Here is a 72089-nt window from a genome sequence, read left to right as displayed (position 1 = left end):
TTAAGGGGGAGTGTTGAGATGTCAAGCTCAACATGAGCCGACACTCACGACGCGCTTGTGTGACCGTTTGACATTTACATCACTGGCGGGTTTGGTAGCTGACACCGACATATCTTCGCCAGAGATTCTACAGCTGGACTACACCGACTAGTCCACATCTACCCACTCCACTTTAGCATGTTCACATTATCGATCGCTTATATATACTCTAGTATGTGTGTTAGTCACTTTATCTCTTTTGTAGACCTCTTTTGTTGAAGAAGAAGAACAGTTTTTCAACCTCTCACCGTGTGTTCTCTTCTAGGGTTTGTGTGTGTGTGTGTGCTTGCAAGAGCTCAAGCTCCCTTCTCCCCCTGCATTTTTTCACAAGGTGGATCCACTGTATGGGTTCGTAAAAAGAATTTGGTGATGTTGGCTGTGTGGCGAGGGAGGGGTTAGGGCTGAAGCTCTCTCAAGAAAGTATCCATGTGTATGTGGAGCTTAAGCAGGAAGAGCTAAGCAGCAATGCTAGTCCAGGAAGTCAATGATCCTAGAGAGTGGACCAAATCCCTCACAAAACAGACTGTGAATCCTCTCACGGATCTCATAGTATACTGGTTAGCAACATATGTAATGCTCCTGTATCTCAAACTCTGTGTAAGGTTCCCCCCTTCCAAAATAGGGGAAACACTTAAGATAGTCCACTAAGTCTTAACTTGGAGAAAATTTCCTACTCATCGACACCTTGACCATGCAGAGATTCAAGGATACGATTCATAGGTAAGACCTAGTCCTATCCCACAGGGGGAGCGGGTCTTCTAAAAATAGCGGTCTTGATTCCTAGAGATAACGCTTTTTTCCTAATCCATGCAAGGCACAGCCGCTTGCCTAGTCTTCTAGAATAGAATTTCCTGAGAACCTATTTATCTAGCATAGGGCTTTCACTTAATCTGTTGGAAATCTACCTGACTAATCGGGTCCACCCGTCCGTAGGATGGTGCCGTCGGAGCATTCCATCCTCCCACTTTCCATCCTACTCATGCGTCAATTTGTTTGCTAATTAATCCTACCACACTGTTTGACATAAATAAACATGTTCCTTAATTAAGGCCCTTTTCACAAGGTTCGTTAAAACAACCTTTTTCCACAGTACAATAATGTCAAAGACAGGATTTATAAAAAAAGTTTATACATGAATCCATTCCATACAAGCCAAACCGGCTCTCTTATTCTTTTCCTTTATACTGTCGAGATGATCTGAAATTCGGCCTTCTAGCCTCTACATGTTGGGCAAAACCCTACGGGACCATACACCTCATCGTCGGCTGTTGCCGAGGACTCAAGCTGGCCTGTCGCCCTCTCAGGCTCCGTTGCTTGATCCTTCCGCCCCTCAGAGGGATGTCTACACACTAGGGTGGGCTAATTCACCGCACTAGCCTGGGCTCTCAGAACTAGGCAGCATCACAATTACTCGCCTTAATCGACGAATCTCATTCTCCCAATGGTATGAGGGATAGACGGACTCCGGGCCTTACTAATGTCTCTTCCATTTGGCTACACAAGCACAAGAACAGGGCAGCGTCAAGGCAAGGAGAATTTGTACCTGTACCTAATCAAAAAACTAGTGTATTAGTGAAAATTAGTAAAAATTAAGAGTTTTATTTTGTTTTTTATTAAAAAATTATTGATTAAGCTGCTAGTACGAATGCTCACATGCTAATTTAATCAAATATAAAAAACTTAGAATCTTGTGCCAACAAATATTACAAGATCAATCTAGTGGAATATAATATTGGGACCAAATATTAAAAAACTAAAGAAATGTTAAATGTTCCTTGGGGTCCTCACAATAAAATATTTTATACTGTCGGAATAGTGAATGTCCCTTCTCAATCATGAATTTCTTTCCCTCTTTCACTTTTCATTCTTTGATTTTCCCCCATTTTCACTTTCCCTTCTTTTCTTCTCTACGGAATTCAATTTTATCATATTTCACGCTTCCTTGCTTTGTTTCTCATAAAATTTTATTGTAATCATCCTCTCTAATATGTATATCTTATGGTAAACTTTTATCTCATTTGGACATAATCTCTTTGAGATATTGTTGATTTCTCATTGCATTCTTGAAGGTAGTCTTTTTTCTCTATTCTTTTAGGAAAAAAAAAATAGATATAGGTTTCTCTTTAGTATGTTCATGTTCTAGTAAAATGTTTTCTCCTTTGAATAAAAGCTCAATGAGATAATGCTAATTTCTCATGGTATTCATAAAGTTAGTCCTTCTTCTCTTGTTTTTTGGCCAAAAATTTACAGGTTGCATCCTCTCTCGTATGTTGTTCTTGTGCTATGGAGACTAATTCAAAATCTTTAGTGTGTAGTTTTTGAAGCTTTGGTGTTGGTCTATAGTTTTTTAAGTTTGGGAAAGGAAAAGGTAATAAGAAATTTTATTTCTCTTTTTATTCAAAGTTTACTAATCTTTAAATAATAAGTTTTTAATTTTTTATTTTATTGGTAATCTTGACAATGTAATATATTGATAATATCTGAAATTTATCTCTTTGCTATTTGCAGGTTTTTAACCTTTGAGTTTGTTAGTGTGGAGATTTCTTGGGACTCTAGCAAAAAGGTAATAATCAAGTTCAGTTTAGTTTATGAGTGCAAAATTATTATTTTTGATATATTGGTTAATCCAATGGCTTACATTGAGGTATCATTTTATTAATATTTATTTATTTTATAAATTTATTTCTTTAATGTAGATGTTGTTCTTATGCTATGGAGACTAATTCAAAATTCTTAGTGTGAAGCTTTGGTGTTTGTCTACAGTTTTGTAAGTTTGGGAAAGGAAAAGGTAATAAGAAATTTTCTTTCTCTTTTTATTCAAAGCTTACTAATCTTTAAATGGTAAGTTTTTTATTTTTTGTTTTATTGGTAATCTTGATAATGTAATATATTGATAATATTTTAAATTTGTCTCTTTGCTATTTGCAGGTTTTGAGCCTCTAAGTTTTATTGGTTTAGAGATTGCTTCAGACTCTAGCAAAAAGGTAATAATCAAGTTCAATCTCTTACTAGTTTAGTTTATGTGAGTGTAAAATTATTAATTTCAACATGTTGGTTAATCCAATGGCTTACATTGAGGTATCATTTTATTAATATTTATCTATTTTATAAATATTTTTATTTATTGTAGATGTCTCAAAGAAGGAAGAGTATAAGTAATATACACACTATGGAGGTTTTTAATCACATATATCAGGAGGAAAATGGATTCCTGAACAATACAGTAAATTCACTTGGATCGTATCAAGGCTCTTTCAAAGTAAAGCTAAGAGACACAAGTGATTCATCAAAACATTGGAAAGGTAGAATATTAGAGTTTAGAAGATGAATGGATGGTGCAACTATGAGAACAAAAGTTCTTATTCAGCACGTATATTTACACTATCAAATCCGCTTGCATCCAGATAACCACATTCCAAGGCACAAGCCAAATAGTGAGTATAAGGTATTTTTTTAATCAATATAGTTGTTTTATTTTCTAATTCTGAAGCACATGATGTTTTCCAGCTTTGTATCCTTCCACTTTGGAAGAGTGGCAGTTTGTGGAGTGTCTAAGTGGAAAAATCATTGTTCTCCATGCTAAGATTGGTACATTGATGTACGAAAACAAGAAAGCAAGTTGTTTACCTACCAAACAAATCTATTTTTATATGTACGTTCTACCTACGAGATAGGAGATCATTTTGGCTCTTTGCAAAATATACCACTTCCTTTCTTGTCTAATCTTGAATGGACACATCCTAGCTCAGACCATTTTCAAACCTGCAAGCTAAAGCTCTCAAATGATTTGCATGCTACAAATGAAACCATCCACATGCTCAAAGCATGTCCACTTGAGTTGGTTTTTTCCTTTTGATTGCTTTTTTGCCTTATTTTTTGCATCTTGTGAAGAACTAAAGAAAATTAAAATCACCTATGCTTTCAAAAGTCCAACTGATGGTTGGATGACACATTTCTTGGGTGATCAATGGAATACGAAGAGAACTTGTGGGTGATGGTACAATTGAGTGAAAATTCACAAAGGCATATATCAACTTTAGGTGAGTTGCAATGAATATAACTAGAATGAACCTGACTGCTAAAAATATAGTTTTACTAATGTTATTTGTTTTTATGAATAAGTACTTCATTGCTCGACAAACATTATGTATGTGTTTCAAGTATAGAAGATGGAGACTCTTAAGAGGTGATTAGCTAAGCTTAGATCAAGATTTACAGGATCCCACACACTCTATTGCAATGGATGTGGTTGTTCTTTGGGAGGGCCACGATACAATTTCATCCAACATGGAGAGTAATTGGCCTCTAGCCTTTCTTAGACAAGAGATATCGTTGATGTTAAATGATCCTCCTACAAACTTCTATTTCAATCTAGATCAGTGGTATAAAGGTTAGGAGTAGACATGAAAAGTCTATTACATGCAAGCAATGTATTGCCTCTCATATCCTTGAGATTGTGGAGTAGTTGTAGCATTCCCCATCTCAAATTAATGACATAATTTTTGGCTTTTTCAAATTTTTCGTTCATTGGAGAAATTTTTAAGTTCTTGAAAAATAATTAGAAGTGTAAATTAAATCTGCGCTTGACGTAAAAAGCAAATCTAAAATTGATGTAAAGCACTTTGTACATAGGTATTGGTATAAATATAATTTTAATTATAAATCTAAATACTGATGTAATTTTTAAATGTGCATATAAGTGAGTATAAGTATAAGTAACTTCATTTATTTCATTATGCCATTACTTTCTTTCACTCTCTAGCCTTCCTCACGTGAGATTTCTCACTTTTTCTCGCATATTTTGAGATCATCATGGTTGTTCCTCAAGTACCCTTTGATGAGTGGATGTCACACTCGCTACACTCACCTTGCAGACTCAATTTACGCTAGATTTTGAGATAGATTTTGTAAGAACATAGAGCTTGAGAGCTTGCTGTCTAGCCTAGAACCTAACAACTCTATCTTGGCAGAGTTTTTCTTGGGATGTGATGAAATTACCTTCTCGATTCCTAAGTCTGTTTCTAGGTGGATCCCTATGGAATTCCTCTTCTCCATGAAGAGCGTAGATAGCCACAAGAAATTAATGAAGAGAGCCTTTAAAGCACATGTATCCTCGAACCTCCATTCCTACCTCCTTCGAAGAGCATATTCCAATCAATCTGATTGAATGGGACATTACTCTTACAATTTACATTCTATCAATAGATATTTAGGCAGAGCCTAAAGATGTTTACCCTACCATTAAACTCCCATTCTTGACATTCCTTGATCAAGAACCAATAGAGATGGCCCTTGATCCTCAAGTAGAGTGTGGGAGTCTAGAAATATCCCTCATATGCATACAAGAGCATGAACATACAGAATTTAAAGGCCCACCCCTTGAATCCCTAACACCCATCATCATAGAGGGTGAGGAGTACCTGCTAATGCAAAATGTCTTGGAGCTCCTAAACATGAAAGAAGATGAGTTGTATTGTACACTTTTTCAAGATGTTGGAGATGACTTCATTGACTTCAGCATATAGGATGCTCCACCTATTGTCAATGAAGTTGATCGCTATGATGATAGCAACTTGGATGATGTATCGGCCATCATCTAAGTCTAAGAATCAATTGAAGTAACTGCTCCTGAATATGATATTTTGGATGTAGATTTTGAAAGGCTACAAGAGGAGATGTTCGGGCCTCGACAACAACACGAGATACTAGTGGCGGTGAGAAGTGAATAAGGGAGGCCTATTCCAGGCAGCACAGCGACCTCGAGGCACAATTGGAGAAGGAGCAAGATGACTCTAAGCAGGTAAATTCTAGAAAAAATCTAAGAATTATTTTTCCTTTTTTCACTCCAAACTTAACCTGCATGATCCTTGGCCCCATAGAGGTGCCAATGAAATCCTCGGCATATCAAAGCCATGTAAGTGCCCTAGCCAAAGGCTGGCGTCTAGCGCCCTAAATTTACCTAGGATTTCATCTAGGGCCTCTACGGGCCCTAGGGAGCATGCAAGTGAAGTTTGGAGTGAAACAGGAAAAACAAAATTGGACTTGGTTGCCAATGCGAACTTTATTCCTTGTACTAATATAATTTTTCACTTTTGGCTTACAGTTTGTCTTGTACATTGATGATTTCTCTTTGAAGTAGGCCAGCAGATCTGAAAGGCAAGGAAGAGTCCAAGACTTGGCCTTGAAAGAATATATTCGTCGAATGGTAAGACGACATCATCAACTTACAAGACATGGTCCTTGGCAGGCTCAAACAATTTTTTAAAGTTGAAAGCATTAACTAAAGTTGTTGCTTTCAACACCATCCCTACAATGTCTAGCTTGGAGAAAGTCGTGCTCTTGTGATGCTCCAAGTTGATTTTTTAGTACTCAGAATAGCGGGGGGGGTGCACTACAAGCCCTTGTGGCAGTTGGCCACATTGCAAGGATACATGATCCCTTAGCAATCCAAAGGGAGCTTGGAGGTAGTTTTGCTCCTAGCTATCAAAGTCCCTCCTTCATCTTCTAGTGAGCCAAGTAGCAAAAGAGCCAGAGAACATAGCCTCTATTTTTTGATACAATCATGGATTTCTTGTACTCTTTACAATAACACAAATCGAGTTTATTTTTTATCTTTGCATCGTTAACAACTATCATCTCTAGGAGTATCCTCCATCTTCCAGCCACAAACTAGTCATATGTCCTTTTTGGTGATGGTGACCCTCTTTCCATGTATACCTGCTATCACGGTATCACTGAACAAATCAACTAGGTAAGCCTCCGCAGCCACCTACAAAGCATCCATTGCTTGTGCTGTCCATCTATATGGTAAATGGCAATCTGCTTGTCGGGCCCAAAATCTGTGGTTTCCCCTCAGCGCCTTAAGTCATCATGAATTTCTCCTACAACTCTCGCAAAGGCTACCTTAGTAATTAAGTTGTGTACTGTCTTTTGATAGTGCCTGATTTCCTGCAAGGCCATAGTACCTTGCCTCCATCTCCATTTGTGGTGTCTTGGCTACAATCGCGGTTGGGACTTAGGTTGAGGTTGAGGTTGAGCTAGGGTCATGGGTGGGGCTGATGTGAGATCCCTCTGCCCCCTCCGCGCACCGGCGGACTCCCGGTAGCTGACAGCAGCGAAAGCAGCCCCCTCATGCGTGGGGCAGGGTTTCTCACTTGGGGCCTCGCCCACGAATGTCTGGGCACGAGACTAGGCTGGTGGTCACTCCAAAAACCGAAACCAGGAAAATTTTCCATGCCCGGAAAGCGAGGACGATTCCACCTTTTTGAATTTTCTTAATGAATTTTTCTAACGAGATCAATTCTAAACTATCCTTCACCTGAATAAACCAGATAGAAGGAAACTATCACTGATATAATTTGATCATCTGAGTAATTTCAACGCTTTTTTCCTAATCAAGATCAGGCGCAACCGTTGATCCACTCAATTGAGAAATTTATCAGGGAATTAATTAGCTACTCGAATCCTAGCGTAAACCTAAGATTTTTTAGTTCGATTATTAAAACTCCACTGATTCCAGCCTAACCCCATCGGCCCATGGGTTAGCCACCACCCTACCACTGGAATCGGTAGAACCAAACAAGTACTCACCCACCCATAATTGAAATGCCTTTCTTAACTTTAGCTTTAGAAAACAGATAGGCACACACTCCTCTTTAAAACTTTAATATAAAAAATAATCCATTGATAAAACAGATATAATCACAGATTTCATAACTCAAAATTTCCATTCAATCCCTTGTTTCACAAAAACAGTACCACTCTGGACTCTCCGTTGGGACCAGCTGGTCAGCAACAACGAGATCCAGTAACAGATTACAATAATCATTTCATCAACATACATATATATATCTTCCTCGACATACATATGGGTGTCCTAAGCACCGTGAGCCCGTGCATCGCCTAGTCAGAACCCTCCAGGATCCTCCTTAGGTGTCACTCAGGGACCGCTTCGTCGGCCCTCGCCCATCGTACCGAAAGCACACCATTTTTCACCATACCCAAGCTGGTCAAGACCTGGGCAGGTTTTTGCCGCGTGAGCAGTCCCTCAAACACTCCCAGCCAGCTGTTGTAACCAAACTTCCCTTAGATTTAAAAAAAAAGCCAAATGCTCCCTCCAGCATTCTGGCGTAAGACAGTCCTTTAAGAAAACAGGGTTTCTATGCAAGTTTTGAGTTTTGATTTTGTTTGAAAACCATGAATAATCTTAAATCCGTATCCCAATACTTCTAGATCCAAGTCTGAATTCCAAACAGAATCCCTCGAATTCTGTTAACTTGATCCTCAGATCAAAATCAAAAGTCTTAACTTAGTTTCAGATTCGGTTGGGGATTTGAGTATATTTTTCCTGAACCGGGCACATCGTCATTGATTGAAATTGACGAAGGAATTAGGTCTTGGTCAATAGTCTGAATCAGAGTTTGGGTCTGGAAAGGTTCTTCCTAAACTATCTTTCTCGAAAGGTACTATTTCAATTTCTCTTTTTCTAAATTTTGTTCGACGAATATTTGCTTACAGATTTCTAAAACATGAATTTCTTATGAGGAATAAAATAATCATTTATCTCAATCTCCGACTTCGATAGTTTAATTGAATTTTCTCATTACCATCTTAGTGAATATGAAATGGTAGCATTTCTTCTCACACATTATCTACTTATTCATTTTTTCAATTTTTGTGAAAATTAAACAGAGGATTAAGAGAACCCTTATTTATTCTATATGCATCTATTTATGCATAAAATCTAATTCTGATGAAAGTCACACTTTTATCATTATAAAAATCATTTATGATGAAAATCACTCTTTTAATATGAAAGAATTTTTTAATGCATAAAAATTATTTATGATGAAAATCATACTTTTAATATATAAAAAAATATCTTTTATGCATATGTTTATGCATACAAATCATTTATGATAAAAATCACTCTTTTAATATAAAAGAATTTCTTTTATGCATCCATTTATGCATAAAAAATATTTATGATGAAAATCACACTTTTAATATAAAAAATATCTTTTATGCATATGTTTATGCATACAAATCATTTATGATAAAAATCACTCTTTTAATATAAAAGAATTTCTTTTATGCATCCATTTATGCATAAAAATTATTTATGATGAAAATCACCTTTTTAATATTAAAAATATCTTTTATGCATATGTTTATGCATAAAAATCATTTATGATAAAAATCACTCTTTTAATATAAAAGAATTTCTTTTATGCATCCATTTATGCATAAAAATCATTTATGATGAAAATCACACTTTTAATATTAAAAAATATCTTTTATGCATACAAATCATTTATGATAAAAATCACTCTTTTGATATAAAAGAATTTCTTTTATGCATCCATTTATGCATAAAAATCATTTATGATAAAAATCATACTTTTAATATAAAAAAATATCTTTTATGCATATGTTTATGCATACAAATCATTTATGATAAAAATCACTCTTTTAATATAAAAGAATTTCTTTTATGCGTAAAAATCATTTATGATGAAAATCACACTTTTAATATAAAAAATATCTTTTATGCATATGTTTATGCATACAAATCATTTATGATAAAAATCAATCTTTTAATTTAAAAGAATTTCTTTTATGCATAAAAATTATTTATGATGAAAATCACACTTTTAATATAAAAAAATATCTTTTATGCATATGTTTATGCATACAAATTATTTATGATAAAAATCACTCTTTTATAATCAAAATAAAAATTTCAATATGCTTCCTTCTATACAGAGAATTTAATTCTAAAGAGAGTAACATTTTTTTAATGAAATATTTTTAGTATGCATTTTTCTATACCTAGGATGAAAAATAACACTTTATGAATACATATACGATGGGAATTACTCTTTTTGAAAAAAAAAAGTAAAACTTATTTTTCACAATTTTAGAAAAATTTTGCCATAACCTCCTTTGTATGGCTGACCATTTTTTAATTTTTAACTCTCTAAAATTAATTAGAAGTTCACCCCAAGAGTATTTAAATCATTCTAATGTAAACATTTTTTACTTTATCAAAGAGAAACATTATGAAAAGCTTGATTTCATTCATCTAGGATAAGAATGGTTGGATTTACTAAAGAAGAGAGGGGAATGCCTTTTTTCAATGAGGCATAACATCATATTCAATTTAGAGAAGATAAAAATCATTAAAAAAATCATAAAATGAATAAAGAGAAGAATCTCCAACTTACGAAGGAATTTGAGAGCTTTCCTTTGGCTTGATGGTTTGAGGGTTCTACTCTTGTTTGAAACAAGAGTGGCCACCAATCTTTAGAAGAGGGAAGGTCAAAAAACTAATGAATTATGAGTAAATTCACAGTTTTCTGGCTCTTGGGAGAAGTAGGGTAACAGTGCAAAAACACTATTAAGCTTCAACAAAGGGGAAGGCTTCTATTTATAGGAAAAATTGAGCTTCTAACCAAGCCAACTGGTTCTAGAATTTTCCAGATCAGTTTGGTCAATTTTTGACCATTTTTGGGTCAGTTTAGTCCACTTTTTAGATCTAGTTGAAAACAAGAGAGAGGAGAGATAAAAATATCTCATTATTTGGGAGTTTAAAACTCTCCCACACATGTGAAATAGGCGCCTTCTTCATGAGGGAAATTCCCCCATACTGAGGTGTCAAAAATGTATCATTTCATCTAAATATCTCTCTTTTTTAACTATTAACCTTGTCCTTAGTCAACTCTTCATCTTATGTGAGTATTTACTTATTTTTGGGGGATTTTCCTTTTATTCTTCTATTTATCTCCTCCCTACATTTGGATGAATCTTATTGGTCCATAGGAACCTTAATTTAAAATTTCGAAAAAATCTTGACTCCCAGGATAATGCCTCTTGAACAGATTATACTTAATTTTTAATACACCTTCTGAAAAAAAATTTAAACTTCTATTTTAGGGGAACTTATTTTAATAAGATGAGGTATTTTTCTATCCAAAAATATTTAAAGATTTTCTCTCTCTAGGCCAAAACTGGTAGAAACAAGATCTTTTATATTTCTAAAGAGGGATTTGATTACAGGGGAAGATGCTGGACATCTTGAGAGGCTGGGGAGGAATCTTACAGCTGAGGTTGAGGCTGGGACGCTGGGGCTGCACCTCATCCTTCAGATGGTGTGGGGCTTGGTTGAGGTATAAAGGATGAGTCTGGGCCTCGTGAGAGGAGGTTCCAGCTTCTATGTCGGAGTCTTGTGGTGACGGCATAGGCCTTCCCTCTTTTGCGGGCCACACCCTGCATAGGGTTTGCTTTATGCAAGCCATGAATGAAAAAGAAGATAAACAATAAATTAACAAAATGAGGGAAACTTTTGTTAGTATAGTCATTTTTGGAAAATCAAAAGTGATTTTATCAAATTTTTAAATTTACTAAAAATTTTAAAGTTTTCTGAGTTGAATGAAACTGTTGTATACAAGCATAGATATGGGCCTGAGGGACACCCCAAAAATATTTGGGGCTGATCTGAGGCCTTTGGCTGGGGGCCTGTTAGGCCCCCAGCCAAAGGCTGGCGTGTGGAGGTTGGCGTGTCGAGACCTCCACACGCCCGCCTTCTGTTGGGGGCCTAACATGCCTCAGATCAGCCCCAAATGTTTTTGGGGTGTCCCTCAGGCCCATATCTATACACACATCAAATTTTGCGGCATTTTGACAAAGTTGGTCTCTGTCGGCATATTTTATGCCGATTCCCAAGGCTAGACAAAATTTTGGCTGTGGGAGTGTGAGTTTTGCATAAATATATTATATTAGTCATGTGTGTCATGTTTTGATAATATCCAAAAATTCTTGTGTTAAATTTTTGGAAAACAACCAATATCATGATGAAGTGTGACAATAATATCGATATTTGCATTGAAATGTTATCTGTACTATACACAGCTTAATTGCACTTAAGTGTTATCCAAATTGCTTCATAGGCTCAATACAAAAAATAATAATTACTATCACACAAAAATCATGTCCATGAGACAATTTAAAATTACCATAATTAAAGTACAAGGTACAAATGTCATAGAACAAAGTACTTAGTTGAACTTTGAGTACAAGTCATGAGGGACAAACTAAATACCAGAAAATGCGGAAAAAAAAAGTAAGGAGTCCAACTTGATTTATTGTGCATAATGTTCCTCACACTAAAATATATCCTAGCACCTACAAGTCCTCACAACATGTCAAGGTTGAGATTGAAGGCATCACTATCATTGCAGATCCTATGAACCAACTATAAATCCTTATCTTTGACAGTGATACGCTTGGCATGGATAGCTACCAATTGTCCATCATGCAATAAATCAACCAGATAATGTTCAGCTCTACTGTTTGAATTGCCATCAATGCTTGGGTTGACCAGCAACAATCAATGGAGTTACTGTAATATTGTGCATAGTACCTCCTTGCATATGTCTTTTGAAGATCTTGCATCACTTCCTTGACTAGCCTTGCAAAAGGGGCCTTTGGTATAAGCAAGTCCATTGCCTTTTGATACTTTCTTATCTCTCGGAGGGCAACAATGTCGTGTCTCCATCTTTGCTTTCTGTGAGGTGGCTGTGGAGGACCCATTGGAGCTAGAGCTGGACGAGCTCTTGCATTTATAGAAACTGATGGTGGTGGAGCAACACCACCAGTTTTGGATAGTTTGCGTTCACTACTATTAGTTTCATTGTTGTTAGGATTAGGAGGCGGTTGTGGTCATACTTTAACTGGGGTTTTATGATAAGTATACTTCTTCATGCGTGCCATACTACTTCTTGAGAGTGAAGTGAAGTGAAGTGAGATGACTTTATCTTTTACACTTTATATTCACAATTTTGATATGAGATACTACATACAATATACATATGTATCCGTGTGTGTGTGTGTGTGTGTGTATACACACACACACACATATGTATGTATGTATGTATATATGTATGTATATATATATATGTATGTGTGTATATATATGTATGTGTATACACATACACACACACAAATATATCAAATATAAAGTATCATTCTCACAATTTAATAGGGCTACTAACATTAGCATTATTATTTTTTATTTAATCATCGTTGCACCAACAAAGTTCTGCATTTACTAAAGACTACCATCATTAGATTGTTCTCTACATTTCCTACCAATCCTTTCCTGAGACCTCAACCAGTTTGCATGGTGTTCTCTTGCTGTTGAGTTCTCATATCATGCTTTTTTTATTAGATGTCTAGATCTATAGACCGCCTATGAATCATTAGGTATGGACTTTAGCATCTTCTCCTCATGCCTTATCTCTATCCTCCTATACCACCATTCGAGCAACTATCTCATGGGATTAGCATCATGTATTCCACCTCCATGAGCCGTTGCCTTTTGAAATCTCCATTGGGCTTGCCAATGTGATTTCTCCATGCCTTGTGTAGACCATATTGCCAAACTTCCCTCGTTAGCAAAGTATGGAACATGAGCCTTCAAGATATGTTGCATTCCCAATCAACATATGCATACTTAAAACATTGAAAAACAAAATGTATACATTTAAAATACTAGATTTAGAATGACTCTTACCATGTAATGTGTGATGCTACTTGAATTCCAAGCTTCTACCACTGAGTCATAAAATGTAGGAACAACTGATGTACATTCTTCTGCATCATCCGATATGAATGTCATCTTTTGCATCAAAGATGCCAATTTGTCGAGTCCACACATTAGCCTTTTCTCACCACGTCATTCCTCCATTACTCTGATCAGGAACATCCATATGCAACTTCTTCGATCCATCATACTTCTCTAGTTTTCTCACTAACACTTCGCCACTTTCATTATTTTGTGTAGAAAGAAATTTTCTTACCCTTTTGCTCCACCAAAACATGGTTTACATGGTAAATTCCCATTTGTGTCAGACTTTTTCTCATCCTTCTTGATTTTTACTTGGCCTCAATGTAATCTAATCTCTGATAAAGCTTCTTTGACTTTACTAGATGTGGCTTGAGCAGCAGAAGCAGGTTGCATCTTGTAAGCAAAACACACATAGTGAAATACCAATTTCTAAATAATTCTCACCATGGCATGCAAAGTGCAAAAATTTACTTTGGTCAAGGGAATGTTAAGAATAGGATCCCACTTTGGATCTACTAGTATCATTATTCCATCCACAACAAACAAGCTAGTCACGGTTTGGGACACCATCTATACTTGTCTCTTCACTCCAATGTTTATTTCCATTATTGTCTTTTTTTCTTGATTGCATACAATAAAAACAAGGGAACTTTTCATTGGAACCATTTAACACACCAAACATGCACTTCAAAGTTTTTAGATCTCCTGCAAGATGCCATTCTACTAATTACTCACGAAAATCATCAACCTTTGAAAGTTCCCCGCCACTTTGACGTCTCACAACTTCTGGTATCTCTATTAAATTGAAGAAAAACTTCAATATCTCATGATTTTCTTTTGGTACCTCAAATGCAGCAAGTGAGGAGGAAGGCAGCTCTTCAATAGTGGGGGGATCTTCTACATTGCGGGGAGGGGGATCTTTTTTGAGGGAGCGCTCTTGAAACGGGTAGTGCATAGGCTAAATAATAATTACTTCTTAAAAAAAAGGTATCCGAGGCATTGTCCAAAGGTCCGCAGAGCAAATTCCTTATCCAAAAGAAAAGCTTTGTTTGCGTTCCACCTCATTGGATATCCCTCTAGATACCTTGAAAGAACCTTCAATACATTAAGCACAAAAGTAACGTTCTCCTTTGAGAACCTTGAATGGTAGACCAACACCCACAGGGATATCTGAGGGACTTCAGGTAATTTCCCATCGAGGAGTCATTTCCCAGTCCTGCCGCATGATGAGCTCCAGAGGCACGAAGGATAAATGGAAGACAAAATTTTAGAAATGAGTAGAACTTTTCCATCCCCCAAAACTGCCACCACAATGCGATGCTAGGTCATCCTACTGGCAAGTATACCCCATATTGCGTTGTTGTGGTTGTTTTGGGTGTGAAGTTATGTTTCATTTGAATGAAGATGTTTGAATGCAAAATCTTATGTTTGAATGCAAAATCTTATGTTTCGATAAATGACCACAACAATGTGATACAGACCAATCTTGGTAAGATGATGACCATAATCGCGTTGTTGTGGTTGTGTCTTGTTTTCATGTTTCTCTGAGATACGACCTTAGCATAGGTGCTCATCTAATGTAGGTAGCTCAGAAAACATTGTATCCACAAAAACAACCACAACAACGTGTTGGGAGGTCATCCCACCGGCAATTATACTCTGTATTGCACTATTGTGGTTACTTTGGTGATAGAAAGTTTTAGAGGTGAGGCCTCTTCTATCTACAAAAACTACCACAATAACGTGAGGGGAGGGTACTCTACCGGCAAGTATGTGTTGTATCGTGTTGTTGTGGTCGTTTTAGTAGCAAAGAGAAATGCAAGACGGAAAGTCCTTTCCATCCCCCATAGAACTACCACCACAACGCAATGCTAGGTCATCCTACCAGCAACAAGTATACCCCATATCACATAAGTTGTGGTCATTTTGGGTGTGAAGGCATGTTTTTTTTTAATAAAGATGTTCGAATGCAAAATCTTATGTTTTGCTAAATGACCACAACAATGCAATACAGATCAATCCCATCACATTGTTGTGGTCGTGTCTTGTTTTCGTGTATTCGGTTCTTCTATGTCATTTTCTCAACTTTCTCGTCATCATATTGTTATTTTTTCCATGGCTAGGATGAAGTCCATAGCCCGTCGTACCTCACCAAGTGATCTTGGCATAGCGAGACGAATAGGAAAGGGCAAGAACATAGATATTATGAATCAAGCTGGGAGGAGCCAAAAGAGGAATTGTGCCAGCATGCTGAGAGAGATTCGCAAGGTGTAGAAGCACATGTCTGTTGCCATACCAAGACTTCCCTTCTTCCAGAGGTTGGTCAAGGGTATCTGTGTGGATTATGGCGTGGATATGCCTTGGCAAGTTTTTGCCCTGGGATGCCTCCAAGAGTCCACGGCGAAAGACTTCCTTGTGGAGTTCTTTCAGGATAGCTATGTCCTTGCGGCACATGCTCATCATGTTACCATCATGCCTAGGGACATGGCTTCTCTTCGATGTCTCCATTTCAGTACGACAAGACTCTTGAGCATGTCGTTATTCCTGATCAGAGAATGAGGGAGACCTTGGTGGTCCCTCCCATTCTAAGGCAAAGAGTCAGATTGAGGAGGTGCCAATCACCCATAATCGAGATACTCACTCGAAGAGGAGGGCTAAAAACCTGGGACGACTACACATCAAGAATGCACATGGAGGAGATGAAGAGAATGTAGCTGAGCGGGCGCAGGAGCAGGTACAAAAAGACCCTACGACAGCTGGAGGAGGAGAGGAGGGATGAAGCTGAAAGAAGAAGAGTGCAAGAAATAAGAGATCGAGAACAAAGGGAGAAACAGGAATTGTGTATGGCACTGTACATTGATGCCTTATGGCTTTTCTAGCCATATATGCATGAAATTCCTTGGATATATACTCCCCCTTTGATCTGAACGAAGGGTGTCAACTTTACATTCACATGCATTTTTAGCGATGGATACAAAGTGCCTAAAGCACATAAAAACCTAACTTCTACTTTAATGGATACACCCAGCTATATCTGGAGTAATCATCAATAAAAGTGACGAAGTAGAGATATCCCCCAATAGATGGTGTCCTCAAAGGACCATGTACATCACTATGTATAAGCTATAATTTCTTAACAGCTCTCACAGATCCATCCTTTGGAAATGATACCTGATGCATTTTACCAAGACTACACCCCTCACATACATGTCTAGTAGGGGTCTCAAAAGTTGGCAACTCACACACCATATCATGCCTTTGAAGGCAACAAACCGCCATAATTTAGATGGCCAAATCGTGCATGCCATAATTCTGCATCACTCATAGCACGAGTTGTAAAGACTGAGCAAGCATCATGCTGCTGCAACTTCTCAAATACATCCATCTTGTATAGGCCATGAAACAAGGTACCCGAGGCAATGATAGAATAACCATCATTTGCTTATGTGACTCATTGGTTGTCGGTGTTTTTATAGTACTCGATGATGCCCACTTTAACAAAGTGATGGTGCACTTTTTCCTTCTTCCTTCCACATGCCCTCGATGGGCCCGACATCCTCTTACCCATACTCTATGCTAGCCACACCATGCATAGCCCCACCCACCAGCGTATATATCCAAGGAATTACATGTGTTAGTGCTTTTTGTGTTGGACATGCCTTTTTACATGTGTTTGTGTCTATAGTCAATCCTATCCAGAAGTGACTCCCTTCTAGAGACAGGAGTAGGAGCCATGCTAAGAATCTCTCTAGATGTAGGAACTAACTGCGGCCCTATTGTAACTAACTCCCTTAGCCTAGGCAAATCGGTGGCGCAATGCACTAGCTTTGGCTTATCTTGTTGGGCGCACAATAGTATCAATCGTGTCTCCTCTAGAGCTGACTAGGTGGTCCGGAACCACGCAAGTGCCAGGTCATCGACAACCTCAATGCTTGAAGAGTTAGCGTAACTGCTTGTTTGAGTTACTCATGTAGAGAAAATGCCATCTTGAACTGCAGCCCCTTTGAATGGAAGATGCCTATGTGTGCTTATTTGTTGTTTCTTGAATCTTTCGGGTACTCTGTAGGTCACAAGGGGTGCTCAATGTCAAAGCTTGGAGCCGTGAAGAGTGTTGTGCTGGTCTATTGATGATGAGCTGACTATTGCTGCAGAAAAGCAAGAGATAAACTCTAGTCCTAAAACACCCTTAATCTCACACTAATGCTTGAGAATGGACCAAGACAATTACTAAACACTTACTACGAGCCTTGCCATAGGAGGCATTAGGAAAAATATGGACTTAAAAAGGGGCCGTGTAAGGGCTCTCTCTCTTTTCCATGAATCAAGGAAAAGTGCAAAAAGAACTATAAATATTAGCTCTCTCTCTCTTCTTTTAAGATCTAAAAGATCATGTTTTGGCTATATTATAATAGATTCACCTATTTTGTTATTCTAACAATATCTTTGTCTAAGATTGGGACTAGATTTTGAAGATAACAAAAGGTGTTTTTTAATTTGAACTTAAAACATGCAACTTGTTGATGTGACTCTCTTGATTAACCTCCTAGCTTTTTTTGTTCAAATTCTATCAAATTTGACGGATTTAAGCTCTTTTTACATTTCAAGTAAGAAAGTTCATATATCTACATGTAGACTTCAGATTTTTTAATTATTTTTTATCCACGCCTACATTAGGGCCTAAAGAGCGTGTGTGTACATTTTTCCCAATTTTTATTCAGTTTACAAGTCCTTTTTTTACTTTGAGACTTAGTATGTATGTTTTTAGTTAACCAGTATGTTTTTAAGGTTCTTTTTTGTAGGGCCATGAGGGATTAGAGTATTGTTCGAGTTTCCCTCCTTTGTAGAGGATAAATTTGAATCTCTGTGTAAGGTCTTTAAATTGTGTAGTTTGCCTCTATTTTTTTGAACATCTCTTCCTGTCTCTCCATATTTTCCACCTTTATTGCACTGATCTTCTCAATCATGAGACCAGTTAGAAAACATGATGTAGAGATCAAGATTGATGATGAAGGGTGTGTTGATTTTTTGGTGCCATTTGTATAGAACAAAAATCTCAGCTTTCCCTTTATTAATCTTTCTATTTAGAGATATCCATTGTGCTATAACTTCAAAGGAGAAGAAAGCTATGGAGGTTTGGTCTTTTTTATGTTTTGATATCTTCTTATGGTTTTCTAATATAGTTTTCTTTTCAATTAATGTTTAATGTAATGGTACAATATTTAAGTTTAATATTATACTCTACTTTACTGACATGATTCAATGTTATGTAAATTGTTATATTAAATTTCTTAAAATGTATTATAGCTAAGGTTAATGTTATGCTTTAATTGGTGTGCTTAAAATTATGATTTAATATGTTGTTATTATTACTATGATGGTTTACTATGTTAACTTGTATATATTATATTTATGTAGTTTGCTATTTAAGAATTAATGTTACGTTTTTTGATTAAGATACAATGGTTAAATTTTTATATTATAAGTTTTTTAGTTAATTTTCTATATATTTTCAATATAAGATGTAGGAAGCAAAATGAAAAGAGATATACACTTTCAATTAAATGTTGAGTATGCACCTATACATAAGAGGATAGAAGCAAATATAGTGCAACAAACAATGATACAACAACAAAGAGATGCAGGTAAAAAACATGATCTTTGGGTAGAGAGATCAATATATCCACTTGATCCTCTTACCCAACAGCCTTCTCAATTTTCAGGATTAAGATCTTTCATTAAGTACGTATGTGAGGGTCATGCTAATTTGCTAGGATACACAAAAAGACTTGTCAACCAAGTATATAGTGTTTATACCTCTACTCAACACCTACTAAAGAACAAGGAAGAAAAGATTATGCAGCTCTCATATGCATTGATTGAAAAGGAAGCTATATGTGATAAATTGTAGGATGTAGTGCATGTTGTTGAAATAGAAAATATTCATTTGTCTATCAATGCGTAAATTTTAGAACAAGGAAATAGGAAGATACAAACTATGCTAGAGAAGTTGACTCCATTAGGACGTGAGTATATGAAACAACTAAAATTAATGGATAAATTGGTCATTGGAGGTAGTCAATGGAAGCATCAAATTCATGCAAGAACATTGGACAAATGTTTACCAATACAGATGATGAAGTTGATATGGTAATTTCAAAAGTACTCACAATTAGTATGGTAAAGTTTTCACTTTAATCTCCCAAATTTAAAGTAGTCTCCAAGGACATAGCCATACATTGTTTGCAAGAGGTGAGCAAGTCTTTTATACCCAATGATGCTTAAGGGTAAAGTGGGGATTAACTCACACTCGCATGCTATGATTTACAAGAAATTGGATTACAAGGTTTAAGATTGTGTTAAAGAGAAAAAGAGTTTTACCTCTTCCAAAGCCCTATCATGTACTATAGGCATGCAATTTGTTGAATGATAAAATCTTGGAGCTCATTGGTGAGCCTGTACATCTCTATCACATACACACTTGTAAATTAAGCTTAAAGGTACTCTCATAGACAAGTGTAGGGAAAAGCTCAAAGGCACCCTCAAAGGAAAGCTTAAAGGAGATCGACTCAATGGAGGCAGTCTCAAAGGAGGTAATATTCAACCTACATGAAAAGAATAACCTTGTGTTGGATGTATACAAAGCATAATCTGCAATGGTTAGATTCTATAATATGATGGTTGAAGAATGTAGTGATGTGCTAAAATTTCTTATTAAGCTTGATGAAAGTGAAATTGTAAAGGGTTAAAAGCTAGAACGAGTAAGCTTGACTATAAGGACACAAAACAGCCAACGCAATGTGGGTCACAATTCCATGTAGAATGTCCCATATCGCGTTGTTGTGGTTGTTTACCGAAACATAAGATTTTGCATTCAAACGTAAGACAGGGCAAACATAGTTTTAATGGTGTGATGAGGCGCTATAAAGTTCATTTTCCTTGACCTCCAAAACAACCACAACAATGCGACACGGGGTATACTTGCCGATAGAATGACCTAGTATCGCGTTGTTGTGGTCGTTTAGCTCTTGAAGTGTATGTTCCAATTTGTTTGAACGTCATTCAACAACTACCGCAACAACGCGATATGACATAGAACCCAACTCCTAATGACCAATATCGCGTTATTGTTGTCTTCTTTGTTTAAAGTGTGTCTTGCAATTTTGCCTCATTGCCCTCCTCAGCATACACATCTATCTGATGTTTAAAGTGTGTCTTGCAATTTTGCCTCATTGCCCTTCTAGTAATTGCTTTGAAATGCACTCAAAGTCAAAAACACCAAAATAATAATAATCAATCACTTACATGTTAGTGTCACATGTTTGTCCTGTAGGTCTTTACAATATATGCGTTGCGCACGTCTCAATGACACCTATATAGTAAAGAAAATTATTTTAGGAATCATCACATTATGCATTTTGAGAGTATTGGATTGTTTACGTGCTTGTTGCCTACTCTGAAAAACGAAAGTTAGAATGCAGTTCTGTTTGGCTCTCGTCCATGATATCTTGTCATAAAAACTATTGTAGACTGTAGTTTTCACCAATAGTTACCATTGAAATCACTCTATCATTAAGTTTAATTGCAATTTCAATAAGAGCATTCCCATCCAACTCATCCATGTCTTGATTCATTGGCACTAATTTGTTATGTACTCTATGTATACATCTGTAGTAGAAAGACATGATGAAGTTCTAACTACAAAAAATATACCTACAACACATTGTCTTCATTACCACAGAGCAAATTACATTTCTCTCTTCCTTTGTATCCCATCCTCTGTCAAGCATTTCAAGCATATCCATGTTTTGCATGTTTTCCATAGACAAGCATTGTTTTTGTAACCCGTATTCACAATGTTTTGCATTATATGGTAGTGATGTGTGTCAACACACTTAGGACCGTCGGGGCACTTTTTCCCTCACTAGGAGGTTTTTTCCCCCGTGTGTATGTACACCCTCTTATCTAGTCATTTTGGGATGTGTACTTATCTTTTGTATCCAGCACACATTTGTTTATTCTAATCTAGTGAGTTTGTGTGCTCTCAAGCTTCTCTATCTTGTGTGTGTGCATTGTTGCAACCCTAACCCTGATTCCAACAATAAGGACCAAATTGAACTTCCATACACCATTTTCGATCCAATCTATGAACCAAGCCCTGAAAAAGAAGAAGCTTTGTATCAACGCACGACCTTGGAGGCGTATCAGCCTTTCTTTCCTCCCAAATCCAAATGCCAATTAGAACCTTGTTACAAGGTAATCCGAATTTATGGAATGACCTTAGGGATTGGATGGAAAAACTACAGGATCTCCTAGAGGATATGGACAACTCAGATTCCTCAGATGAATCTGAGCCAAATCATCCTAAATTACTTCATGAGAAACACCCACAACCCAAAGGCGCACCGACAATTCGAGTAAATGTGCGCTGGGTCACTACATTAAAAGTGATGACACTACATTTGAGTAAATGGGTTGGATCACTGCATTGAAAGTGATGACACAAACACAATCCTGCCCATTTCCTATGAAGGAAATGAAGTCATGGCCATCCTCAATGGGGGTGCTAGTGTAAGTATCATCACAAGGACGTGCTAGGGAAAATGGGGAGAACCACCCCTAGATGACACCAAATTCATGATAAGGCTTGCGGACGCAACAACCCCAAAACCCTTAAAACTATTGAAAGACCTCAAGATTAAAGCCCTGGACTTTACTCAAGGTGGCTATGACAACATCATCTTGGGAAGGCCCTTCATGAGACTAAAACAAATGGTCTATGATTGGGACACAGATCATGTCTATCTCTGCAAATAGGATCGAGCGCTCAAAGTGAACTTATGTACATGGAAGACACATCCCATGATGAGAGGTCCCTTCGTAGACTGTGTGACCACACCCAAGACTGGTAGTCTCCCCTGTTGCCATACCCCGTACCTCACCAAAGTTGGTCGAACAACCATTATCGACACCATCCAACACAGACAATCAAGCCTCGACAATCACCCTTAACTCTACATTCTCAACCATCCACACTCCAATCACCCCGAATCTCTTACCACTATCGTGACAATCAATGGGGGGTGACCAAGAATCTTCTTGCAGCTCAAGGATTCTATGATGGCTACATAAAACTTGTGAGATCCCTGTTCTCACCGCGCAACGGATTCGGGGTACTAGCAGCGGAAGTAGCACTTCTTGCGCGAGGCAGGGTCCCACACTCGGGGCCTCGTCCACGGATATCCGGACAAAAGACTAATCCGTCGGTTTTTCCAAAACCAGACCCGGAAAAACTTCCCTTATCCGGAAAGCACGGGCGATTCCACCAGGATAATTTTTACTCTAACGTAGTCAAAACTCTTACTGATCAAACAGATCCGACTGCATCTATAAAGATACTTGGTCAGATCAAGGAAGAAACTTGCACTTGGATCATTGGGATCAACGCTTTTTTCCCCACCAAGGAGGCACAGCCGTTGATTCCTATCCATAGAACAATTACTATCCGGGATTTACTTTATCTATCGTAATAACAGAAATTGAGTCTCGATTTACGGATCCATCAGTCCAGCCTAACCCCATCCGATCCCATGGGTTAGCCAACCGCCCAACCACTGTAGTGATGGGATCCAATTTGGAATTTGGTTAGGTTTTGTCCCGGGTACCAAGGAAAAGAGTTCCAAGGCCCCCTAGCCGGAATTTCATGCAAACATAAAACTAGCCACACCACTTACACACCCAATATGAAAATTGCCTTTTTCTTAGCATCAGCTAACTTTAAAACAATCCTTTAATGAAACCATAGTACCACTGATCACAATCTCCCAAATTATCCAGTTGATTCATAATTTCCCATCATTCCTTCATCAGAGTATCTATGGCATCATTGGCAACTAGAACGCTCACCACCTGTCCACACAGGGGCCGTTTCAATAGTTCCTAGCCCATAATACTCAACAATATAATCACTTATCAAGATGGACTCTCGTTGAAGATCAGCAAGATCAACCAACAGATCCATATAAAAGAGCCATGGACTCATCCGTTGAGGACCAGCAAGGTCAGTCAACCAGATCCATGCCCGGTTCCAGAAAACAACTCTTACTCCTTGTTCCAATATCTTCCTCGACGCACGCGTGGGTATCCTGGGCGACCCAGAGCCCGAGCACCGTATGGTCAGGACCCTCTAGGATCCTTCGCAGGTGACCTAGCGCTTCACTCATAGGCCGCTTCCTTGGTCCATCATCCACCGTACCGGAAGCTCACCATTTTAATCGAACCGAGGCTGGTCAAGACCTCGGCCGACCTTGCTACGCGAGACGTCCTCCATTGACTCTCCGTCAGCAGTTGCAACTTTATCAGTTAGGTCTCCACGACCTTAATCACAAGACGGTCAAAATGCTTTCCCAGCATTCTTGACATAAAACAGCCATTTACAAACAGCATTTACAAACAGTTTACAAATACAATTTCTATATTAACCCTCATTTTTCCACATTATCCCTCATACAATCCACATTACTTATTCCACATTTCATTTATATGTGTACTCATCCAATCATATCATTTTCCATCTCTTCACTTCAGATTCCTTCACATCACATATCATATATTCACATCCATATCCACATCCATACATCCACATCCACATCCACATTCACATCCATACATCCACATCCCATATCCACATTCATACATACACATCCATATCCACATCCATATCCGCATTCATACATACACATCCATATCCACATCCACATGCATACATTCATTATCACGTCCTCATTCATACATCCACATACACATACATATATACATACATCCACATCCACATCCACATTCCTATTCACATCTATACATCCATATCTACATGCACATTCACATCCATACATCCACATCTATATCCTCATTCACATCCATACATCCACATTCATGCATCCACATCTACATGCCTACATCCATACATACACATCCACATTTACATCCATGCATCCACATCCACATCCTCATTCACATCCATACATCCACATTCATACATCCACATCCACATCCACATTCACATCCATACATCCACATCTACATGCTTATCTCCATTTTCACATCCTCATTTATACATCCACATCCCATATCCACATTCATACATACACATCCATATCCACATCCACATGCATACATACATCCACATCCACATTTCCATTCACATATATACATCCATATCTACATGCACATTCACATCCATACATCCACATCTATATCCTCATTCACATCCATACATCCACATTCATGCATCCACATCTACATCCTTATCTCCATTTTCACATCCTCATTTATACATCCACATCCCATATCCACATTCATACATACACATCCATATCCACATCCACATGCATACATACATCCACATCCACATTACCATTCACATATATACATCTTTATCTACATGTACATTCACATCCATACATCCACATCTATATCCTCATTCACATCCATACATCCACATTCATGCATCCACATCTACATGCATACATCCATACATCCACATCCACATTTACATCCATGCATCCACATCTACATCCTCATTCACATCCATACATCCACATTCATACATCCATACATCCACATTCATACATCCACATCCACATTCACATCCATACATCCACATTCATACATCCACATCCACATCCACATGCATCTTATCATATCTTATCACTTCCCATATCTTTTATGCATACCTCTATGTATGAAATTCAATTATGCTAAAAGTAACACTTTTATAATAAAATATTCAACTTTTATGCATACCTCTATGCATGAAATCCAATATGATAAAAGTAACACTTTTGATATAAAAAAATTATCCTTTATGCATACTTCTATGCATGAAAAATTAAAAATGATAAAAGTAACACTTTTGATATAAAAAATTTTCCTTTATGCATCCTTCTATGCATGAAAATTAAAAATGATAAAAGTAACACTTTTGATATAAAAAAATTATCCTTTATGCATGATATTAAAATTCAATTTCTCCATGATTATAATGAAATTCTTTCAATTAATCTAGGATGATAATTCCTAGAATATGGTAGGAAGTCCTCTTTTTATGCTTTGAATGAAATTATTTTATGCATAATTTTTATAAAAATTTTGCCATAGCTCCGCTGCTATGACTAATAAATCTCAATTTTTTCTAAGGGATAAAGCTTATCATCAGGAAAATAATTAAAATGATCTCTAATTGGATCATTAATCTATAGTGGATTGAATCATCAATATGCATAAACTAAAAGCATAGAAAAAAGCCATTAAATTGGCCTCAAGCATAGCTTAATCTTGGATTAAGGAAAAGCTTTATGAAAAGCTTGATTTGGATTGAGAACGGGTCATGAGTATGACCATTTCTTGAGTGAGAGAGAGAATTTACATAAAAATCATTAGAATTTAAACATAAATGAAAATTAACTTCAATAGCATTTATTAACTTATGTAACTCTTCACTACTATTCAAACTTTAATAGTATTTAAAAAAAAACCATACCAATTAAACTTCTCAAGCTTGAGAGGGGTTGAGAAGAGAGAAACATTGAGAAATTATAGAAAGATCAATATTCACTAATTACCTTACAACTTGCTTGATTCTTTGTTCACGGTAGAGGCCCCCAACCAATCAATTGGTTAAGTATGTTGATGGAGCCACTAATGGGGATTGAAGAAAGAGGGAAGCTCCAAAAACTAGTAAATTATTAAATGAATTCACAGTTTCTGGCTTAGGTGGAGTAGAGTAACGATGCATAAACACTATATATTTTTCAACAAGGGGGAGGCTTCTATTTATAGGAAAAATTGAGCTCCTAACCAAACAAACTGATTCTAGAATTTTCTAAATCAGTTTGGTCAATATTTGACCATTTTTAGGTCAGTTAAGCTAACTTTTTGGAACTAGACTTGAATGAGGAGAGAGGAGAGATGAAATATCTCAATTTTTATGAGTTTAAAACTCATTCAAGCATGTGAAATATGCACCTCCTTTAAAGAACTCCCCTTCCTTACATATGTGTCATAATGGAATCATTTTAATATTGCTCATAGTTTTTTTTTACTAATAAACCTTGTACATTTTCAACTCTTCATCTTATGTGAAATATGCACCTCCTTTAAAGAATTCCCCTTCCTTACATATGTGTCATAATGGAATCATTTTAAAATTGCTCATAGTTTTTTACTAATAAACCTTGTACATTTTCAACTCTTCATCTTATGTGAAATATGCACCTCCTTTAAAGAATTCCCCTTCCTTACATATGTGTCATAATGGCATCATTTTAATATTGCTCATAGTTTTTTACTAATAAATCTTGTACATTTTCAACTCTTCACCTTATGTGAGCATTTACTCATTTTTGGGTATCTTCTTTTTTACAAATTTGGATTTATCTCTTCCCTACACATGGATTGATGCTATTGGCCCATAGGAACCTTAATTGGACCATAGTCTAAAGATTTCTGAAAATCTAGACCCTTAGACTAAGGTTCTTTATACCTATTTCCAATTAATTCCAATTGCACATTGGAAAATTCTTTTTGAATTTCTATTTCAGGGGAACTCATCTGAATTATAAGAGATATTTTTCTATCCAAAAATATTCAAAATCTGAATATTCTCTCTCTAGAATATTTTTCTCTCTCTAGGCTAAAACAGATAGAAACAAGGTCTTTATATTTCTGAAGAGGGTTGATTACAGGGGAAGATACTAGACATCAAAAAAGGGGTTGGGGGATGAATCTTACATTCTACCCCACTTAAAAAACGCGAGATGTCCTCATCTCGCAACTTGTGATAATTTCGCAAGATTCACGAATATGAGACTTAGAGAAAAATTTTAATCAAGATTAACCACCAAGAAACGTCTTAAAGAGAGCAAGATTCAAAATAAGAACAAGATTTAAACTTTATTCATTCTCGGAACTTATACAGTAAAGATAGAAGAACTCTTTACACTTCCATAAGCCCGTCCATCATATGATCACAAAAGCAGTCCTCACAAGCTGCACAAGTATAAGGTAACTCATCTATGGGAATGATTCTGTGGGTTATTGCTGCGCCTATCTCAGTGGTATGAGGTGTTCTAACAAAAGGACCTCTGAGAGGCAAGCCAAAAACGGGGTAAAGGCATATCTTCTCATGAGGAAGAAAACACGCCAGTAAGAAGACCCGCTCAGAAAACCCAGGATGCCTTGATCTCATGACGCAGTAGTATCGGGGACCCAAACCCAAAGCTTCAATAACCATGGCCAAGCGAACATTGTTACGAAAGTGCTGCTGACCCCAGGGTGTTACCCCAGTTATGTCTTGATAGGTCCGCCATTTGGTCTGCGCTACAGAAGTTCCTAGGTGAGGAAAAAGTGAGCGCTCATACTGTTCTATAAAATCCTTCTTCACAGACTCACTTGCGTCTTGAAGGTGAGGAATCATTATGGATAAAACTAATTCCTGTTGCCAAGCCATGAAGGAAATTAAGAAAGAAGGAAGATCGATGGAAGTAAGATTACTGTGAGCGACAAGTAAAAGTTATGACTTATATAAAGGAAGGAGCTAGCGTAACTTAGAAGCCAACGGTAACTTGCCACTGAAGTTTTATCGTCTTTCCATGATTTGGGTTTGACACATTTTTCTATAGAAGGCATTAAGAATTTTGAGATGAAGAGATAAAAGAAGCTTGTAGGCTAAGTCACCTACTTTCATTGAATTCAGATATAAGGCTCACAATATCTGGGGGATAACTTCATATACTCCCCAAGAGATAAAGAACTTCTTTTGGGCCGTACTCGAATGAAGACCAAAACCTTGATATCCAAAACATTGATTCTCACTTCTGAACTCATTGTTCTGAATCCTTAAAACAGGTGGGACTCTTGAGAAGTATTCTAGGAAAAGGGTCTTCCTTTGTTAAACAGAACTTTCTTTTATTTTAGAGAGGGAATAATTATAAGATCAGAAAGGGAGATTCTTACTCCTGTATACCTCGAAGGCTGGGGAGGAATCTTACATTCTACCCCACTTAAAAAGTGCGAGATGTCCTCATCTCGCAAGGTAGAGGACAACTCTTTTTCTTAACATCCAATTTTATTTTGGGGTTCCTTATATTCTGGTCAACCCAACGGAACACTGGGATAAATATCCCTTATATAGAACTCATCATTAATATTCAGATCATATCATTCATATCTTTAACATGATAATGGTCCATTAGACCGAAAAATTTCCTTCTGAACATTCCTCCACGGGAATTTCAGTCAAGCAAGTTCTCAATTTGTCATCCCTTAACTTGATCTACTGATCAAGTGTTAACAGTAACAATTTGACAGCACAACCCACTAATCTCATAGTGATTTGCTGAATTCATTATCATCATTCCAGTTATGAATATCATCACTGGGACTCGTCCCATTCATCCTCATTGTGGTTTTGTTCAGATTTTTATATTTCAACTAATTTCAGAAATCATCATTTTTCAATCAGAATTTTCAATCAAAATCCAATTCAATTCATCAATTCTCAAACAGAATTAAAAATCATATCAACCACATTCGAATTCATCATCTGGATAGCATTAACGCTTATAATTTCAAGTCTTAGATTTACTCGTATATACTGTCAGTAAAGAGCTGCAGTATACTCTCGGTATATACGGGTAGTCGTGGCTCTTGGAATTATAAGGTAAATACCATCATGTCTAGGCCTCAAGCAAGTCAGGGATTCTATATAATTGCGGTACTTCCATCTGAAGACCCAATTACCAAATTACGAATTTCAGTTTGAATATCAAATTGTATGAATTATATCACACAATTACAACCTTTTTGTGCTTCTTGATAAATTTTAGACATATTTGTCTTCTCAGTTGATCTTTATTAACCAAATGCTCTGATACCAACTGTGAGATCCCTGTTCTCACCGGCGCAACGGATTCGGGGTACTAGCAGCGGAAGTAGCACTTCTTGCGCGAGGCAGGGTCCCACACTCGGGGCCTCGTCCACGGATATCCGGACAAAAGACTAATCCGTCGGTTTTTCCAAAACCAGACCCGAAAAAACTTCCCTTATCCGGAAAGCACGGGCGATTCCACCAGGATAATTTTTACTCTAACGTAGTCAAAACTCTTACTGATCAAACAGATCCGACTGCATCTATAAAGATACTTGGTCAGATCAAGGAAGAAACTTGCACTTGGATCATTGGGATCAACGCTTTTTTCCCCACCAAGGAGGCACAGCCGTTGATTCCTATCCATAGAACAATTACTATCCGGGATTTACTTTATCTATCGTAATAACAGAAATTGAGTCTCGATTTACGGATCCATCAGTCCAGCCTAACCCCATCCGATCCCATGGGTTAGCCAACCGCCCAACCACTGTAGTGATGGGATCCAATTTGGAATTTGGTTAGGTTTTGTCCCGGGTACCAAGGAAAAGAGTTCCAAGGCCCCCTAGCCGGAATTTCATGCAAACATAAAACTAGCCACACCACTTACACACCCAATATGAAAATTGCCTTTTTCTTAGCATCAGCTAACTTTAAAACAATCCTTTAATGAAACCATAGTACCACTGATCACAATCTCCCAAATTATCCAGTTGATTCATAATTTCCCATCATTCCTTCATTAGAGTATCTATGGCATCATTGGCAACTAGAACGCTCACCACCTGTCCACACAGGGGCCGTTTCAATAGTTCCTAGCCCATAATACTCAACAATATAATCACTTATCAAGATGGACTCTCGTTGAAGATCAGCAAGATCAACCAACAGATCCATATAAAAGAGCCATGGACTCATCCGTTGAGGACCAGCAAGGTCAGTCAACCAGATCCATGCCCGGTTCCAGAAAACAACTCTTACTCCTTGTTCCAATATCTTCCTCGACGCACGCGTGGGTATCCTGGGCGACCCAGAGCCCGAGCACCGTATGGTCAGCACCCTCTAGGATCCTTCGCAGGTGACCTAGCGCTTCACTCATAGGCCGCTTCCTTGGTCCCTCATCCACCGTACCGGAAGCTCACCATTTTAATCGAACCGAGGCTGGTCAAGACCTCGGCCGACCTTGCTACGCGAGACGTCCTCCATTGACTCTCCGTCAGCAGTTGCAACTTTATCAGTTAGGTCTCCACGACCTTAATCACAAGACAGTCAAAATGCTTTCCCAGCATTCTTGACATAAAACAGCCATTTACAAACAGCATTTACAAACAGTTTACAAATACAATTTCTATATTAACCCTCATTTTTCCACATTATCCCTCATACAATCCACATTACTTATTCCACATTTCATTTATATGTGTACTCATCCAATCATATCATTTTCCATCTCTTCACTTCAGATTCCTTCACATCACATATCATATATTCACATCCATATCCACATCCATACATCCACATCCACATCCACATTCACATCCATACATCCACATCCCATATCCACATTCATACATACACATCCATATCCACATCCATATCCGCATTCATACATACACATCCATATCCACATCCACATGCATACATTCATTATCACGTCCTCATTCATACATCCACATACACATACATACATACATACATCCACATCCACATCCACATTCCTATTCACATCTATACATCCATATCTACATGCACATTCACATCCATACATCCACATCTATATCCTCATTCACATCCATACATCCACATTCATGCATCCACATCTACATGCCTACATCCATACATACACATCCACATTTACATCCATGCATCCACATCCACATCCTCATTCACATCCATACATCCACATTCATACATCCACATCCACATCCTCATTCACATCCATACATCCACATCTACATGCTTATCTCCATTTTCACATCCTCATTTATACATCCACATCCCATATCCACATTCATACATACACATCCATATCCACATCCACATGCATACATACATCCACATCCACATTCCCATTCACATATATACATCCATATCTACATGCACATTCACATCCATACATCCACATCTATATCCTCATTCACATCCATACATCCACATTCATGCATCCACATCTACATCCTTTTCTCCATTTTCACATCCTCATTTATACATCCACATCCCATATCCACATTCATACATACACATCCATATCCACATCCACATGCATACATACATCCACATCCACATTACCATTCACATATATACATCTTTATCTACATGTACATTCACATCCATACATCCACATCTATATCCTCATTCACATCCATACATCCACATTCATGCATCCACATCTACATGCATACATCCATACATCCACATCCACATTTACATCCATGCATCCACATCTACATCCTCATTCACATCCATACATCCACATTCATACATCCATACATCCACATTCATACATCCACATCCACATCCACATTCACATCCATACATCCACATTCATACATCCACATCCACATCCACATGCATCTTATCATATCTTATCACTTCCCATATCTTTTATGCATACCTCTATGCATGAAATTCAATTATGCTAAAAGTAACACTTTTATAATAAAATATTCAACTTTTATGCATACCTCTATGCATGAAATCCAATATGATAAAAGTAACACTTTTGATATAAAAAAATTATCCTTTATGCATACTTCTATGCATGAAAAATTAAAAATGATAAAAGTAACACTTTTGATATAAAAAATTTTCCTTTATGCATCCTTCTATGCATGAAAATTAAAAATGATAAAAGTAACACTTTTGATATAAAAAAATTATCCTTTATGCATGATATTAAAATTCAATTTCTCCATGATTATAATGAAATTCTTTCAATTAATCTAGGATGATAATTCCTAGAATATGGTAGGAAGTCCTCTTTTTATGCTTTGAATGAAATTATTTTATGCATAATTTTTATAAAAATTTTGCCATAGCTCCGCTGCTATGACTAATAAATCTCAATTTTTTCTAAGGGATAAAGCTTATCATTAGGAAAATAATTAAAATGATCTCTAATTGGATCATTAATCTATAGTGGATTGAATCATCAATATGCATAAACTAAAAGCATAGAAAAAAGCCATTAAATTGGCCTCAAGCATAGCTTAATCTTGGATTAAGGAAAAGCTTTATGAAAAGCTTGATTTGGATTGAGAACGGGTCATGAGTATGACCATTTCTTGAGTGAGAGAGAGAATTTACATAAAAATCATTAGAATTTAAACATAAATGAAAATTAACTTCAATAGCATTTATTAACTTATGTAACTCTTCACTACTATTCAAACTTTAATAGTATTTAAAAAAAAACCATACCAATTAAACTTCTCAAGCTTGAGAGGGGTTGAGAAGAGAGAAACATTGAGAAATTATAGAAAGATCAATATTCACTAATTACCTTACAACTTGCTTGATTCTTTGTTCACGGTAGAGGCCCCCAACCAATCAATTGGTTAAGTATGTTGATGGAGCCACTAATGGGGATTGAAGAAAGAGGGAAGCTCCAAAAACTAGTGAATTATTAAATGAATTCACAGTTTCTGGCTTAGGTGGAGTAGAGTAACGATGCATAAACACTATATATTTTTCAACAAGGGGGAGGCTTCTATTTATAGGAAAAATTGAGCTCCTAACCAAACAAACTGATTCTAGAATTTTCTAAATCAGTTTGGTCAATATTTGACCATTTTTAGGTCAGTTAAGCTAACTTTTTGGAACTAGACTTGAATGAGGAGAGAGGAGAGATAAAATATCTCAATTTTTATGAGTTTAAAACTCATTCAAGCATGTGAAATATGCACCTCCTTTAAAGAACTCCCCTTCCTTACATATGTGTCATAATGGAATCATTTTAATATTGCTCATAGTTTTTTTTTACTAATAAACCTTGTACATTTTCAACTCTTCATCTTATGTGAAATATGCACCTCCTTTAAAGAATTCCCCTTCCTTACATATGTGTCATAATGGAATCATTTTAAAATTGCTCATAGTTTTTTACTAATAAACCTTGTACATTTTCAACTCTTCATCTTATGTGAAATATGCACCTCCTTTAAAGAATTCCCCTTCCTTACATATGTGTCATAATGGCATCATTTTAATATTGCTCATAGTTTTTTACTAATAAATCTTGTACATTTTCAACTCTTCACCTTATGTGAGCATTTACTCATTTTTGGGTATCTTCTTTTTTACAAATTTGGATTTATCTCTTCCCTACACATGGATTGATGCTATTGGCCCATAGGAACCTTAATTGGACCATAGTCTAAAGATTTCTGAAAATCTAGACCCTTAGACTAAGGTTCTTTATACCTATTTCCAATTAATTCCAATTGCACATTGGAAAATTCTTTTTGAATTTCTATTTCAGGGGAACTCATCTGAATTATAAGAGATATTTTTCTATCCAAAAATATTCAAAATCTGAATATTCTCTCTCTAGAATATTTTTCTCTCTCTAGGCTAAAACAGATAGAAACAAGGTCTTTATATTTCTGAAGAGGGTTGATTACAGGGGAAGATACTAGACATCAAAAAAGGGGTTGGGAGAGGAATCTTACATTCTACCCCACTTAAAAAACGCGAGATGTCCTCATCTCGCAACTTGTGATAATTTCGCAAGATTCACGAATATGAGACTTAGAGAAAAATTTTAATCAAGATTAACCACCAAGAAACGTCTTAAAGAGAGCAAGATTCAAAATAAGAACAAGATTTAAACTTTATTCATTCTCGGAACTTATACAGTAAAGATAGAAGAACTCTTTACACTTCCATAAGCCCGTCCATCATATGATCACAAAAGCAGTCCTCACAAGCTGCACAAGTATAAGGTAACTCATCTATGGGAATGATTCTGTGGGTTATTGCTGCGCCTATCTCAGTGGTATGAGGTGTTCTAACAAAAGGACCTCTGAGAGGCAAGCCAAAAACGGGGTAAAGGCATATCTTCTCATGAGGAAGAAAACACGCCAGTAAAAAGACCCGCTCAGAAAACCCAGGATGCCTTGATCTCATGACGCAGTAGTATCGGGGACCCAAACCCAAAGCTTCAATAACCATGGCCAAGCGGACATTGTTACGAAAGTGCTGCTGACCCCAGGGTGTTACCCTAGTTATGTCTTGATAGGTCCGCCATTTGGTCTGCGCTACAAAAGTTCCTAGGTGAGGAAAAAGTGAGCGCTCATACTGTTCTATAAAATCCTTCTTCACAGACTCACTTGCGTCTTGAAGGTGAGGAATCATTATGGATAAAACTAATTCCTGTTGCCAAGCCATGAAGGAAATTAAGAAAGAAGGAAGATCGATGGAAGTAAGATTACTGTGAGCGACAAGTAAAAGTTACGACTTATATAAAGGAAGGAGCTAGCGTAACTTAGAAGCCAATGGTAACTTGCCACTGAAGTTTTACCGTCTTTCCATGATTTGGGTTTGACACATTTTTCTATAGAAGGCATTAAGAATTTTGAGATGAAGAGATAAAAGAAGCTTGTAGGCTAAGTCACCTACTTTCATTGAATTCAGATATAAGGCTCACAATATCTGGGGGATAACTTCATATACTCCCCAAGAGATAAAGAACTTCTTTTGGGCCGTACTCGAATGAAGACCAAAACCTTGATATCCAAAACATCGATTCTCACTTCTGAACTCATTGTTCTGAATCCTTAAAACAGGTGGGACTCTTGAGAAGTATTCTAGGAAAAGGGTCTTCCTTTGTTAAACAGAACTTTCTTTTATTTTAGAGAGGGAATAATTATAAGATCAGAAAGGGAGATTCTTACTCCTGTATACCTCGAAGGCTGGGGAGGAATCTTACAAAACTTTGGATCCCAAAACGGTCATCTCAAAAAACTAAGAGCAAAAAGCAAACTAAGCCGACAAAAACCAACCCTAAGCTAAACCTTCAACGTTAGCTAGTCCCCGACCGCCTGTTAAGAGCACAAGGCAACGGCAACACTCACCTTTGGCTACCCAAGAATGCAGCCTATGCTCATCCACCACAACTCCTCCCAAGGAACTGCGAGACACAAGGCCCCTCTTAGTATACACTCAATGTCCGCCTCTCAGCATATGTATCTCACTTTGATGTATAATGCACATTTGTTAAGCCCCCATTATGAGGAGTAGCTATGGTGCATATGTCTTTAGTGGAAACCCCGACTTAGACACCAATGGGATCATTATTGTGACCATTGATGATGGTTAAGATATGGTCAGGGGTACAAGCGTTAGCTGGGGTCTGAGGCATCGTCCCACGGCTGGGGGGGTCCGAGGGGGGCTAGCAGCCCCCCTGGTGGGGGTTCAGAGACAGGAGCCCCCAAGGGGACGTGAAGAATATTCCCTAGAATATTTCCTCGGATACTAGGGCCATCATTAGTGGGTGGTGGTCGGTGGGCCGCGTTCTTGATACACGGGAGATGACCGTGTCTATGCAGTATAACCACCCTCGTTGTATACGCGTCTACCACACCGCCTACAGTACTATATATGGACATGGTTGCCATGAGCTAAGGCATCCCAATGCTTGTGAGTATCCACCTCCTTCTACACCTCATACATACTCCATCCAGAGTCTGTCTAGATTGCCATCTAAGCTCTACTTGAGAGCGCACGGGTGGATAGCACCATCACTTGTACCTCTTTGGTATAATCAAAATTTTAAATTCTCTCCATTGTGTATCTATTGCATTCTCTATTGTGCTTTGTCTGGCTATCTCTTTCCGCTATGCCATATTCTTATATGGTATCAGAGCTTAGGTGCTCTTAGCAGGAATATTTCATAGAGTTTAGTCTTTCTTTACATAGAACCCTAGGAGTGATGGCTTCTACCTCTGTTGTTGTTGTTGATGCTGCACACCAGTCTTGGCATTTGTCCACCTGCCTTCACAGAAGGCAAGCTTGATGGGACGAACTATACTCTTTGAAAATTCATAATTAATGCCATTCTAGACTCTTATGAGTTCCTAGAGCTGTTCTCGAAATGGATGCAGAACCAGTGGGAAGTCCCGACCCCAACAACCCTACAAACATGCTTCTGCCAGCCAGATGCTACACTTCTTCGAGCATGGAGAAGGCACAATGCTGACGCACTTTGTGCCATCATTACCAGCGTAAGTGATTCTGTTCTCACTCTGATTCAACATACTACCAAGGCTACAGAGGCTTGGATCATACTGAGAAATCAGTATGAGACTCGCAATCAGACTAGGATTTTGAACATGGAGAATCAGCTTGCTGCTGAAAAGTTTGCTGAAGGAGAAGCTGCTGAAGCATTTATCTCGCAGATCAAAAAACTACGAGATCAAATGGCTGCTGTAGGGATTACACACACTAGTGAGGAGTTGGCCCGGAGGTGCATCCTAATTCTTCCACAGAAGTATAACGACTTGGCTAAATCACTAAACACTCAGGTTAGAGTACCATCTTTATCATTTGAAGAATTTAGTGCTATACTACTTGAGGAGGAGATGCACCTAAACACCTGCGATGGTAATGATGCTGCATTTTCGACCAATGCTAAAGGCAAAGGCATGACATCTTCTGATGAGAAGAAGAAGAAGCCAAAGAAAAAGAAGTTTCAAGGGAGCTGTTATTATTGTGGGAAAGGAGTCAATCAACAATGTCGAGACGACCAAGCTTGAACTTTGGGTCGACATTGAAGAGGTATGTTCATCTACTCAGGCTACTCAGGCTCCAATTGATTATTCATGGATTATGGATATTGGAGCATCTCGACACATGACCAGTAAGAAGGGCTGGTATAGTTTCTTGGAAGCCTCGATAGGAACCCATCAGTGTTGTTGTTGGGAATAATGCTAAATGTCCAGCCGAAATGTCTAGAACCATATCTTTTGTGGCAGCTACATGTGAAGAGAAGAAGCTGTCAAATGTGCTCTATCAGTTGCCTACGATAACGGATCGTGGGCTTGAAGTACGCTTCAAGAAAACTGAAGCAGAAATTCTAGATGCTGGGCAAGGTAGTCGACAAAGAAGTAAGGCGCAACAATCTCTACGAGCTGAGTGTCCTTACAGTGTCTGCCCGATAAGAGCACAAGCAAGCTTTCGCACGAGCGATTTGGTCATATTGGATTTGCCATACTAAAGGAGATGCAGAAAAAGGGTATGATGGCTAATTTGCCTGCATTCTCAGAATTGCAGGAACCATGTGAAGCTTGTATTATGGGCAAGCAACAACGCAAGACATTTTCACATGAAAGCAACAATCAAGCAAAGACTCCTCTAGAGCTAGTACATGCTGCATTAGGAGGATCTTCTTACCTTATGATGTTAGTCTCGACGATTACAGTAGGAAGATGTGGGTTTATTTCCTTTGGGATAAGGCTGAAGCTTTTGGCAAGTTTAAACAGTGGCATAAGCTTGTGGAAAATGAGATAGGAAAGAAGGTGAAGAAGTTTCATACAGATCGAGGAGGAGAATTCCTTTCAACAGAATTTGACAGTTACTGCAAGGAGAATGGCATCAAGCGCCAACTCACCATTGCTCACACACCTCAGTAAAATGGTGTTGTAGAACGCTGCAATCAAACTATCATGGAGATGGCTCGATGCATGTTGAAGGCAAACGGTTTGCCCAATACATTTTGGGCTCAAGCAATCAACACAGCAATTTATGTCCTCAATCGGAGCTACACAAAGGCACTCAAGGATGTTACACCTCAAGAAGCCTACTCTGATAAGAAAGCTTCAGTTTCTCATTTTAGAACATTTGGCTATGAATGTTATGTGCATATTCCAAATGCATCTAGGACCAAGCTAGATGCCAAAAGCAAAAAGTGTATCTTTCTTGGATATAGTCAAGAGTCGAAGGCATATCGGCTCTATGATACACAGGCAAAGAAGATTATGGCCAACCGAGATGTGGTATTTGCAGAACAGCCACACTCAGTGGAGAAAGGAGGTCCGTCCACTCTATCATCAGAGCCGGAGAAATAGTCCACCATGAGCCTGCTGCACCACAAGGAAAGCCACTTCCAAAGTGGGCACAATAGCTCTTTGATGGGCGTAATCCAATACTTGAGAAGCCAGAATCTTCAGTAGATGGACCATGCAGATCAAGGAGAATAGAGGAGCAGAGAAGAGTATCTGATCTCATTTGTCAATATGGCCTTGATGGTGGCTGAGATAATGGGAACAGTAAAGGATCGAGCCACCTCGGATGAAGCCTTAGCAAATCCAAAGTGGAAAGGCATAATGCAGTCTAAGTATGATAGCATTATAAAGAACAACACCTGGGAGCTAGTTGACCGACCACCAAACAGAAAGGTAATTGGTACCAAATGGGTTTGGAAAGCTAAGTATAAGGATGATGGCTCACTTGAAAAATACAAAACAGCAAAAGTATGCTTGGAAGATTCTCAAAGCTTTTGGGATGACAAACTGCATGCCTGTATCTATGCCAATGGAAATGAACACGAAGCTTTCTGTAAAGGATTCTTCATCACTTGTTGACATCAGGAAGTACAGGAAGTTGGTGGGGAGTTTGATGTTAAAGGATTCTTTATCACTTGTTGACATCAGGAAGTACAGGAAGTTGGTGGGGAGTTTGATTTTTCTCACTAACACTAGACCTGATATCAGCTTCACAGTTAGTGTGTTGAGAAGGTTTTCCAACAAGCCATGAGAGTCATTGGAAGAAAGGGATGAGGGTACTTAGGTACATCAGAGGTACTCTTGAGTATGGCATCACTTACAGCATGGGTGACACTCTGACAGGTTATTGTGACTCAGATTGGGCAGGAGATTGTGATTCTAGGAAATCAATTTCTGGATACTGTTTTTCGCTTGGTTCCGGTGCTTTCTCTTGGACTAGCAAAAAGCAACCTATAGTGGCACTTTCTTCCACAGAGGCTCAGTATAAGGCTGAGTATAAGGTAGCTTGCTTTGCCGCATGTGAGGTAGCATGGCTGAGGAGAATCTTGGTTCACATGGGAGGATTTCAGATCAGGGAGTCTACAGTCTTGAGGTGCGATAATCAGAGTTGCATGGCTATCTCCAAGAACCTTGTGTTTCATGCTCGCACGAAGCACATTGAGATTCAGTATCATTATGTGCGGGAGCCGATAGAGAGGATGAGATAGTGGAGCTAGAGTATTGCTCTACATAGCAAAACTTGCACCGACATCTTCACCAAGGCTCTTGGGAAGGACGAGCTCACTCGGCATCTTCATCAACTTGGCATTGGGCCAAAAACCTAGTTCATCTTTGGGTGGACATTGAGGGGGGGTGTTAGTGTGTACACTCAATGCCCGCCTCTCAGCATGTATCTCTCTTTGATGTATAATGCACATTTGTTAGGCCCCCATTATGAGGAGTAGCCATGGTGCACATGTCTTTAGTGGGAACCCCAGCTTAGATGCCGATGGAGTCATTATTGTGACCATTGATGATGGTTAGGATATGGTCAGGGGTATGAGCGTTAGCTGGGGTCTAGGGCATCCCCCCGGCTGGGGTCCCAGGGGGCCTGTAGGCGCCCTAGCGGGGATTCGAGGAATATGAGAAGACGTATGAGGAATATTCCCTCGGATACTAGGTCCATCATTAGTGGGGGAAGTAGTCGGTGGGCCACGTTCTTGATATGCGAGCAGTGACCGTGTCTAGGCAGTGTAACAGTCCTTGTTGTATACGTCTACCACACCGCCTACAGTACTATGTATGGACATGGTTGCCATGAGCTAAGGCATCCCAATGCTTGTGAGTATCCACCCTCTTCTACACCTCGTACATAATCCATCTAGAGTCTGTCTAGATCGCCATCTAAGCTCTACTTGAGAGCGCACGGGTGGACAGCACCATCACTTGTACCTCTTTGGTATAATCAAAATTTTAAATTCTCTCCATTGTGTATCTATTGCATTGTCTATTGTGTTTTGTCTTGCTATCTCTTTCGGTTGTGCCAAATTCTTATAGGCCCAACGGCCAAAAGTTAGGCAACCCCACAAGCATAGTGAAGCAACAACAATGGGTGCCTACCCCGTGCTCAAAGCTCAAGGCTTCCATGAAGGAAACACATAACTGCGTCTCCCAAAGACACAATCATAAGCTTGTTCTCAACGTTGACTACCTATTCATAGCTTAAATCCTCGTTGACAAAAAACCAAGAAGCCTTGTCAACCATAGGCCCTCATCACTCAGCAAACGATGGGTTTCAAAACATCTCTTTGAAGCCCACCGCTTCAATCATGGCATCTCCATCATTTGGGTCTTGCAAAATAACCCTCAAAGGTTGGCCCAATCCACACAAACCAAGCTAGTACCTCTCCAATCCACACAGCTGGTTTGGCAACCAATGAAGGACCAAGTTCCCTCTTCATCAACAACCACATCCCATGAACTTGCCCCTATGCATGGGCACTCACAAGCTCAATTTTCAACAAAAAGAGCCTCTTCCATGAAGCGTCAACCCAGCCCTCCACTTCATCACCAAACCCAGGGATAGTGCTACAAATTTCAGAGCTTATACAGCCACTCAAAGACAACCTCAAGGATAAGCTCACAAATCTCACTAAATGGGCTAATCAGTACAAAACCGTCTTTTGGGGTGCTGACCAATAAACAAGCTTCAAGTCCCCACCCCAAGAGGACACAAAAAAAAAAAAGAAAAGAAAAGAAAAGAAAAAAACAGATGTTAAAGCCACAAAGACGTAAAAAAGAAAACACCAAAAACAAAATAATAAGTACTACTGGACACATACAAGCAAGAAAATTTTATAAGAGCCCATGCGACTAGCTGGATATTTAATCACCAGTACTCCAATAACCCCCCCACCCCCTCTCATTTCCGGAGACACAAGAGGACCAACCAAGTGCGACACTTCTAAGCATGCCTCGATAACTTCTTCATCAATCACATGAGGATGCGATCGAGCTTAGGAAGGGGAGTATGTTCAACACGTGTGGTTAACACATTTCTATGACAACTATGTCCGCACACTTATTATGTAATGGACACTCGTACTATATTGTAAATCCCATCATTTGATGAGGAAAACGCCCTAAAGATTCTCCCAAGTCTTGAGCTTCAAAGGACAAACAAGAGGATCTCAGGTAATTGGCCAAACCATAAAGAAAATCCTTATAACTACATTTTGGGTGCCTTGGGTGGCTTAGTGGGAAAAGGCTTGAAACTCTAAAAGCTCTTCTCTTGTTTGTAACACATATTCTCCCATTTATGCAATAAAAGTGGAGTGTTATCTCTCCCTCTCTCTTGTAACTCTAATCTAGCATGTATGATATGCTTAGGATTTGGGTTTGGGTGTGATTAGTGTTAATTGCTCGTTCTCTCTTACTTCTTCTCTCCCTCTTGCTTGAGTGATTAGGCTATCATCGTGACGATCACCTTCCATCGTGGGGAGATCCCATGTGATCTTCGTGAGAGCAATTGCACCACCCATAGGATTAAGAACCGCCTCGGTGTGACGACGAGTGCGAGAGGATCACGATAATGAGCGGCTATCCACACGTGACGGTGGAGCTCTTGAGCATAGCTCAAGCTCGACGAATCGGCAACTTTCCACGACATGTAGGGTGAGCTTAACACTCAATCAGATTGTTAGCAGTGAGAAGCTGGACAAGAACAACTTCCATGCTTGGAAGTTCAAAATGACCAATTTCTTAATGAGTAAATGATTTTGGGACTATGTTGAAGGAGACAATAAGGAGCCTCCAGAGTTACCTGAAAAGAATGCGACTCCGGCAGATGTAAAGGCATTTAAGGACTGGAACCATGATGCAAACAAATTCATGTATTGGCTTTTAATCAGTGTCATAGACACAATCCAACACTCCAACAGTTGCATGGTAGAACCTAGTGCAGATATTCCAGACCAACACAAAGACAAGAAAATTGCAGGTTTTCGGATCCACTCTTCATCACAATTGTTGAGCTATCCACTGGCCCAAACTAACGGAATCTAAGCCGCTTGGACTCAAATTTTATCCTTCCAATAGATAAAACTAGAATATCCTAATGCAAATAAACTTCAAAGCACAACCAAATTCAACAGCTTTCAATGACTCCAAAACTATATGCTTTTTGGAGTATGACCTCCTAATCAACACTCGACAATATTGGGTAATCCCAATAACTTTAAATGGATAGATGGATAAAGGTAAGCCCTAGGCTAGTCCCTAACAATGGCACCAAATATGGTCAAGTCAAGAGCTTACCTTAGCCTTGCCGAACCATTTGTTGTTAGATCTTTGCCTTAGAGCCACAAACACTACAACTTCACTATCTGGATACATGAGATCGTACATTATATCCTCACTCCGTTGCCATGCCGGAATGCTCCTTTGCCTAAGGGGTGAAGGGAGAGCTCTCTATGCCTCAATGGAGACAAAAAGAGATGGTCCTTCACAATAGTTTTCTCACAAAAGCCGAGGAATGAAGGAAAAGCTAATGCAAGAAAACCTACAAACAAAGCTATTCAAATGAGCATCCATTTAGCATACATGAATCCAATAGCATAAAAGCAAACAAGAAGAGAGAAGAGGAGAGCTCACAAGTAAACTATCGGCAAAGGAACGATTGTGTATTGTTTACTATCAAAAATGACTTATATATACAAGTGACTAGTTTTTACACTAACACGGCCAAACTTAAAAATGATCCAACCTCTATTACTAGTCTTAAGCAAGTATGTACACGAAATCCTTAGACTTTCCCTAGTTGACATTAGGCACAAGGTAAGACCGCTATATATGTTCTAGAGCCATCTTACAAAAAATAAGTGCCCATTCAAGCAAGAAAGATGACAAAACGCTTTATAGAAGGTCAAGCGGATGAAATCATGTTAACCTGCAAGGCGGTTAACACCTCTATTAAAATGTACAGAATCATTTGACATAGATGCTCTTCACTATCCACTACCTGTTTTCTTTTAGTAGTAGGTGTTTAGGACAACATAAGAGTGGCTCAACCCATTATTGAGAAGCACGTAAGGAAGAAGAGGACAATGAGGAAGACCATAAGGTACCATGCAAATGGAGTGCAGCTATGGACCTAGATCTCAAGCCATGGCAGGTTCTCTTCCTCCTAATCCTCTGAAGCCTGCCATAAGAGATACAGAAGGGCAAGCCGGAAAGGATGAGGGGCAAGAGAACCTAGCATGGCTCAGGTCCATGTCCATTGCCTCTCCAGACACCCAATAACTCGATCTGCTTGTGGTCTTCCTTATTATCCTCCTTAAAAGGCTTTCCTCTTTCCACTTTGAATTAACCCATCCTACCTGCACATGGTTAAATGTATAGAGCTTTAGTTAACTTTTCTGTAAGAGAACGCCTTTGTCTCTTCTATTATTACCAGTTTCTAAACTTAGCCTTTGAAAGTAAACTCTGAACCTACATGGCTAAATGTATAGAGCTTTAGTCGGTCTTTTTTTCAACTTTTCTGTAAGAGAACGCCTTTGTCTCTTCTTGTATTACCAGTTTCTAAACTTAGCCTTTGAAAGTAAACTCTGAACCTGACAAAGCAATAGGAGCTTTATAGCTAAGCTCAATAAGCCAGTGACCACTACTTAGTGTATTAAAATAGATGGGAAAACATAAAACCATGTTTGTGGCAGTCGAATTTAAAATATATTTAATGGTATAGATAAACACTCATTTCCTCCCCGCCAATATAAATGTCTTGTTTCATGTGAGTGTGCCAACACACTCACAATTGCTGGTTATCTTCTCAAAGAGGGCCTTTGAAAAGGTGTATAAACCTCAAGCGCTTCATGAAGACAAAGCTAACTCTGTACGATTGGAAGCTAGGAGCTTACAAACTGGTCACCCAGCACCTTTATCTGCTAACAGCTTAACCTTCATGTGGCAAGAATCTTGTGGGCAGTTTTTATCCTGAATCACACATAGCAGAAGTGCAGCTTGAATCCCAAGACAGCCTGCAAAAGCCACTTGTATGTTACGCACACAAACCTCGCCAGTCATTCAAAGGAGTCGTCTTGTTCCAAAAACCATGGTTATCCTTACACCTTACCTCTCCCCAATGGCATCCTCAGAGAAAAACATACTAGCAGTGAAGCATTACTCTTTACACCTTCCATCCCCAACAGCGTGCTCAGAAAAAACAACTAGCATAACTTACAGTGAAGCATGACTCCAGTAACTGTGAATATTCAATTTGCTTGTACTTGCATGCTATGAACATGGTTTGACGCAGATCCAGACAAGAACACACAGCAACTCCAAACACGTGAAAGTTGAACACACCATAGCAACCAAATATGTGTCTTGAACCCATGCCCGCATTCATGTATTCCAAGTCACAAGGTCAAAAAAGAAATGACTCAACAAAGATATTAGGACATAGCAATTTCAGCATTCTGAATAGTAGTGGACTCAACTTCCACATCTTGATCTGTTCTGGACCACAAGTTGTGAGCTGAATATGGCTCACTATATAACACTAGCACATGAGTTTTGCCGATAATTTGTAAGAACCATATGAATGACAACAGTCGTATGGATGATTCAGCTGCAAGATGACGTGCATTAAAGGAGGTGGCTATACTGAAAAAGCCTTTTTCATGGTAAAGCAAACATGTAGAGACGTGTGCACACATCTGCGCATACATACACAGCCGTGCACACGTGCAAACACACATGCACATTTGGATCCACAGTTTTAGAGATAAGAGATTAAAAAACATCATTTCAACTGCTCGATGGTATTGATGGAAAAGAGAGGCAGACTTGGCCATGGCCTCATCCCTTGCATTCACCCAAAGCATGACCTAATAACATGCACATAGCACATGCTCTGCTATGATACACAAACACACATATGCCATGCCATGGCATGAACATTTATTACCTGCACATTGCCCGTGCCGTGCCATGGACACAGTGCATGGCACATACACCATGTCATGTCAAGACACATAGCCCGTCTCATGGCAATGCTCGGCAATAACTGAATTGAACAAAAGTCATGTTTCAATGGCGGACAGCTAAAATTAACCCTATATCTGGCCGGGAGTAAATTTCAAGGGCTGGCGGGCTGGAGCTGGAGGCACTGGTTCTGGCAGCGACGCAGGCAGATGTCGTTCCAGTTTGGGATGTGGTGCTGGTTGGAGCAGACAGAACGGGCGCAGGCGTCGGCGCACGCGTCCACCTGCGACGCCCCGCAGACCGTGACACACGTGTTGGAAGGGTTGGGATCCTTGGCAAAGGCGCCTACCTTGTTGAGCATCCTCTTGGAGGTGCACACGCGCTCGCACACGAATACGTTGTTGTCATCCGCCACAGCAGGGCCTCCGGCCTTCTCCCGCACTCCGCTGCCCCCTCGTACGCCCTCTTCCTCCGCCTTCCGCCGGCTCATCCGCCACACCTGCTGCACCGCCGCCGCCGGCAACGCGGCCCCGATCACCCCCCACCACCACTCCACCATCGTCACGCTCTCGCGCTGGATCTCTAGAGTGAAAATGACGAGGCCAAAAACGCTGGAGGATTAACTTAGAATCCTTACAGCATTTAAATCTCGGTGTGCACAAAGCAATTAGTCCCCCCAAAAAAAATAAATAAATAAATAAATAAATCTTGTAAATTTGACCAACCATTAGACACACTAGTTACCGCTCATGCCCCAAAGTAGAGGTATTGAGTTCGAGTCTATCAAAAAAAAAGGGCATCTACTTTCAGTAACACTATGAGATCTTTAAAGAAAAGCTCTCATGTCACACCGTTTTAAAGAACTTAATAACCCTACATTCACGTATCAATCCTCGGAATTTTTCGTTTTCCCGCTCTCTTTCTTAGACATTTTTACCCTTTTCCTTTGGAAAGCCCAAACACACCACACTCGCTTAACATAGACAACTCACGTGGTGACAGTGGGAGGCGGTCTTATGGCTTAAAGAGCTCCAAGGTAGCTTTAAGACAATAGGCCTCTCCTTGCACACACCCTCACACTCTCACTAGCATCAATTACGAGGAATATGAGAGAGAAGAAATGACACACACTCACACCCACACGCAAGCATAGAACTACCAAGAGGCAACGGAGTTCTACCAAACACCGAGCGAGATTTTCCAAGCAAACCAAAATAATCGAGCGAAACCCATCAAAACAGCCTAACTCATCAAATTGCATTATTAAAGAAAAGAGCCAAAACAGGGTGTGCTCGATCAACCAGGATACGAGGGTAATTTATCGCTATATAACAAAACCTAAAAACAAAGACAAAGACAAGTTGCACCTATCGCCAATGAAGATTTTATATCCACAACAATAGATTATAGTAGACGATTTAGTTTCTTGTTTTTTCTAATGCATTGTACACAAAATACCCTCAGTATATTTGCAATTTATGTGAGTTTAATATCGAAAGACTAACAATCAACCAAGATACTAGGAAAAAGATCACCCTGCAAATAAAATTGAAGCACATATACAAGAGCTAATCTGAATGACTAAGATGAGTCACACTCATCATCAATGAAGACGTTGCGCCTTAGTCGATGCTGTTGGACATCCTTCTCGCTCCATTCATCATATGCCATTGATCTTACCATTATTGCAGCAGCATACGTCGGCAACACACTTTTTCAAGAAACCAAAAGATACATTAACTTTCAGATATCACCACCCAGGAGACAAACTGATAGCATCAAAACCAGAACCATGTCATATATGTCCATGATACCACATCAAAAACTCCAAAAAATCAAAACCCTATCATAAATATCCTTAGGTAGCAAGAAATGTGTAGCTAGTGAAGGTGCAGGGCTCACTAATCATCGAACGGGTTTGCGCCCGCATTTTTGTCCACATCCTCATCTCCAAAAGATGTAGAATCATCCTCCCTAGGCCGCTTCCTAGTGCGAAGCAAAGGCTGAACATAAGAAGTCATAAGTCTCTCATCTATGTCAATGGATGCACAAACACGCCCTGTAAGCAAACATGCCTTGAGGATGGGAGTTGTGCCACATCCCAACTCAAGGCAAATACCTCCTCATCGGCACAGCAACTCCAGAAAACAACTAAGAAAGCTCTGTCTCCTCTCAAGACTCCCTCGCCATGTCTCTCCTCAGGGGGCCAATGCCATATATGCATCTTGCATGTAGTGACGCAACACCATGTCTGCAAGTTGCATGCGTAAGCAATCAAAATAGGGTAGACTATCACCAATGTAAGATGGTGGATGCATCCCATGACGGTGCTCATTTGGCCATGAAGCTCCCTCTCTCTCTCTCAAGCACATGCCCCGGCACCATATCTATCCACCATGGGCAGTTATCCAACTCCCAACGAGAGAGGTTGTGCATGGGTGGTGGATACATACACTCCTCCTCGTTGTTGAGAAAGAGCCATTTTCTTGCTCTAACAAGAACCGAGGGAATGTGGTTCTTTTCTTTCAACCACAAAAAGAATCTGCACAATAAGAAGAACAATTCACTAAGTTTCTATAAAGATGCAAATAACTCATTAGGTTGCCATAGCAAAAAAAAGTACCTATAAACTAGCCTTTGAGCCGCCATTTGAATGAGGACAAGCTTCTTAAGAGCTCTCAATTCAAGGCTCTTTTCCTTTATCTCAATTCTACCCCAATAGGAAAAATGTTCTTCCTAGCCTCAAGCTTCACCTCTTCAAAATAGTCAAACGTAGGGCAATCTTGGGGAATAATAATTCCTCCAAGCACATTGACATAATCACCAAGAACATGTTGTGCTCTCTGATATATTTTGTCAAGCAAGCCCTCTCTTCGTAACCAACTACGTCAAATGCAGAGACTCATTGAGAAATTGGTAATGTATAAGTCAAGCAATGATTTTCAAACACACTTTGATGTGATTGAGGTACTTACTTTATAAATACATGATCCCCACGAGTAAGCCCATAAGCTGCCTTTGTTACCTTATTAGCCTCTAAGAGAGACAACCAAAACACTTTTGTTTCAATTGAAGCATCACACAAGGCCAACATATTTAGCTTCTCCAAAGTCGCGAAGCTATCGTGTCCCCATTTCAAAGCCCAAGCTTTCCTCCTCCATTCATCACCAAGCTTAGGATCGATAATGTTGAGTATCTACAAACCATGTCTACATTATTATGAAACACATTCTCATATCACATACTCTTGCTTCTATTTTGCAAGAGCTAACACTTGCATACCTTCCCAATATGGTCACCAAACCTAGATGCAAGCTAGCCGAGCTCCTTCTCCTCCAACATTTTTAACTCCTCTTTTGACATATTGTGCCTTGCTTAATTAAGTGTCTTATTAAGAGCTTGAGTCATTTGAACCTGCATAAAAAGACCAAGTCAAAAATTGACAACAATCAACTACTTTTGTCATGGAAACAAGAGAAAACATTATTATGCGTAACGTTTGTATCATATAAACTTACATTATAAACTAGTTTGCTCAAATATCTCCTTGTAAGAGGATACCATGGCACTGACCCTTTTGTATACTTCTTTCTAATCTGAGCAATCAACCTCATGTCCCTCTCCAGAAAACCATCCATGTAGTCACTGTAGCTTGCCGCACAAATGTTGGCACACTTTATAATCTCATCTCTTAGGCTAGTGGCCACTAGCGCATGGGTGTTCAAACTTGAAACAAAATAAAACAAAACAAGTGCATTGGTTTTCAATTCACAACAACTAGATAGACATATGTAATGTCTAGACTTAATCATTTCCAAAAAAAGCACTCAAGTTCATTCGTTGTAGACTCGTTAGAGCAAGGCAATCTCAGGTACCCTTGTTGGGTCAATCACGGTACACAAAACTCTGCAATGCTTCTCTTTTGTTTGAGAGAACCTTTCCCTTGCAGATTGCCATGCAACTGTCCTATGGTTGCCCTCCCACACATAGAGCATCCCATTTGGTAACACATGGAGTTTAGGCCTTTCTTCTATCTCCGCTTCAAACTTCGTGTTTATCTCTTGCCAAATAGGGTCCCATCTTGCCAATACCTCATCCCCAACCAAAGTCTCCTCTCTAAGGCAGGTCCACACAGAAACAATAAATGCTCCTTTCTCTTAAACATAACCCTCTTTTCCAAAAGCTATCTTCAATCCTGAGACATCATCATGCAATCCCCGAATTTCAGCATATGGGATAAGCCTGCACAACAGGATGGGAGGACATTGAAAACAACTAAACATCCTGGTTCGATGCAAAATGTCTTCTCCCCTATCCATGTAAAGCTTGTTTTCATCCTTAGCATCAACTCCCGAAGGTATCGCTGGCTAAACAATAAATGGGACAATCTGTAAGCAAGCCTCTTGAGGGCCAAGAGTATTATCCACCTCATGAACTGCTCCTATGCTCATATCATGGCTCTAAGCCTCATCTGCCTATGTGTGAGAGTCTACTTGCATATTTGTTTTCGCAATATATTCTCAACCAAGGTAGATCCTCAACCGTTGAGAACCCCTTCCTCGCTTGCCTCTCCCACGAGTAGAAGGGCTACAATAACAAAGAGAAACATGATAATATGCCGGGTAAAAATTGTGTTAGATAGGCTCAAAAATTACCATTCTAGCCATAGCACCAACATCGACATTTCTTCTCTCTCTCTCTCTCACTTGAGACAAGGAAAAAAATGACTTGTTTTGGCAAATTGGCAGGGCAGAGTGAGAGATGTGGGAGATATATTAATGAGGGTGCAGGTGGTGGTGGTCAAGGAGTGGTTCACCATGCTTTTGGGGCCATAGAAAGTACCCTACATCAGGCTCACACCGTGGTGGGGTGGTGGAAGGTTACATCTGGTTCTGCAAAAACACTTCAAATACACATGTGTGGGATGTTCATGATATTGTTGCTGGACCACCGGGCCCAACACCAAGAGTGTGGCCAGAGGGGACATGTTTGCTGCCTCATGAAGTACAATTGTTGCAACGTAATGATTTTGTGCTACATGGGAGGTGGGACCCCTAAAGCAGCCCCCCAAGTAGTGGGAGGTGGAAGCAGAGTTCCGAGTGGTTTTCATCCAAAGTACAAAGATGGTAAAATTATCAAGTGGAGATCAAAGTTAACAAAGGAATTTCATGATAGAATTGAGAATGGAAGAACCATACATGCACAAGTTATTTGTGAGGCCATTGTACTAGGCAATGAGTCCCATATCTTCTATGTTAGTACAGAGGGATCCATTTCTAAGTGTGTTACCTATTCTATGACAATATCAGATTTTCCACAATGTACCTACAAAGACTTTCAGAGGAGGGATAGCAAACACTTGACATATGTGCCTTGTCTACTATGTGTTCTTACAAGTTTTGGGGTTGGATTCTGTTTGCTCATGAATTCATGCACCATGCAGCCCTCACCAAGGTTGAATTGTACCAAGCCCTGAGTGGGAGAAGATGCAATGTGGCGGCATGATGAAGTTGATATGGGATTTGGCTACTGCTGTCAAGTAGATTTTGTTGTGGCGGAATAATTATATACAATAGTTTTGCTTGGAAGGCATGGTATATCTTTTGTTGTGCGGTCTATGTTATTTGTGTCTACTTTATTTGCGACAATATAATATTGTGATGAACTATTTTTTGTTGTGTGGAGACTATGTCATATGCAACACTATTGGATGAAAATCATTATGATAAGGTTACAACTTCATCATTTTGAACTCTAGTGTTTTGTGAAATGAAATTATAACAAGTTTAATATTGGTAGAAAAACAAATGTCTCCTTTTTGGTATATTTTGAAATGTTTTGCTCAAAATTTTGGGTTTTCTCGAAAAATCTTGCTCAGGGTTTGGGAATCTCCAAGGAAAGGGAGCTTAGAGCTAGAGAGAGCAAGAGTACAAGAGGCAAGAGCTTTAGTTCTTGATCCAACCCAAGGAATTTCCCTTTCTCATTAGGCACATCACTTATTAGTCTTGGTGGGCATCCATATTTCATTAACTTTTGGGTGCCCAAGCAGTCGTTAGTCTAATTTTTGCTTTTGTCTAATTTAGATACAAGAGTGTGGGTGCATGGGATGCCGGCTTCACATAAGGCCTAGCCATCCCTCATGTTACAACTTGAAATATAATTTATACAAGATTATAACACAATAAAGTTGATCCTATCTTGCTTAGGCAAGCATGTACACATGGGGTATGATGCCTTGAGTCCATAGCTACTTTAAAGCTTGCATGACCTTGATTACTTAGGTTTGTTTAGCTTCATTAATTCTTCATTGCTTGATGATTGCTTATTTTTCTCCCTTCACTTAGTGTTGATTGGCCCACAAGTGTGGAAGTAATGTTGGATGCCCAATAGTTAACCTTGGTTTAAATTTTCCCCTCCTAGTTCCAAGTCTGCCCTTGGGCCTAGGCATTAAAGGTATCGATGTGGCAGGATTAAGGAGCTTGAAGGGATCATTGTTGAAGGTTGAGGTTAAGGAACTTGAAGGAATCGTTATTGGAGATTGTTTATGGTGATGCTATAGGTGTTAGTGCAAATGCATGTGCTTGGGTGGATACATGTAAGGGTGCTTAATACACACCTACCTACTTATATACATCACAAAAGTATACGGTGCAAGTAAGAGTATTTACAAAGGAAGGTGTTCGTTATCAAGGGTCTGGCCATATGTAGTGCAAGTAAGAGTATAGGAAGGTATTTGTTATTGAGGATCTTAACCATGGTGTGGCCATGTCTATGCATGAGTGATGTAGAACTGTCAGAGAATTTTTACGATATACACTACTCTCTCCACCATACAAGTGACATTTTATGCTTGTCTATCCAACACAAGCTACTTGACTTAGACTCTTATGCGTCTAGCACACATAACTTAAACAATGATTAATAATGGGGAAACAAATAAAATCATGTCACAGATTGTGTTACAAAGATTGACTAGGACTGATACCTCTCCACGACATTTTAGGCTTTCAGCAGTCTGTAAACTATTTGGGGTTGCACAATGAATGATTTATGTTCCCTTTCAAAGTTGAATTGTCAATGATTGAGTGTCGATGGTAAGCCATGGCATATGTTTTCAAGAAGTGAGTTTGAAACGTATCTTTAAAGGTTATGGTAGTAACCATGCAAGTTCTACTGCAATTGGTAGTGGTAGAAAGCTATGTGCTCCAAATTTGGGCCTTCATTAAGATCAAAGATAAAGTGCAATGTACCCCATGATGATGGCCATCTAACTAGAAGATGATTAAGATGAGATTAGTGCACAATTAATCTAATAGCTTAATGTAGGCATGGATACTCAAAAACCAATAATTTCTCATTAGACCAATGCCTCAATTTATAGGTTTTACATCCACAAGATGCCAAGCATCTAATCCCACTGATTTCTCCTTGATGATTTGTGTCACCTCTCCTACATCTGTGGGGACACCTTTTCTTAGAATCTTTCCACACCCCTATATTCACTCATGCTCCCCTTAATTCTCTCATTCAGTAGATTCTTCTCACCTTTTCACTGCTACCCACTCAATTACAGACTCCCTTTTACAGTCTCTAGCTAAGGGCTTGTTCCCGCACACACCCATTCACTTGCATATTTCAACACCTCCCCTCAAGTGAATAACTCTAGCACACCTAGACCCTATACCAAGTTTCCCTCTTACAGCGACGAGACCAGTGCATCAAGTCCCTAACTCATAGTCCTTGACACTCTCTCTCTATGTGTCCAAGGCTACTACAAGTGCTCGTGACCTTGACTAAAGTGCTCACACATACATCTACCACATGGCCTACATCATCGGTGGCTCAGAGGTGGTTTTACTCTATTGGGGTAGGTTACATTGGGTTGTGGGTTCTCTCTCTTTCTCTCTCAGAAAAGATGTCATGTCTCCTCTACCTTAGAAGTCTCCCATGAAGTTGCCGATATCCTTCTTCATTTGGTTTACTGTGATAATCTCTAGCCATGTGTCGTGGCTTCCCACAGTTATGGCAAGTGAAGGTCCTTCCTCCTCCCCTGCCTCTTCCTCGTTCTCATCCTCGTGCAAGGCCTCCTCGGGTGTAGAATGCTTTCTCCTCTCCAGTTGTTGGTTCCAATCCTTTCTTCTCTTTGACCTTGTTCTCTTGCTCTAGTTATGGCAAGTGAAGGTCCTTCCTCCTCCCCTGCCTCTTCCTCGTTCTCATCCTCGTGCAAGGCCTCCTCGGGTGTAGAATGCTTTCTCCTCTCCAGTTGTTGGTTCCAATCCTTTCTTCTCTTTGACCTTGTTCTCTTGCTCTAGTAGAGCTCCTTCTATCTCATGCAGCTTCAAATCTAGTAGAGCTCCTTCTATCTCATGCAGCTTCAAATCTAGTACATTATTTAAGGTTGCCACAATGTTCTCATACTCTCCCTTGTCCACACTCTTTAGAAGCACTGCTAGTGCCTCGTCATCGTCTACTTTCTTCCCAATGGCTGCAAGTTATTGCTTAATGCTTTTGTATTTGTTCAAGTGTGTGGTTAGAGGTTCACTTTCCTTCATGTCAAGCTTATAGAATTGCATTAGCAGATTTATCTTTGAACTCTTTGCTTGAGTGTCAAATAATTTGTTAAGTTCATCCCATGCATCTTTAGCTTGTTGTATCCCTACAATGTGGTGAATGATTTCATCGTTTAAGCTAAGTGCAATGAGCCCTAATGCTTTCTCATTTCTATTCTTCCACTCATTCTCCCCACTCTCCACTAGACATTCATCTCTTCCCTCAATTAGCCCCCATAGATTCTTTTTGAAATTTGAGATCACCAGCATATTCAGCAGACCCAAATGAAAAGATGCAGGGGGGAAGAGAGCTTGAGCTCTTGCAAGCACACACACACACTCACAAAACCCTAATAAAGAACACACAAGGTGAGAGGCTGAAAATCTTCTTCTTCTTCACACAACACTCAACACACCATATACAAGAATAAGAGTACTCATAATATGAAAAGTACTCAACCAATACATGCACGGGTTCTCTATAGTGTGAACCCGACTAAATGAGCTGGCGCTATAACTATGCCAGTCTCTAGAATGGCTATCACATAGCCTGTCATCCCACTGGCCGCATATCACCCAAGATCTCACCAACCATGCCAGTGGTGTAAGTGTGGGGCCTATCCCCCTGTCCACCGCCTCACTAGATGAGCTCGATATCTCAACACTCCCCCTCGAGCTCAACTCCATCTCATGTACACCAAGCGAAGCCCTGAATCTGCGGAGCTTCTCTGTACCCAATGCTTTGGTGAAGATGCCAGCTACCTGATCCTCTATGCTGACACAAACAAGGTCAAGATCTCCTGCCAAGACCTTCTCTCTAAAGAAAGGGTAGTGGACCTCTATATGCTTCATACGAGCATGAAAGACTGGGTTCCTGGCCAACTGTATACTACTAATGTTATCACAAAAAATGACAACTTGTCTATCCACTGATAGACCCAAATCTGCAAGTAGCTTTCTCAACCAAGCTACCTCACATGCTGCCATAGCAGCTCCTCTGTATACTCGGCCTCTGTACTCGATAGAGCAACCGTAGGCTGCTTCTTGCTGCTCCAAGTCACAGCAGCACTCCCCAAAGAAAACATGAATCCACTGGTAGATCTTCTATCTGAGATACTACCAGCCCAATCAGCATCTGTGTACCCATGTACACATATCTCTGTCCCAGTCTCATAGAATAGTCCACAATGCAAAGTAGACTTCACATACCTCAGTATGCGTCTCACTGCATCCAAATGCGGTTTCCGTGGAACCTGCATAAACTGACTCACCAACCCAACAGCATAGCTCAAATCTGGTCTAGTGATCGTCATGTAGATCAAACTTCCTACTATGCGCCTATACATAGTAGGATCCTCCAAGATCTCTCCTGAATCTGCACTCAACTTGCCATTCTGATCCAATGGCACAGAAATAGGCTTACAGCCTGTCATACCATACTTGGACAACATGTCCAAGCCATACTGTCTCTGCAGTATTCCAATACCATGTGGTGACCTAATCACCTCAATGCCCAAGAAATATCTGAGCTCCCCCAGATCCTTCATCTCAAACTTCTGTCTAAGCAAGATCTTTACATCAAAGATCTCTGCATCATGGTCCCCCGTAATGATCAAGTCATCTACATAGATGACAACAAGCACAACTCCTTTATCACCATGTCTCACATACAGCGAGAAATCAACATTGGCTACATGAAAGCCAATAGTGACAAGATATTCAAAAATCTTGTCAGACCATGCTCTCGGTGCTTGCTTTAAGCCATACAAGGCTTTCTTCAACCTGCAAACATGCTCGGGGTGACCCACATCCTCATAACCAGGTGGCTGCAACATATACACCTCTTCTTGCAAATCCCCATGCAAGAATGCATTCTTTACATCCATCTGATGTAAAGACCATTGCTTTGACGCAGCCACTGCTATCACAACTCTCACCGTTGCCATCTTGGCAACTAGGCTGAAAGTTTCCTCATAATCAATCCCATATGTCTGCGCATATCCTTTGGCTACCAATCTAGCCTTGTACCTGTTTATGCTTCCATCACTGTTATGTTTAACTTTGTACACCCACTTGCATCCAATGGCTTTCTTGCCTTCAGGCAATTGCACTAAATCCCAAGTCTCATTTCCATATAGTGCATCCATCTCCTCATCCATAGCTTTCTCCCAACACACATTTCCAATAGCCTCATCAATGCATGTGGGCTCAACAACCTGCACAACCTTTGCCATATATACATAGTGATGTGCCACATAACCATCATATGTAAATCTCTGCACAGGATTTTTCACTCTCCCAGATCTTCGCAGCTTTTCATTCATGGCTTCCATAGCCTTCTTTACACCAGGTGTTCTCATAGCTGGGATCCCAAGCTCCTCATCAAGGCTCATATCTGAGCCACTAGACTCTCCATCAACATGAGAATGCCCTACAGAAATGTCAGGCATACCAAGGGGCTCAACCACTTTCTCTTTTCCTTTACGTGATGTACTAATCACATTTGCAGGACTGGTATTATGACGCAGCCTGCCACTCCATGGTCTATCAATAGACCCACTAGATGAGGACTGGTCCACTCAAAGACTGTGATTGCTGACCTGCATTCTGTGCAACCACACTTCCACTCACATCAGCCCCAACAGCTTCTTTTTCAGCAGCATACCAGCTGCTCATCTCATCAAAGACAACATCCCTGCTTACCCTCAACTCACGTGTAGCAGGGTTATAACACCTGTATCCCTTTTACTCAAGGGAATATCCAATAAACATACATTTTTCAGCTTTCGGATCCAGCTTAGTTCTCAGCTCATCTGGCACATGCACATATGCAATGCATCCAAAGACTTTCAGATGAGACAAATCTGGTTTTCTGCCAGTAAACCTCTCCTCTGGGGAGTTACATCATGTATGGCTGCAGTCGGAGTCCTGTTCATGATGTATACTGCTGTAGAAACAGCCTCAGCCCAATAGCTATGCGGCATATTTTTCTCTTCCATCAATGCCCGCGCAATCTCAGCAATGTGCCTGTTTTTCCGCTCAGCAACTCCATTTTGCTGCGGAGTGTATCTGCATGTGAACTGTCTCCGAATACCATTCTTCTTCAAAAATTCAGAGAACTCATTGGAGAAGTATTCTCCCCCTCCATCTGACCTTCGGCACTTTACATATTTCCCTGTTTGCTTTTCAACCAAAACTCTGAAATTCTGAAAGTGAGTGAACACCTCACTCTTCTCCTTCATGAAATATACCCACACTTTTCTTGTGTGGTCATCAATGAAAGTCACATAATACCTGCAGCCTCCCATAGATATGGTCTTCGTAGGACCCCATACATCTGAATGCACACTTTTCTTGTGTGGTCATCAATGAAAGTCACATGATACCTGCAGTCTCCCATAGATATGGTCTTCGTAGGACCCCATACATCTAGTGCATTTCTGCTCACATATCTGTTACGTGGAAACACATGCTTTGTTTGCTTCCCAAATTGGCATGCTTCACATATTTTCTGCATACCTTCCACTTTAAATTTTGGCAGCCCTGTCACAATTCCTTTTGTCTGCATAGACTTCAATCTCTGCACATTTACATGTCCAATCCTTTTATGCCAGATGTCTGTGTCTGCAACAATTCCTGAACCATTTGCAAACATCGCAGCACTCATTTCAGGCATGTCTACATTCAATGTAAACATTCTGCCCACTCTGTTGCCTTTTGCAACCAACCTGCACTTGTCTTTGAAGTCTTCGACATAACAACCATCAGGGTTAAACCGAACCTGCAAACCCTGCTCAATCATCTGGCCAACTAAAACCAGATTCTTTGTTATGTTCGGTACATGAAGTACATCTGCAAGGTACTTCACTTTGCCATCCTGCATAGACAATGGCACATCTCCAACGTGGGCAATTGGATGAGCAGTGCCATCCCTTGTTTCCACAAAACCTCGTCTTTCCGGGTTTTTCATCTCCTTGAACCACTCCCCATGACTCGTCATGTGGTTCGAAGCGCCTGAATCCACATACCATACATTATCTTTTTGTGCTGCATCAACATTTTCAGACATGGCATTCACGACATGCTGCATAACAAGCAACCTTTCATTATCCTCATTATTTCAGCTTGAGGAGGATGCATAGTTGTTTTGCTGCACTTTCCATTTTGCATGTCAGCCTGCTTCTTATAACATTCTGCCTGCACATGTCCAGGCTTACCACAATAATAGCATTCACGTGCATCATTATATTGCCTTTGCCAATTTCCACGGCCTCTTTGACTCCCCCTGCCTCTGAATTTGCCTCTTCCACCTGCGTGTTGTTGTTGTTGTTGATTCTGGGACTGTTGTTGTTGCTGCTGCTGCTGACCATAATTCTGATTACCTGTTCGGCCACCTCCTTGACCGCGTCCACGGCCTCCTCTACCTTGTCCTCTTCCTGAACTCCTCCTCTACCTTGTCCTCTTCCTGAACTCGTGTAGAAGGCCTGTTGTTCTGAACTGTTTTTGCTTTGTGAAGACTGTTGATCTTCACCCAAGCTCTTCTCTTCGATAATCAGCATAGACACCAAATCTGTAAAGTTGGGAATGTTTTCCCGAGTCTGAATAGACGTCTTGAACGCCTTGTATTATGGCCCAAGACCACGTAGACAGACTTCCACCTTATCATCATCATCTACTGACACACCAATAGATGCAAGGGATTCCACAATACCCTTTATCTTCAACGCATAGTCATTCACAGACATGCTCTTTTTCTCCACAGTATGAAGTTCATTCTTCAACTGTATCTTACGTGCCTTGGTATTTGTTTCATAGAGCTTTACCAAGGTATCCCATGCCTCCTTGGGGGACTTGGCATCCTGAATGTGCCCAATCATGGTGTCCTATATACTAATGGAGAGCCAATACATAACCTTCCTGGCTCCTTGGTTCCATTCTTTAAACTCTTTCACATCTGCAGCAGTCGGATTTATATCCGGTATCTCCGGTGCCTCTTCATGCTCACCTTCTATGTAGTCCCAATAGCCTTTTCCCATCAGGAAATTCGTCAACCTGAACCTCCAAGCATGGAAGTTATTCTTATCCAGCTTCTCAGCCACAATCTGTGTTATGCCATCATTAGACATCTTGCCAAACAAACAATTTTACCAGAAACTGCACTCTGGTTTTTCTGCACAAACTGCTGTATTTTCTGCACAGCGGTACTGTAGTACTCTCAAATGTCACAACCAGTGACTTCAATGTACATACATACACCCAATGGCAACTGTAGACCTCTTTGCAGCACCCACAGTGTCTGCACAGTCAATCTGTCTTCCTGCAGTTCTTAAAACAGAGTTCTGCAGAGAATCGATGACTTACCCGCAGTGCTCGAAATCGCCTGCTTTCTGAAAAACGGAGGTCCAGATGCGCCCGAAACGCGTTTTCGGCCCAAAAATTATAGTCCGATGATATAGGATTGTATAGTTGCCCTATAGCTTTACTCCCGCGAAGAAAGCTCCTCAATCAGAGATCGTTGCCGGTGCCTCCCGTAGAGCTCCCGACAAGGGTGTAGTCACCAACACAAATAGGGAAGAGTAGTTGAAGCTCTTACCCTCGTACTGCTTCCTGTGGTTCTCTTGCTTGCAGCTCATTGCTTGCAGCTCAGCCCTTAGCACGAACCTGGCTCTGATACAATGAAAAGATGCAGGGGGAAGAGAGCTTGAGCTCTTGCAAGCACACACACACACTCACAAAACCCTAATAGAGAACACACAAGGTGAGAGGCTGAAAATCTTCTTCTTCTTCACACAACACAACACACCATATACAAGAATAAGAGTACTCATAATATGAAAAGTACTCAACCAATACATACACGGGTTCTCTATAGTGTGAACCCGACTAAATGAGCTGGCGCTATAACTATGCCAGTCTCTAGAATGGCTGTCACACAGCCTGTCATCCCCTTGGCTGCATATCACCCAAGATCTCACCAACCATGCCAGTGGTGTAAGTGTGGGGCCTATCCCCTGGGCAGGTCATCAGTGTCCACCGCCTCACTAGATGAGCTCGATATCTCAACACCAAAAACCCCTTGGGCTAGCTCCAATAGCTCCAATTCCAAGTAGTGATGATGAATTTGAAGTTTTTCTCAGAAAATAAGGTACCGGTGATTTTGCGAATTTCGGCTGCTCCTGGCGGTGGTTTGACGATTTAAAGCAATGGTGGGCTGATGCATGGGGAGTCTAGCTAGGTGTGGCTAAAAGCTTTTGATCCAATTTGATGGCTGTGGAGGGAGATCAAGCCCCTCCACTAGCTAGGGGTGCAGAGGTTTAGCTAAAAAAAACTAAAAGAGGGAGGGATTAACTCCTAATCATGATTAGTAGGGTAATTATGCTTTAAAATTAAATGAATTCTAGGCTATGGCTTTGATACCAAGTTGATTTTGTAGTAATGTGATGAGCTATGGTGGATCAAATGCAAAGATCAACATGATTAGCAAGTAATTAGAAGATAATTAAGATGAGATTAGTGCACAATTAATCTAATAGCTTAATGTACGCATGGATACTCAAAAACCAAAAATTTCTCATTAGGCCAATGCCTCAATTTATAGGTTTTACATCCACAAGATGCCAAGCATCTAATCCCACTTTCTCCTTGATTTGTGCCACCTCTCTTATATCTGGGGGCACCTTTTCCTAGAATCTTTCCACACCCCTATATTCACTCATGCTACCCTTGATTCTCTCATTCAGTAGATTCTTCTCACCTTTTCACTGCTACCAACTCAATTACAGACTCCCTTTTACAGTCTCTAGCTAAGGGCTTGTTCCCGCACACACCCATTCACTTGCATACTTCAACAAATGTGATTGTTTTAGCTGGCTAGATTAGAAAAGGGAATGGAAACTTATATAGTTTCTTCTTCTCTTTTTTGGATGGCTTAGCATATCCTTGTCAATCATAGTAGTAGGGTACCTCAAATCATCAAGGAGCTGGATTGTGTTGCGAACTCTTTTAAGCACCTACATGAATCATCCAAGGACTAGAGTCATGACCCACATTGATCCACCTTTATATTGATCAATTCTTCCCGACTTAGGAGGAACGATGCTATTTGTGGTACTACAGTGAGTGAGGGCAAGTCCACGCCTATTGTAGCTTGACTTCCAGGTTCTGGGAGAATGTTACAATAATAATGGCATTCATAAACCAAAGAGTTATTCGCGAGCCATTATTATTCTCTACGCTTACTCTGAATCATGTCCTTTATATAGCAGAGATTGTATAGATTGCTTAGGGATTGAATACCCCCTAGATAGGATAATTATTCCTGAGAAAGATATAGATTTTATATGAGCAAATTGAGTCTATAGCCAACTCTACATTGTATACAAATAATCTATGTGTGTGTGTGTGCGCGCGCGCACGTGTGTGTGTGTGTGTGTGTGTGTGTGTGTGTGTGTGTGTGTTTGTGTTTTGGTTAAAAAAAATATCTTGATTTTGTCTTCTACCTTGTTTTCAAATTATCTTGTTAGTTAAATAAAGTAAATGATAATTACAAAATGGTGCAACGAATGACCCGGCCACACTTGTCTGGTATACCAAGATTATCCTCAAAAGATGACATTTTATCTTCTCGAAATTGACATGAGAGGATCATTTTAAAGAGCTCTTCTTCTCGACATAGCATGAATAGAGACAACAATGGTGTGTCGTTAATGACACCTATTTTAGCACTATCTATGCTTAATGTCGCCTAATGGTAGGTATACTCCAAGAAAATATTTATGTAGCCATGATTTGCTATAGAATAGGTTCCAAACATATACATATGTGCCTAGATACCTTGTAACTCATAAACAAATTTTAAGGACTATTTGCTTCTTTATTCTTGAACCTAGATCCTTCTCTCTCCTAATTTTAGTAATCGCAAACATCATAGGACTCATCATGCAAGAAATGGAGAATTGACCCAATACATATCCAAGGAAGCAAAGAGACAGTGTTGTACAAAAATAAGATTGATATATAAATAAAGCTCTTTCTTTTATTGAGCATAATCTTTAAAAATACAAAATGTTAAACGTATAGCTTGTTGAGATATCGAGCTCATCTAGTGAGGCGGTGGACACTAATGACCCGCCTGGGGGATAGGCCCCACACTTACACCACTGGCATGGTTGGTGAGATCATGGGTGATATGTGGCCAGTGGGATGACAGGCTGTGTGACAGCCATTCTAAAGACTGGCATAGTTATAGCGCTAGCTCATTTTAGTTGGGTTCACACTATAGAGAACCCTAGTATGTATTTGGTTGAGTACCTTTCCATATTGTGTGTACTCTTATCTCTGTATATGGTGTGTTGAGTGTTGTGTGAAGAAGAAGAAGATTTTCAGCCTCTCACCTTGTGTGTTCTCTTTTAGGGTTTTGTGAGTGTGTGTGTCCTTGCAAGAGCTCAAGCTCTCTTCTCCCCTGCATCTTTTCATGGTATCAGAGCCTGGTTCATGCTAAGGGCTGAGCTGCAAGCAAGAGAAGCACAGAAAGCAGTATGAGGGTAAGAGCTTCATCTACTCTTCCCTATTTGTGTTGGCGACTACACCAGGCACCGGCAAACGATCTTTGATTGAGGAGCTTTATTCGCGGGAGTAAAGCTATAAGACAACTATATTATCCTATTGGACGTAATTATTCGGGCCAAAAATGCATTTCGGGCACATTAGGACCTCCGTTTTTCGGAAAGTAGGCGATTTCGAGCACTGCGGGTAAGTCATCGATTCTATGCAAAACTCTGTTTTAAGAATTGCAGGAAGACAGATTGGTTGTGCAGACATTGTGTGTGCTGCAAGGAGATTAAACAGTTGCCATTGGGTGTATATATGCACATTGAGGTCATTGGTTGTGACATCTAAGTGTAGTACAGTACTGCCTGCAGAAAATACAGCAGTTTGTGTAGGACAAACCAAAGTGCTGTTTCTGGTAAATTTGTGTGTCTGGCAAGATGTCAAATGATGGCATAAACCAGATTGTTGCTGCTAAGAAGCTTGACAAGAACAACTTCCATGCTTGGAGGTTCAAGTTGACAAATTTCCTGATGGGAAAGGGTTACTGGGACTACATAGAAGGTGAGCATGAAGAGGCACCGGAGATCAATCCAACTACTGCATATGTGAAAGAGTTCAAGGATTGGAACCAAGGAGCCAGAAAAGTTATGTATTAGCTCTCTATCAGTATACAAGACACCGTGATTGGGCACATATACAGGATGCCAAGTCCCCCAAGGAGGCATGGAACACCTTGGTAAAACTCTATAAAACGAATACCAAGGCACGAAAGATACAGTTGAAAAATGAACTTCATACTATGGAGAAAAAGAGTATGTCTGCTGTGAATGACTATGCATTGAAGATCAAGGGTATTGTGGAATCCCTTGCATCTATTGGTGTTTCAGTTAGATGATGATGATAAGGTGAAAGTTTGTCTACGTGGTCTCGGGCCACAATACAAGGCATTCAAGATGTCTATTCAGACTTGGAAAAACATTCCCAATTTCACAGATTTGGTGTCTATGTTGATTATAGAAGAGAAGAGCTTGGGTGAAGACCAACAGTCTTCACAAAACAAAAACAGTTCAGAGCAACAGGCCTTCTACACAAGTTCAGGAAGAGGACGAGGTAGAGGAGGCCATGGACGTGGCCAAGGAGGTGGCCGAACAGGTAATCAGAATTATGGCCAACAGCAGTAACAACAACAGTCCCAGAATTCACAACAACAACACGTAGGTGGAAGAGGCCAACAGAGGCAGGGGGAGTCAAAGAGGTGGTGAAAATTGGCAAACGCAGTATAATGATACACATGGACGCTTTTATTGTGGTAAGCCTGGACATGTGCAGGGCAGATTGTTAAGAAGTAGGCTGACATGCAAAATGGAAAATTTCAACCAAACAACTATCCAATCTCAAGCAGAAACAATGAGGATAATGAAAGGTTGTTTGTTATGCAGCATGTCGTTAATGCCATGTCTGAAAATGTTGAAGCAGCACATAAAGATGATGTATGGTACGTTGATTCAGGTGCTTCAAACCACATGACAAGTCATGTGGGGAGTGGTTCAAGGAGATGAAAAACCTTGAAAGACCACGTTTTGTGGAAACAGGGGATGACACTGCTCATCCAATTGTCCATGTTGAAGATGTGCCATTGTCTTTTTGCAGGATGGCAAAGTGAAGTATCTTGCAGATGTACTTCATGTTTTGAACATAACAAAGAATCTGGTTTCAATAGGCCGCCAGATGATTGAGCAGGGTTTGCAGGTTCAGTTTAACCCTGATGATTATTATGTTGAAGACTTTAAAGACAAGTGCAGGTTTTGCAAAAGGCAACTCAGTGGGCAAAATGTTTACATTGAATGTAAACATGCGTGAAGTGAGTGCTGCGATGTTTGCAAATGGTTTAGGAATTGTTACAAACACAGACATTTGGCATAAAATAATTGGACATGTGAATGTGCCGAGAATGAAGTCTATGCAGACTAAAGGAATTGTGACAGGACTGCCAAAGTTTAAAGTTGAAGGTATGTAGAAAATATGTGAAGCATGCCAATTTGGAAAGTAAACAAAGCATGTATTTCCACGTGATAGAAATGTGAGCAAAAATGCACCAGATGTTGTACATTCAGATGTATGGGGTCCTATGAAGACCATGTCTATGGGAGGCTACAGGTATTATGTGACATTTATTGATGACCACACAAGAAAAGTGTGGGAATTGTGACAGGGCTGCCAAAGTTTAAAGTTGAAGGTATGCAGAAAATATGTGAAGCATGCCAATTTGGAAAGCAAACAAAGCATGTTTTTCCACGTGACAGAAATGTGAGCAAAAATGCACTAGATGTTGTACATTCATATGTATGGGGTCCTACGAAGACCATGTCTATGGGAGGCTACAGGTATTATGTGACATTTATTGATGACCACACAAGGAAAGTGTGGGTATACTTCATGAAGGAGAAGAGTGAGGTGTTCACTCATTTTCAGAATTTCAAAGTTATGGTGGTTGAAAAGCAAACAGGGAAACATGTAAAGTGCCTAAGGTCAAATGGAGGGGGAGAGTACTTCTCCAATTAGTTCTCTGAATTTTTGCAAAAGAATGGTATTCAGAGACAGTTTACATGCAAATACACTCCGCATCAAAATGAAGTTGCTGAGCGGAAAAACTGCCACATTGTTGAGATTGTGCGAGCATTGATGGGAGAGAAGAATATGCCGCATAGCTATTGGGCTGAGGCTGTTTCTACCGTAGTTTACATCATGAACATGACTCCAACTGCAGCCATACATGATGTAACTCCAGAGGAGAGGTTTACTGGCAGGAAACCTAATTTGTCTCATCTGAAAGTCTTTGGATGCATTGCATATGTGCATGTGCTAGATGAGCTGAGAACTAAGCTGGATCCAAAAGCTGAAAAATGTGTGTTTATTGGGTATTCCCTTGAGCAATAGGGATACAGATGTTATAACCTTGGTATACGTGTGATTAGTACATCACATAAAGGCAAAGAGAAAGTGGTTGAGCCCCTTAATATGCCTGACATTTTTGCAGGGCATTCTCATGTTGATGGAGAGTCTAGTGGCTAAGAGATGAGCCTTGATGAGGATCTTGGGATACCAGATATGAGAACACCTGGTGTAAAGAAGGCTATGGAAGCCATGAATGCAAAGCTGCGAAGATCTGGGAGAGTGAAGAATCCTGTGCAGAGGTTTACCTATGATGGTTATGTGACACATCACTATGCATACATGGCAAAAGTTGTGCAGGTTGTAGGGCCCACATGCATTGATGAGGTTGTTGTTGGAAATAAGTGTTGGGAGAAAGCTATGGATGAGGAGATGGATGCACTATATGGAAATGAGACTTCGGATTTAGTGAAATTGCCTAAAGGCAAGAAAGCCATTGGATGCAAGTGGGTGTACAAAGTAAAACATAACAGTGATGGAAGCATAAGCAAGTACAAGGCTAGATTGGTAGCCAAAGGATATACGCAGACATATGGCATTGATTATGAGGAAACTTTCAGCCCAGTTGCCAAGATGGCAACAGTGAGAGTTATGATAGCAGTGGCTACGTCAAAGCAATGATCTTTACATCAGATGGATGTAAAAAATGCATTCTTGCATGGGGATTTGCAGGAAGAGGTGTATATGTTGCAGCCACCTGGTTATGAGGATGTGAGTCACCCTGAGCATGTTTATAGGTTAAAGAAAGCCTTGTATGGCTTAAAACAAGCACCAAGAGTATGGTCTAACAAGATTTCTAAATATCTTGTCACTATTGGCTTTCATGTAGCCAATGCAGATTTCTCGTTGTATGTGAGACACAGTGATAGAGGGGTTGTGCTTGTTGTCATCTATGTAGATGACTTGATCATTACGGGGACCATGATGCAGAGATCTTTGATGTAAAGATCTTGCTTAGACAGAAGTTTGAGATGAAAGATCTGGGGGAGCTCAGATATTTCTTGGGCATTGAGGTGATTAGGTCACCACATTGTATTGGATTACTGCAGAGACAGTATGGCTTGGACATGTTGTCCAAGTATGGTATGACAGGCTGTAAGCCTATCTCAGTGCCATTAGATCAGAATGGCAAGTTGAGTGCAGATTCAGGAGAGATTTTGGAGGATCCTACTATGTATAGGCGCATAGTAGGAAGCTTGATCTACATGACGATCACCAGGCCAGATTTGAGCTATGCTGTTGGGTTGGTGAGTCAGTTTATGCAGGTTCCTCGGAAGTCACATTTGGATGCATTGAGACGCATACTGAGATATGTGAGGTCTACTTTGCATTATTGTGGACTATTTTATGAAATTGGGACAGGTATATGTGTACATGGGTACACAGATGCTGATTGGGCTGGCAGTATCTCAGATAGAAGATCTACCAGTGGCTTCATGTTTTCTTTTGGGAGTGCTGCTATGACTTGGAGCAACAAGAAGAAGCCTACGATTGCTCTATCCAGTACAGAGGCCGAGTACAGAGGTGCTGCTATGGCGGCATGTGAGGTAGCTTGGTTGAGAAAGCTACTTACAGATTTGGGTCTATCAATGGAATAGACAAGTTGTCATTTTCTATGACAACATTAGCAGTATACAGTTGGCCAGGAACCCAGTTTTTCATGCTCGCACGAAGAATATAGAGGTCCACTACCATTTTGTCAGAGAGAAGGTTTTGGCAAGAGACGTTGACCTTGTTTATGTCAGCACACAGGATCAGGTCGCTGACATCTTCACCAAAGCATTGGGTACAGAGAAGCTCTGTAGATTCAGGGCTTTGCTTGGTTTACATGAGATGGAGTTGAGCTCGAGTTGAGATATCAAGCTCATCTAGTGAGGCGATGGACACTAATGACCCGCCTGGGGGATAGGCCCCACACTTACACCATTGGCATGGTTGGTGAGATCATGGTGATATGCGGCCTCCAGTGGGATGACAGGCTGTGTGACAACTATTCTAGAGACTAGCATAGTTATAGCGCCAGCTCATTTTAGTTGGGTTCACACTATAGAGAACCCTAGTATGTATTTGGTTGAGTACCTTTCCATATTGTGTGTACTCTTATCTTTGTATATGGTGTGTTGAGTGTTGTGTGAAGAAGAAGAAGATTTTTAGCCTCTCACCTTGTGTGTTCTCTTTTAAGGTTTTGTGAGTGTGTGTGTGCTTGCAAGAGCTCAAGCTCTCTTCTCCCCTGCATCTTTTCATAGCTATGTGATGCAATAATGGCCTAACTTCAATGAAAAGATGCAAGGAGGAAGAGATCTTGAGCTCTTGCAAGCACACACACAGACACTCACACAAACGCTAGAAGAGAACACACGAGATGAGAGGCTAAAAATTGTTCTTCTTCTTCTTCACAACAAAAGGCTTCTACCATAAGATAAGGGAAATACAACATAAGTACTAAAGTACTATTATGTACGTGCAGTCCATAATGTGAACATGCTAAGTGAGTGAGCTAGCAAGATGAGCATGCCATAACTTAGTGGTGGACTAGTGGCTGGTGTAGTCTAGCTGTAGAATCACTGGCAAAAGATCTATCATGTCAACATCCCACCAAACATGTCAGTGATGTACGGTGGCAAAAATGGTCACCCAGGCATGTCATAAGTGTCAGGTCGTGTTGAGCTTGATATCTCAACACTCCCCCTCAAACTCAACTCCATCTCTAGGACTCAAGGCATAGTCCAGAATCTATGAAGCTTCTCTTCTCCCATGGTTTTCATGAAAATGTCAGCTACATGATCCTCTATGTGCTGACATACATGAGATCAATGTCTCCTGCTAAAACCCTCTCTCTGATGAAGTAATAGTAGACCTCTGTGTTTGGTCCATGCATGAAAAATTGGGTTTCTCGCCAACTGTATACTGCTAAGGTCATCATAATAGATGACAACCTATATGTAACTTGCAGCCCCAAATCACCAAGTAGCTTGCACAACCAAAGCTACCTCACATGCTGCCATTGCATCACCCTTATACTCTGCCCCTCTGTACTCACATGCTACCATTGCAGCACCCCTATAGTCTGCCTCTGTACTCGACAAGGCAACTGTTGGCTACTTCTTGCTGCTCCATGTCACAACACCACTTCCAAAAGAGAACATAAATCAACTAGTAGATCTCCTATCTACAATACTACCAGTCCAATCTACATCGAGGTGTATCCAAAGACATGTAACTCTATACCATCCTCATAAAAGAGACCATAGTCTACTGTAGACTTCACATAGCAGAATGTGCACCTCACACTATGTAAATGTGGCTTCCAAGGAAATTGCAAGGAAACTGCATAAACTGATTCAACTGTATAGTTCAAATTTGGTCTGGTGATTATCATGTAAATCAAGCTACCCACTATCTTCTTATACATAGTGGGGTTCTCCAAAATCTCACCCACAACTACACAGCTTGCCATTTGAATCGAATGGCATAGACATTGGCTTACAACTAGTCATACCATATTTGGATAGCATGTCGAATGCATACTGCCTTTGTGAGACAGCCATATGCCATTGGTCGTCCTAATAACCTCAATGCCAAGGAAGGACCTTAGCTCTCCGAAATCCTTCATGTCAAATTTCTACTTGAGGAGACATTTCACACTCTCAACTTCCTCTCCACTATCACCTCCAACAATCAAGTCATCCACATAGATTGTGATGACCACAAGACCCTTATCACTCTTCTACACATAGAGTGAATGATCAGCATCATCTGCCACCACATGAAAGCCAATGGTGATAAGATATCGTTCTATCTTATCATGCCATGCTCTCGGTGCCTGTTTCAAGCCATATAAATCTTTATGCAACTTGCATACAAAATCAGGGTGACCCACATCGTGGGCTGATCCGTATACACTTCTTCTTGAAAATGATCATGCAAGAACACATTCTTAACATCCATTTGCTATAAAACCCATCCTTTTGATGTAGCCACTGCAATAACAGCTCTCACAGGCAACGAGGCTGAATGTCTCCTCATAATCAATGCCATAAGTTTGAGCATAACCTTTGGCAACCAATCTTGCTTTATACATGCTAATACTTCCATTTGAACTGTGTTTTATTTTGTACACCCACTTGCATCTAATAGCCTTCTTGTCCTCAGGTAATGGCACCAATTCCCAAGTCTCATTTGTATCCAATGCAGCTATTTCTTCATCCATGGCTTTCTCCCAATCTAAATTTCCAAGTCTCATTTGTATCCAATGCAGCTATTTCTTCATCCATGGCTTTCTCCCAATCTAAATTTCGAACAGCTTCTTCAAAACATGTGGGTTCAACATCTTGCACAACTTTAGCCATATAAGCATAATGATGAGCAACATAACCATCATATATCAACCTGTCAAAAGGTTTACTGAATCTCCCTAACCTGCATTTTCCATGATCATTGCCTAGGATTTTTCCAGCTTCTCTTGCCTTCCTTACACCAGGTGTTCTAATAGCTAGAATCCCAAGCTCATCATCAAGGCTCTACTCCGAGCCACTAGAATCTCCATCAACATAAGAATGCCCTGCAAAAATGTCATGCATACCAGGACGCTCACCAACCTTCTCTTTACCTTTTCGTGATGTACCAAATGCATTCTTAGGACTGGTATTTTGATGCAGCCTGCCACTCCATGGTCTATCAACAGACCCAACACAAGAGGACTCTCCAGGTCCACCAATAACTGTGTTGCTGCTAACTTGCATTCTGTGCAATCACATTTCCAATCACATCAACCCCAACAACATCCTTTTCAACAACATAATAGCTACTCATTTCATCAAACATCTCTGCTTACCCTCAACTCACATGTAGTAGGGTTATAGCATCTATATCCCTTTTGCTCCAGGGAATATCCAATAAACACACATTTTTCTACCTTTGGATCCATCTTCATACACAACTCATCTGGCACATGCACATAGGCAATACATCTAAAAACTTTCCAAGTGAGACAAATCAAGTTTATAGCCAGTGAATTTGGCCTCTAGGGTTACATCATGTATGGCAGCAATAGGGGTCTTGTTCATGATATAAATTATTGTAGAAACAGCTTCAGCCCAATAGCTATGTGGCATATTCTTCTCTGGCATCAATGCTCGTGCTGTCTCTACAATGTGCCTCTTTTTCCACTCAAAAACCCCATTTTGCTGTGCAGAGTTTATCAACATGTAAACTATCTTTGAATGCCATTCTTCCACAAAAAATTAGAGAACTCTTTGGAGAAGTACTCTCCTCTGCATCTGACCCTAGGCACTTCACATGTTTTCCTATCTGCTTTTTAGCCATCACTATGAAATTCTAAAAATGAGTGAAAACTTCACTCTTCTTCTCCATGAAGTACACCCACACTTTCCTCATGTGATCATCAATGAATGTTACTACATAATACCTGCAACCACCCATAGACGTAATTTTTACAGGACCCCATACATCTGAATGCACCACATCTAGTACATTCCTTCTCAAATTCATGTCATGTGGAAACACATGCTTTATCTACTTTCCAAATTGACATGCTTTATCTACTTTCTAAATTGACATGCTTTATCTACTTTCCAAATTGATATGCTTCACATACTTTTTGCATACCATTAACTTTAAACTTAGGCTTCTTTAGTCTACATAGACTTCATTCTTTACACATTTACATGCCCAATTCTCTTATGCCAAATGTCTATATATGTAACAACTCCTAAACCCTGTGCAAACATTGCAGCTTTTACTTTAGGCATATTTACATCTAGTGTAAACATTTTGTCCACTCTATTGCCTTTTGCAACCAACTTGCACTTGTCTTTAAAGTCTTTGACATAACAACCCATCAGGGTTAAAGCGCACCTGCAAACCCTACTCAATCATCTAGCCAACAAAAACCAGATTCTTTATAATATTTGGAACATAAAGTATATCTGCAAGATACTTCACCTTACCATTTTGCATAGACAATAGTACATTTTCAACATGGGAAATTGGATAAGTAGTATCATCCCTTATTTCAACAAAGCCTGGCTTTTAAGGATTTTTCATATCCTTGAACCACTCACCATGACTGGTCATGTGGTTTGAAGCACTTGAATGCACATACCATACATCACCATTGCATGCAGATACATCATTTCCGACATAGCATTAATCACATGGTACATAACAAACAACCTTTCATTGCCCTCATTACTTCGGCTAGAGCACACAATTATTTTATTACACCTTTCCACTTCTCATGTCATTTTGCTTCTTATAGCAATCTGCCTGCACATGCCCAAATAGCCTTGTGTATCATTTTACTACCTTTACCAATTTCCACAACCTCTTTGACTCCCTCTGCCTTTGAACTGGCCTCTTCCACCTGTGTGTTATTGTTGTGATTCATGGGATTGTTGTTGTTGACTATAATTTTAACTCCCCCTGCCTTTGAACTAGCCTCTTCCACCTACGTGTTGTTGTTA

The 72089-nt window shown here is 39.8% G+C and overlaps 2 pseudogenes across 1 annotated transcript; both read right to left on the bottom strand.

Annotated features, from left to right (window-relative positions):
* Positions 1-45361: 45361 nt before the first annotated feature.
* Positions 45362-46174, bottom strand: LOC147616190 (uncharacterized protein At5g64816 pseudogene; annotated as a pseudogene). Its single transcript, XR_015262694.1, has one exon. The product of XR_015262694.1 is annotated as an uncharacterized protein At5g64816 pseudogene (transcript).
* Positions 46175-48868: 2694 nt separating this feature from the next.
* LOC147616189 (uncharacterized) lies at positions 48869-53554 on the bottom strand (annotated as a pseudogene).
* Between the last annotated feature and the right edge of the window lie 18535 nt (positions 53555-72089).

Source organism: Cibotium barometz, chromosome 39 (genome assembly GCF_041138505.1).
Source record: "Cibotium barometz isolate CiBa-2024 chromosome 39, ASM4113850v1, whole genome shotgun sequence".
In the NCBI taxonomy this organism is placed as follows: Eukaryota; Viridiplantae; Streptophyta; class Polypodiopsida; order Cyatheales; family Cibotiaceae; genus Cibotium; species Cibotium barometz.
This window is presented reverse-complemented; position numbering and strand designations above follow the sequence as displayed.